This window comes from Varanus komodoensis, unplaced genomic scaffold, assembly GCF_004798865.1.
Source record: "Varanus komodoensis strain SLA01 unplaced genomic scaffold, ASM479886v1 scaffold3, whole genome shotgun sequence".
NCBI lineage: Eukaryota > Metazoa > Chordata > Lepidosauria > Squamata > Varanidae > Varanus > Varanus komodoensis.
Genome location: NW_025335761.1, coordinates 56744169 through 56805116, shown reverse-complemented (window position 1 = coordinate 56805116; position 60948 = coordinate 56744169). Strand labels below are relative to the sequence as shown.

At 43.7% G+C, this 60948-nt stretch overlaps 2 protein-coding genes across 4 annotated transcripts in view; one reads left to right on the top strand and one right to left on the bottom strand.

Moving 5' to 3' along the window:
- Positions 1 to 276: 276 nt before the first annotated feature.
- CLBA1 (clathrin binding box of aftiphilin containing 1) lies at positions 277 to 23558 on the bottom strand. Of its 2 annotated transcripts, none has more exons than XM_044436584.1 (6): positions 23514 to 23558; positions 15909 to 16622; positions 13326 to 13474; positions 10529 to 10658; positions 4941 to 5042; positions 277 to 2064 (listed from the first exon to the last, which is right to left on the bottom strand). In XM_044436584.1, the coding sequence occupies exons 2-6, from the start codon at positions 16416 to 16418 to the stop codon at positions 1897 to 1899; spliced, it is 1059 nt and encodes a 352-aa protein (XP_044292519.1). In that variant the 5' UTR covers positions 16419 to 16622; positions 23514 to 23558; the 3' UTR covers positions 277 to 1896. The 2 variants fall into 2 exon arrangements, with proteins under 2 accessions (XP_044292519.1, XP_044292518.1); XM_044436583.1 differs by lacking the exon at positions 23514 to 23558 and adding an exon at positions 22367 to 22443.
- A 24173-nt stretch (positions 23559 to 47731) lies between these two features.
- ADSS1 (adenylosuccinate synthase 1) overlaps positions 47732 to 60948 on the top strand; it is a 30949-nt gene continuing 17732 nt past the window's right edge. Inside the window, exons 1-5 of one of the 2 annotated variants that reach the window (XM_044436000.1) lie at positions 47732 to 48041; positions 56643 to 56745; positions 58386 to 58448; positions 59738 to 59788; positions 60939 to 60948. The exon at positions 60939 to 60948 is cut by the window's right edge and continues 57 nt beyond it. In XM_044436000.1, coding sequence (XP_044291935.1) covers positions 47811 to 48041; positions 56643 to 56745; positions 58386 to 58448; positions 59738 to 59788; positions 60939 to 60948 — 458 coding nt within the window. In that variant the 5' untranslated portion in view covers positions 47732 to 47810. Of the gene's footprint in view, positions 48042 to 48172; positions 48196 to 56642; positions 56746 to 58385; positions 58449 to 59737; positions 59789 to 60938 lie in introns of those variants that run through there. The other variant, XM_044436003.1, reaches the window with a different exon arrangement.

Here is a 60948-nt window from a genome sequence, read left to right as displayed (position 1 = left end):
AGGACCAACTCTTGGAATGGGACCACTGTTCAGTGGCAGAGTACACGTTTTGCAGAGAAAAGGCCCAGTTAAAAGGATGATGGAGCCCAGGAAATAAAGGCCCCAGAAAGTAGCTGTCAAGAAAAGATAAATAAAATTTGACAAGATAAAATAAATCCAAGCTGGTAGAAGGCAGTTCCGTATTCAGAAATTCCACTGAAATCAGCAGGATGTCTGAAATTGTCACCTGTACAGCAGCTACCAGAGTTCCAGTAGAAAACAACTGGAAGCAAAACATTGGTATTAATATTTTATTAAAGGCGGTGTTACAAAAAAAAATCAGTGCAGACTTGTTCTTCATTATGTGTCCTGTAAAGGGTCTGGATTTTTCAAACTTCCAGTCAGCAAGGCTCCTCCCACACATGTGCGGACAGGTTCCCACATGCATGGGAGAGCTTGTAATCTTTTCCACCACATGTTTTGGCCCATCCATTACAAAGCAGTTACTACACAAGGCTACTGGAAGTTGAACTGAACAGTTGCTATTAAAATTAGTACATAAAAGTGTCTTCCATATGGACTAGAGGACCAAACAGGTTTTACTTCCAAACTGACAACTCAGCTCACAGAGATCTTAACTCCAGTTCAATGTAAACTAAGCTGCGTTCACACTGGCATTTGTTTACTGCAGTGCTGGGACAGGCCCTTGGCTCAGCCATCACTTGTCCTGGCTCCAGGACCAGTCCCAGTATGTGGCCTGAAAGGCCTTAAAGGATTTCACACATCTTCAAAATGTAAAGTGGTTAATAGAAATATAAAACACAAGCAGGAGAATCCATTTGCCTTGTCTGTGTGACAGAGAGTTGCAAGTACCTTAATGGAACAGAAGGGATGGAGAAAGTTTGGAAAGCAAGCAATTCTCAACCCCAGGGTCTTAGCAGGTGGCAGACTCCAAGCTCAGTGCCACTGCCCAAACTTGCAGTAAATGAAAGGTGCTCCACTTGACCTATTACAAGACATGTGGTCAGATGTAGATGGGATATGAAGTGAAATCATGTACAGAAGGAAGGGAGATGCTAGAGCAGAACAAGACTATAATGTTATGAACACCCCAAATATAAAATGTGCTTACATGACATGTAAGCAAGACTTCTCATGTTGAGGGCATCCTTTGCTCTTACTAAATGAACACTGGGGGGAAGTCCCAGGCAATTCATGCCAGCAAGTTTTCCCAAGTGATGCGACAATCACTCTTGCAGAGTTGCCAGGAGAAAGTTAACCGTGTAAATATATGCACACCCACAAAGTTCAACAGAAGAACCTAGCCTCCTGCCAATCACCTTAGAATTTCCCTCTAACCCCATAAGATGCTGGGTGAGTTGCACAAAAGTCAGATGCAAACCAGGAAAGAGAGAAAAAATGGTAAGCAAAAAAGCCCCTTCGTAACTTGGTTAAATTCATAACCTGAGGTGGAAGCTGGGATGAACGGGACCGCAGGAAGGAGTAAAAGGTACAAATATCATCGCCTGCACCGAAGCAACCAGCAGAGGAAAAAAGAGGTGACAAGGCACGCAAACACAACACACGGCTTTTAATTAAGGGCGCAGGTAGAAAAGTTTGAAAAATGCCATTTAGCCCCACAAAGATGTTTTATAGCAGGAACGAATCAGCAGGACACAGCACATCCTCTGCCTTTAAAAGCATAATTCTAGCTAGCCTACCATGAGCTAAAACTTTATGAATTATGAGCAATTTGGGGGGAGGGGTGTCATGACCAAACCATCTTCCCAGCTGTAGAAGGAAGCGAAACAGATGAAGTTTTGTTTCCTTCCCCCAAAAGCATTTCTCATCTCAAAAATTAGTAATACTATATTCTCTCTTTTTTTAGAAAGCGGTAAAACAAAAGAAATATTTGTATTAGCAAATATTGCTGCTAAACATTTTCATCCTTAGGTTTTGGGTAGTAAAAATCCTCTTCTTTTGTGGAACTGTGATATATTGCATATTTCCACCAGATGGGGTCTTCTTCAAAAATAGGTTATAAGTGAAGAGCTGGCTTTGTCTCGGATCAGGAGATACAGAAAGCTGTGACAAAAGAGGCGAAAAAAATGGTGAGACACCCAGTTACTCACTGCATGCTCATTAATGCTTATTCATTACAAAACTTACCACAGCTCTATATTTCACAGGGCTCTGGAGCAAATCCTGGCTTGATGATACAAACTTTACCATGCCCCCCACCACCTCCCAATCCCGTTTTTGTTGTGACAAACTAGAGGACCAGTTTACATTCTTAAGTCCCTTTGTTTAAAGACACTTAAATTTCTGGGGATGACATGTATAATAACTCTACCTGAGGCACAAATACCCTTTAGACAGTGTTCTCTGGCCCCGCGATCGAGCTTGCTTCTTCTGTGCTGGCCTCTCTCATTTACTTACAAGCCCATCCACGGCACCATCAGCCGGCCTGTCCAAGGCCCCCAGTGACGCCGGCCAGTCTCTTGGGAGCTCTCTTAGTAGCACCTTTAGTGCAAGGCCAAGCGGGCGCCTTGCCATCATGGAGTTCTCCAGGACGCCATTGCACCAGGTTATGCTAGTCCGATGAGCAAGCGCTATGTCAACTGAGCAAATGTGGTTGGATGATGCCTTAACTTTCATCTCTGAGTCAGCAGCCACACTTCAGAATGTTGCCAGCTCTACTTTAAGACCACTGCTAGTAGCACCTAAGATTCTACCATATCCAAAACCACCATACACATACTGGGAACTTAAGTCTGCACAACCCTCAAGCTTCGGAGATTACCCTGCCCCACCCCCAGCAACATGGTAATGGGTCCACAAGGCCAGAACTTGGCAAGAGCCCTCCTGTGCTTGGCTCACATCAAGCCCCAGCAAGGCTGGCTGGAACATTTGCCTGCCTGCTTGAGGACTAGGATGCTCGGAAGGTTGGTTGGGGGTCACCAATATGCTTGGGTTGTTCTTTTAGCAATGATTTTGGCTGTTGCTGTTTTTAGTTTGCACTACTTCATTGGAAAGCCACTGTGGTTATCAAATAATTATATCCATTATTGTAACAGCAGCATGCGAGGCCATTCCTGCCACATAGAGGAAGTCCTAGGCATAGCGAATACGTTGGATATCTATTTACCCATGTGGGTGCCAGTCTTGTGTAGTAACTGCTTCAAAAAGGCAGCCATGCACCAGGCTTGGACTGAAAAGAAGGCAGAAGATCTGCCAAAGCTACATTAGAGCTACAAAAGAAACCCCTCTGCTGAGAGCTTGCCATTACGTCTTCACACTGCATTTGTCACTGTAAGGCCAGTTTGGCTTTCTGCATTTCATGAAATGTGTTTTCAATCTCCTGCGACAGGCAGCCCCTCAGGTCATCATCTTCTGTCTATTTCTGTCACGTACAACCCAAATCTCTGAATCATTTACTTAGCACTTGAAAGACCAGTTTGGCACAATCACTTAATCTGTACTTTTTATGGCTTCCTGCTCTTTTATTACGTATGTCAGTACTGGTGAGTATCTCTCCTTCTTCCCACTGGTAATCTGGCTTTACAGGCAACTGGACCTTCCTTGTTGTCAAGGGGCTGTTGATGAACACAATAAGCTACTGTACCATGAGGATGAGGAAAGGTATCTAAGATTGTCTAGCTCAGTTCACTAGCTTAGGGATGAGCAGCAGGCAGAACTCTAGATGTGGACTTCAACTCCCACAAGTCCTTGCCAGCATGACCGACAGTCAGGAATGCTGGAAGCTGAAGTCCAGAACATATCGATATGTTTGGTAACCCACTAGTCACTGGTCTGTGGTATGTGCACCTGACTGAACTTTCATCTGCCTGATGTTTCAGGCTCTCTCATTAGTCTGGAGTTCACTCTGGTCGCTGTCTTTGCACAACTACATTGTCCATTCTGTTATCTAGGTCCTTTAGACAATGATCCAAAGTCCAGATCATCTTGCCCTTAAACAATGCAACACTGCACCTAAACTGAAACAAGCTGCATCAGCGACAAAATGCTGCAGAATGGAATGTTACTCTTCAAGGTTCCCGCCAGCCATGCCTTCTTTCTGGACACTCCATTCCATTCCATCACCTCGTCCACAGGTCTCCCATTTTTTCTCTCCCAACAGTCAACCGGCATTCTGTAGCCAACAAGCACACTGTTCTTGGGCCTGCCCTGCAAGGGTTTTTCCTAGATTTGTTTGCACTACTGCAAACTCTGAATTTCCCCCAAGTCACCTGATTCTTCCTTCACTGGCATGGATGAGACCATTTGGCAAGATAAGAATCCACACTCAGAAAAATGAGTTTACCGTTAGGATATAGGATTGCTCACAAACTGCCTAAGTGTAGGCTTTGTTTTCAGAAACTGACCAAGTCACATTAGAAAGTCAGACTACCTGGAGATGGAATCCTGGACTCAGATCTCAACTACATATACTACTAACCATGAGCCACAACTAACACCTGGACAGCTAAGACAGCAGGGAGCCGGGGAGCTTCATAATTGGAAGACCTGCCATACTGGCTGCAGCTGTACTTATTCGACACCTAATGCTGCCTCTTTCCCTCGCAATGATGCAGCTTGAGCACACCGATAAGCATCTCTACACTCTCCAGTAGTAGCACCCTGGAGAGCTTGGAAAAGTTCTTATCTCAGCCTAACAGACTGAGATCATGGGGGACGAATGGGTTCACTATCTAGGCTCTTTACAAAAAGGGAGGGATATACCGAGAATAATTAAATCAGGAGGCTTGGGTCTTCAGCTCAGGAAATCTCATGGCCCACAGCACAGGGACAGGAAAGGCCCATAGGTCAGTGGCTACGCACAACTTGTGCCGACTGCAAATGGAGCTTACATTTACGAAGGCCGATATTTATTTGCACCACACAACAAACAATTATGTGAACAATAAAAGACAAACAGCAGATGTCACTCTAATTCTTACCTTCGTTTGAATTAGTCCTTTACATGTACCAAAGCTGAATTTGTCAACACCGGAGTCTATGTTTTCTCCGCTGTCCAAAATATCCTTGCCGTCTAGAAGGGCCTAGTGAACAGAAACCATATAAAGCACTTCCACAAAAGTCCGGTTCCATGCACTTTTTATTTAGAAATGCACACTTTTTGTGCACTGCATGCTTTAGCTGCATTCTGAAATTCAGTGAGTGGACAGCGGAAGTCCCAGATCATGAGACTGGAGCAGCAGTTGCTACTGTGTGCCTTAAATTCTCCTTTCCGCTTGCCCGTGTTGCAACATCACCACATTCGGCATAACCTGAATAGCCTCTGCTAGGAGCAACCAGTGCTATGAAGCAGGAAGTGGGGGCACACAGGGGGCGACAGCGGGGAAACATGGGGGAAGCTCTGGCAGATTTGGTGAAGGACACTTTTAGTGTCAGGTCCATTCTGGCCCTGAGCTCCTGAAGGCCAGCGCTCTCTTCTTCCAACTTTCTTGTAGGCCTTTCCAAATGCTCAGCTTGTTACACACAGTAAATACACAACTGCTACTTGTATGTTACTCATGGAACACACCACTGCTTGCATCCACCCCCTCCATTTCCTGCTTGGGGAACAGGGTGGCCCTGCAGCTGCTGCTTAATCTGGGCCCCTGGAAACCCTGCACTAAGGTTTTGGTTTTGTTTGTTTAAATAGCACCTGGAATTCAACTGTTGGGTAAAAACCAGCTTCAAATACTTGCTTGTTCTTCATGCTAGCAATAAAGCTGCCTACCACTTTTTGATTGTTCCAAGTCTTTGGGGCCAACTCCAAACAGACCCATGTGCAAGCAGAGTGTGCTCGGGTACACGCAAGAACAAAACAGGAGCCTGGCTGGACCAAACATGCATCTAGTCCAGAGGGTCACAAGCCCCCCACTGCCACCCACAGCTGCATCTCCCCCACTGCCTCGCATACGACTTTGGAAGATCTGCTGACTTTCGAGAGCAGCTCTTCAAACAAGAGGGGAGAGAAGTTCCCCCAAACCCTTTGAGCACACCATCACACACAGGGGGTGTCTGCAATAAACCACAGAGTAAACCCTAGAATAGGGAATACTTTGGATATCTACTTATGCATACAGGTGCCAGTCTTGCGTAGAATCTGCCTCTAAAAGGCAGCTGTGCACCAGGCTCGGACTGAAAACGGCACACGATCTGTCATACGAGAAAGCTACAAGGGAGAGTCTCATTGCACCTTTATACCACTTTGTTAGAGTTATATCCTGCCTTTTTCTTACAAAGAACTCAACCATGCAGCAAATGGCTTACATAAGGCAAATCATTCTCCTGCTGCTGCTGCTGTCAATCTTATCTCCACAACAGCCCTGTGAGGTAGGTTGGGCTGAGAGTATGACTGGCCCAAAGTCACCCAGTTGGCTCCATGTCCAAGCAGGGACTAGAACCCAGGTTGCCTGAGTCCCAAAACTACACTTTTAACCATTATACCACACAGGTTCTCCCCGTCTCCAACACTGGTCACTGTCATGGCAGTTTGGCCTTCTACATCTCAATCTCCTATGACTAGAAGCCCTTGCATTGTGCAAGAAGCTGTCCAGGGTAAGCATGGCAGACAAATGGTTCGCCCCTGATTTCCCAGCGGATACCACAGGAAAGGCAAGCCATTCTTCACCTCAGCTCTGTGATCATGAGCCATGTTTTCTTTCTTCTGCAAATTGTTTTTTTTCCAGAAAACCATGAAAGCTCACTGTCAAGCTTGCGTTTCGGATCCCCATTTTGAAAGCTACAAGCAGCCCTTTCAAAGTGCCCCAGCAGAACCTCAGAAGTATTTCCCATGATTGCCAAGCCCATTTTTGTGCAAAAAAGGCATTTTATTTTAATACAGGTACACTGTGAAGCTTTGCAGCTGCATAACTGTGGAGTCTGAAAGCTCAAGCTGGGCCATGGCCCAGGGTGAACTTGCTGCCAAGCTGCAGCAGGTAACAATCCCAAACACAGCCCAGAGGTGACTTCAAGGGGCCTCTTGCCCCCTTGGCATCTCTTGACAGCTGACAAAGGCAGTGTTTTCTTTGAACAGAACATTGTTGGGGGGATTTACACCCCTTTCAAGTAAAAATCCTCATTTTTCTTCCCCTTCTTACCCCAGTTAGTCCCTATCCTGGTGCACATTTCATCCTGAGCCTCTAGGTGCTTGGGAAAGCACAAAGGTGAACACCCCTGGTTTTTCTTGAGGGAAAAAGGCTTTCTAAGTGGGACATTCCCCTTTGAATGCCCCAGCCCCAAAGCCCCCACCACCCAGACAGGTTCCCTTTTTCAGGGGCCCTGGAGTTGACAGCTAGCTGTCAAAATTCCCTTTTCTTAGAACAAGAGAAGTGCACACTTGCCCTTTCCTGAGCACCTGGAGGCTCAAGACAAACTGCGAAATATGCACCAGGATGTGGACTGACTTCTGACAAGCACGCTACCTGCTTCTGCTTTGGCAGATAACCCAGGAATGACAAGCAAGTCTGGCTCTCTTTGCTATTTATGGCTAAGAGACCCAGCATTTTAACCCAACAACAAACCATGGGTGATGGCTGGGTTAAAACTCTGGGTTGTTTAACTGAAAAGAATCCAGTATGCCAGGTTCATACATCAAGACGTGGTCATGGGGAACATGTGGGTTGCTTAACAAAGCCAGATGCAAAGTGAAAGAAATGGGTGGGGGGCAGGCAGCATACGCACTCGGGCTCAGCCACGACTAACCCACAACCAGGAAAGTTTTGGGTGCTGGCCTCATTCGGCAATGGGCCTGAGTGGCTCAACAGGAGGGCCCACCTGGGAACCCCAACACTTCCTGAGTTCAATCCTGACCCCAACATGCATGCATAGAATCGCGGCTCATACTACAGATTTGGGGTTTAAAAAGGAAAGGTTTCATATTGTGCCACCCCCACTGCACACACACTATGAGAGCTTTAATCCAGCCAAAGTTCTCTGGGTGACTTACATAAAGCGAACTTAGAGCTCTTGTTAGGCAGCGTGAACTGGAAACGGCAAAAGCAATCTTTTTCCATTGCTCCTAACATGCTGGGATAAAGCAGCAAACTGAGCAGAGCCTTCGGATGTCAACTGGGGGAGGGGCAGGCAAGTGAAAGGGCAGGACTGTGGAATGGACAAGTATGGGAAATGGACTGGGAACCCACAGAAGCAACTGCAGGAGAACCGGGCCACTGAATGGGCAGCGTGCAAAAGCAGCAACTGGGAAAGAAGGCAGTGAGCCAGCAAAGGTGAAACGCTGAGGGGTTGTTAGTTACCTGTAGTTCAGAGACCCCAAAAATGCAGGCCTTGTGTCAGCTTAACTGAGAGCAGGCCCAAATATGTATTGCTGGCGTCTCAGAAAAGGAAAAATACAATAAATTAAAAGCTACCCCAAGTCTCCTATACAGGGTTTAAAGCACAGTTCAATTGATAGGAATTTCTCTTCTTGTTTTGTATTTTTAATGTTTTTTCTCTCTCTCTCTGGCTCATTCTCTAGTTTGGATACAAAGAATGATCAGAAGGATAGAAAGCACCATCCTTCATAATGCAGTGGCATCATTAACTGATTATGCACTTTCTTTAAAAAAAAGAATCAAACTTAGATCAGTTGTGGGCTAGTACAAGGTGATCATTTTCAAATGTGGAGGCATGTGATACTGCACATACGCAACCAACTGCACATGGTACAAAACAGTGGCAAAGCCTTTCGGAATGGGACCAAATTCATACCATTTACAGGCCAATGCATCCTGTTCATGTTCACGTATACAGAGGCACAGATGTGCGGAGACGACTGACTGAAATAATGTTTCTATTTGAGCATGGTAAAACTCTCGTCACCTCCATGCTTCTGCATAACATTTTCCTCATTTGTAGATCAACACACGGTGGTCATACTCAAATATTAAGGCATGCATATGCAGTCAGCCGAAATAAAGCTAATATTTGAGCATGCTATAACATGAAGTGGCACATAAACAACTTGATATGGCAAAAGTTCATCAAACTGGTGAACATACCAGGATATGCACTTCTCAGATGCTCAACACGCTACACATGTGTACTTATAAAATGACAAGTTTGTGCCGACTACACCGAATATTGTACAAGCTTGTAGAAATTTCATATAGAGTCGGAATGTATTTTTAAAAGGGGTTTTTTAATGACATCTGTCTATGCTGAACAAGATTGTTTCATATTACCAAACTTAATGGCTGAATATTTTCCTTTATAGGCGAACAGTGCAGTGGATGGTGGGCTACCCTTTTTGGACATGCAATGCTTTCTAAATATTTTGCACATTTGATTAGCGATTTTAAGAACCGCGGTCATGTCACCTTGCTTGAGACAAGTCACTCTGTGTTATATCATGCTCCACTGGCTGCGCATGTACACACATGCCTCAATATCTTACACTGGTTATGTAACATCACAACTGGTGCAAAATTTGTCCTTTTAGTTAAAAGAATTGTACGGTAACTTGGAAAAATCAAACTATGCAGCTGTGATAGTATCATAGTACATGACAATGTGTTTTAGATGAATTGATTTAGCACTCATTTAAAAATCAGCAGAACATCCGCTACCAATCCAAACTATAAACATTGACACACTCAAGTTTTCAACCACTCTGGCCCAAAATAGCTAGATGGGTAAACATTCAAGGGATACCCTAAAAAAAAAATCCAGTAAGAGGTGTAATTTAAAAGTAGCCTCCTGTAGAAGCACACTCTATTGCCCAATTTAAACTGCCTTAAACAAGGCCATTGTTGCTTGTTAACTACTCCGCTTGGGGTTATGCAAATCAGCATGCCAAATAATATGGATAATTTCCTTCCCTATCATCTGACCCTAGCAAGGTTAAATTATTGGGGTGGTAAATAAACCTCCAAGAATTTAATACCTTTTGTGGGGTTGTGGAATGGTGTGTTAACCACCCCAACAAGCCACCCTTGCTGGGTTTGGATGTCACAAGAAGTCTTCGAGGTGACTTGGACTGTCAACATGATACCTACAGGTGCCACAAACCACTGTGGCTAATGGGCCATAATAAGCCACAGCTGGCTGCTGTGATTGTGCAAACCAAGTCTCTGTCAAGCTTTTATCCTATTATGGCTGATGTGAAGATAGGAACATTTTGTAACAGACAATAGCTATTCAGAGGATTTTGGCAGAACAGTCCAACAGCAAGCATCAATTAATAACACAGCTCCAAAAATATACTTGCCAAGTAAGCAGTGGTGTCAGTCCCTCCCCAAATTCTCCATGAACTGAGGAGAGCGTCATCTCTTGCACTGTGGTGACTTTGCAGAAAACAGAGGCAGGGAGAGATCTGTGCCGTTGTGGGAGAAGTAGGGCAGGCGCCCTTGTTCCCTTCTCCTACCCCTGCTCATGATTACATGTAGAAGAAGGCTAGGAAGTCAGTTAAATTTCTGGACTTCTAGTAAATAGAAGAGTCAACTTTTATCCAGCCATGTGGACACAACTGGCTACAAAGTGCACTGCAAAGGTTAAAAACTAATACTGTGGTGTTCTAGAAAATATTCCTGAAGAGTACCTTTTGATGAACATCTATCCCCAGCACAGCTAAAAGGTTTTCCTGATAATGAGATTCATCCCAAGAGCTTCTTAATGCAGAAGGGTTACTGGAGTGAGTAAGAGTTTTCCATAAGGTTGCTGAGTCTGTGCTTTAAAAGGGAATGTAACACAAATTAATTCATGAACATCGAGCAAGTATCTCACACTAAACCACTTTCCATTCCTATATGTAAGACAGCTGCAAAAGACAGTCCCAAAGTAGCCAAGCAAAGCAAGTGCACCAACTGTGAAAGAAAATAATTAGGCATTAATATGATGATGCAAATTTGCAGAACAGGTCTCAGTGTATTTGTCCAAATTTTTATTGTAGCAAATCCTCCCTGTCAGAGAAATTTCTTTAAAAAACAACTCAAAATGGGAATCTAAACCTTTGTGTTACTGTGATAGGACTGGATTAAACAGGTACATTAGTAAATATTTTTAAAACTTCCTATTATCATAGCAAGGTTCAGGCACAGATGCTTCTTCCCATTGTTCTTTTACCTATGCAAGGACAGCATGTGTGTCCACATAAAGACATATGCAATCTTTAATCAGCTCCAATTAACACCCTATTTGGATGCATTGCCACTGTCTGGATAGTTACATTTCTCTGGGCTGCTAGTCATCAGAGAACTGCAGCATGGAGGGGTGACTTGCATGCATGAATGAGAGATTAGAGAGCTCACCTCTGAGCACAGTGCTTTCAGTGGAGTTAGTTCACACATTCAGCCAAGCACCATTAATTGTCACACCCCATGAAGAGACGGGAACTCAAATCATTCACAGGCTGAGGCCCAAAGCCTCACCATATGTCTCTTGCATCATCTGCAGGCCAAAAAGGAAACCTCTGAACTGCTCCTGCTGTACAGAACAGGGGATGAAGCTTCTGGGTCAAGCCCACCACTGAGCTGGAATGTGAAGTTCAGTTTATTTGTTTAAAAGAATGTATATCCTGCCTTTTTGTGAGATGCGATATTCAGGGCAGTGTACAAACACAGATAAGACTGTGAGAATACAAAACTGAAATCCCAATCCCCCAAAATACCTACCCTGTCCAAGAAGTCCTAGAAACAATGCTCAGGCCACATCACAGCTGGCAGTTCCCACTGCGGAACGTTACTGATCCAGCTGCCCACACAAACCCCTGACCAGGAAGCTTAACCCCAGCCATAGCAACCCAACCAATGGCTGCAGCACAGAAACCGTCATGGAATTCTACTTGGTAGAGAAACCACATGCAAGTGCTATTATCACAACAGGCTGAAGCCATCTTTCTCCCAAATTAGCCATGGCAAAAATATTATCAGGTCTGGATGATGGGTATTGGCTCCCATGTGTGAGCGCAGCCTAAGGTTATCCATGCTAGAGAAAGTCAAAAGCAGAAGAAGAGGAAGAAGAAGAGGAAGACCAAATAGAAGGTGGATTGACTCCACAAAGGGAATCACAGCCTTGAACGTAGGGCTGTTGTGGATAGGAAATACTGGAGGACTTTCATTTATAGGGTCACCCTAAGTCACAGATGACTTGATGGCACATCTTCTACAACCATTATTCAGTTTTAATCCAGCTGGTCTTTTACCCAGTCTTTAGAAAAGACTGATTTCCATACCGAATGGGACACATATATGTGTTTAGATGGAATTAGGTAAGAGCTGGATTGAATTCGTGTGCATTTTTGAAATGTTAAATGATGTGGATTTCCCAATTATACACATACAGCAGGTGAGGCAGATCAGCTCGCAAGAAGATTAATGCGAGGCCTCCCAGCAACGCTGCCCTTATGAGAGACTCGGGAGTAAACCTTGACTCATGGGAGGAGAGCTTAGCTCCTGGAAGCAGCAGTAACTGCTGGGAAATCAGCTCAGCCAGTGGGGAAGAGCTATCACTGAAACAAAAGTAAGACCACGTGCAAGAGACAAATCGGAAGGCAACAGAGATCCTGCTTTCTCTATGGGCCCCCGCCATTCCATGCTACCACAGCTCTAAAACGACGGGTATAAGAAGTAAGAGGAACCCTGCTGGGCAGACCAAGGTCCGTCTTGCCCAGCATTCTGTTCACACCGTGGCCAACCAGCTGCCCACGGGAACCCAACTCCCCCATGAATTTGTCCCATCTTCTTTTAAAGCCATTCAAATTGGTGGCCATATCTCTATCTTGTGAAAATGAATCCCACAGTTCTACCTGTGCACCGTGTGAAGAAGCATTTCCTTTGATCTGTTCTGAATCCTCTACCAATCAGTTTCGTGGGATGAACCTGGCTTCTAGTCTTGAGGGAGATCAAGGCTGCCTAGCCACCTTCTCCACACCATTCCTCATTTAGTACACCTCGATCAAATCTCCCCTCTCACCCTTTTTCTAAGCAATACAATCCCAAATGCCATAACCTGCACTCATAGGGGAGGGTTCCTGCCTCTATCATTTTAGCTGCACTTTTCTACCCATTTTCCAATACTACAATATCTTATTTTAGGTGCAGTGACCAAAAAAAGAATTGGCAAAAGTGCACAAAAGGGCTACTGACATTCTCAAGGGGTTGGAGCAACTCCCTTATGAAGGAAGGTTACAACATCTGAGACTGTTTCGCTCAGAGAAAAAGTGACAAGGGGAGACATAAATTAGTCATGGTGTAACGCAAGCAGATTGGGAGTTATTTTTCTCAGTCTCTCATTTTCTGCTACATCTTTACATGTTGCAAAAACTTCAGCAGCCTCTTGTCCCTCCCACAACCCAAATCCATGCACCCTGTGTATCCAAACGATAATTAAACAATTACCAAGGTTGTTTATTTGTACATTCAGGAATGTTTGCATCTTCCACTTTTGTATCAAGAACCTGCTCCAAGCTGCTTATTTGCTCCAAGAACTGAGGTACAGGAACTTCGGGAAAGCTCATTTTAATGATATCTTCAGAGCTGCAGACAGCCTAGAAAAAGCAAAGGAATGCTAGTTCATTTAGGCAACAGCCACAGTGTTTTACACAGGAACAAAACATACAGCTTGAGAGTAGACACAGGGAAGTATTTCTTCTTACAGGGAGCTTTGGTCTTGTTTGAACAACGCAACCCTGTCCCCTTCAGTCCAGAGATTTAGCAATCTTGTGTACTCCAAGATTCATCCAGAGAAAATAGATTCCATGGGATTCTAATGCATTAAGCCCACCCATCCAAGACTATCTCAGAGTTGCCTCTCTTCATCTTTATGTGAATCTGCTTGTCTTCATATATTTCCAGCCAGATTGATAATGCGATAAAGAAATCGGTTACATTCTCACTTAATGGATCCTTCTGTTCTCAATATCTTCCTCAATTCCCTGCAGTATCTTGGAAGTCCCTATCTGCTATACCAACATCTAATTATTTTTCTTGCTCAGTTACCTGAAGAGCCTTCTACCTTTTCACCCAATGCAGCTTGTAACTAAGGTAGATTCAGGACTACCTACCTACTTTTGCGTTGGTGTTTAGAGTTACTAAAACATAAAAACATAAAAACGGATTTGGACATCATTTTCTTTTTTACCTCACAAATGAGGTCGCATGGCCTCATGTGCCCACAGTCCTATCTAATCCTATTGGTTGTGACAAGTGCAATCCACATGATTTCACTGATGTCATGACACAACATCCAATGGGATGCCAAAATATGTAAACAGAATCACATCAGCCGTCACAATCAAGAGGATTAAAAGTGCAGTGTGCACAAGCAAGGTAGTGAGTGAGGGGGGACAAAGAAGGACCTTGAAGCAGCAGCTGCTGAAGCTGGGGAAGAGGGGGAACTCCCCGCTGCTCAGGTGAGTATGGCGATGTAGCCTGTCCCACCTTGCCATGCTATTTTCAAAGCAAATACAGGAATCAGACATGATTTGACACAAGCCTACTTACAACCAAAGCAAACATGGGGCAGCTGGAGAAACCCACTCTTTACTCACCTGTATCGAGAAGGCCCATTCGAATTAAAGCAATGCTTTTCTACTCAAGGACTGCTCACATGCATAAGGGTTAGGCAAAAACTCAGCGTTGTCCAGTATCAAGTGATGACTCCTCCCACACAGCCTGCAACACCTTCTAAAAGCTGTTCCCACCATAGTTCATAAGTGCATCCCTTTTTTTAAGAACAGAGGCTGTCTGTGGCTGTACCTCTGCAACCCAAGATACCAGGAAGATCCAGCTACCATGCGGGCCCATCACAGGAGGGCCATTTGGCCTGGACCTCACGTTTGGAGAGGGCCTCAATTTTCAAGGTGCTGAGCAGCTCAGGAACTATTGCAGTTACACTACGGGGCAGGACCACTGAGTAGCCTTGCAATGCTTAACATAAACTGTGGCATTACAAAAAAGCTAAACTTACCTGCCATTTGCACAAGTTGGGGAACATAAGGGGAAAAAACTAGGCAACCGCTTGTTACATTAAAAAGTGCATTACACGTTATTGCACTATCATTTTTGTTTTAAGTGTAAGCATTCAAAATATAACAAGTTTCTGGAACACTGTTTTGGCCTTTCTTCATTTTTAATACAATGGTCTGAGCCTCTGTAGTTCTCTGAGAGGCCTGCCCATCATTAGAGGAACAGTATGCCTGTAATGTTCCTCAATCACTCCCACTGCAAACAGAAGCCACTAAATAAGAAACGGACACGAGACCCAGCAATGCCTTGTTTAAACTGACTTATGAACTCAGACTTCTGACTTATTTCTCAACAACAAGCCAGAAAAACAATCCAACATATCCTGGATTATTTCTGTGGCTTGTCAAGAGACATACAAACCAAAGGTCTGGATTTGCATGTCATATTAAACAAGCCATGGTCCAAAGGCCTGTGGCTTGTTTAGCCACACCTGCTTGCAGTGGGCACAGTCAGGCAGCAGGCAGAAACTTGCTGCAGGTACATAACAGGTCTGGGTTTCGGAGGAGTCCTGGTTTCACATGACATGTAAGCCAAGCTACTAAGTCCTAAATAATACAAGAGTCAACTTTACCAGCTGAATTTAATTTAAAGCCAAGAAATACAAAATGGTCTACATAAAAACTGTACGAACAGAGATGTTTTGATTAGGAAAAGACAGCTCAAAAGTGAGGAGAAGCAGGTGAAGAATATATGGGCTTTGCTATTTTCCTCATTACATGAACAAAAATTTTCCACCTCTATCCTGCTCAGTTGCACCAAATTAAGCCATGGTGTAAACTAAAAAGAAGAACTGGTATTGTCACTATTGCAAAACGAAGCAAGCTACTTTCTCACTTCCGCATTGCAAATTACTTAATGATGACACCATGAAAGCAACATGTATGACTGCATTCTTAAATGGGAGAAAAAAGAAGCAGGATGGGGATAGATTATTCTTAGCATATCAAAACATACCTTCGCTGGAACATTAGCAAAAGTTTCTCTTCTACCGTGCTCAGATGCTTTGGAAAACAACAGTCTGACTGAGGTAGTGGAGTGAGCCGCAGCTACCTCTGCATCATTCATATCAGTTTGTTTTTCATGAGACTTCTCTAAAGAATCTGGAGTGTTGCTTAAGTTCTCCATCTTGACCTCACTGAAACCTTCGAAATCACCCCAGCTGTTGTTGGACTCTGCTATGCTGGTATCTGAAGGACTCTCCAAAGATGCTTCACAAATTCTTTCACTGCCACTTTTGCTGGGAAGGCTTTTCTGAACCATGTTAACTTCCAAGCTTTCATCAAGATCTCTCTTTTCACTTAAGTGATGTACATCAGCTCCATCCATGTTTTCTCTGAGAGAAATGGCACACATCTCTGCTGACAGGGCTTTCAAAACGGACTGGCCTGAAATCTCCACAGCATTGTGCCCCTCCACCAAATTCCGCCCCTGCATTTTTCTCTTATGGCAACAATGAGGACTCATTCAAGAACATCGACCAACAAAAAAGCCACAGAACACATGGCTGATGGTAAACAGCAAAAACATCAATGTTTCAAAAACATAACTGGGTGCTTCATTGTGCCTTGAATGCTGATCGGTAAGACAACACGTTCCTCAGTGTCTCCCCAAGTCATCCATGCAATGCTTGTTTTTCCGTCTTAACTTGCTTCCAATTCAGGTTTTGGTCTGCAAGGGAAGGGTTATAAATAAAGACCACTCTGATACTACTGTGTGTAAAGCTTTACAAGAGATAAGCTATGAGGCAAGAAAAATGTTCTTGCTTGGACAAATGCATTCCAATGTGGTGCAGTGAAAATGAACAAGGTAAAGAAACGGAAACCTAAAGAAACACTCTTTCATATTTTTATCTGCTGAGGCCGGCATCTCTGCAACAAGTTTCACAAATAGCAACCTCACGTATGACACAGCTAACCAGCTTTGAAACAAAGGTCATTTCAAAAACAGTTTGATATAGAATTGGGGGAAGGGAGCAGCTGCTCGCTAAGCAGACAGTTCCTTTGGATCCAGGCGTAAGGATATGAAAATCCTTGCAATCCCTGTGCCCGATTGTTGCTGCTCTGCTTAGTTACTATCCTGGTTCGTGGAAAAACCACAGTTTGCCATTATATTTTAACAGGTAAGTCATGATTTGTGTTTGCCAAGCAAACCAGGACTTGCTCCTGGCTTGCAGGACAAATGTGACCCCTAACTTATTGGCCTGTATATGGCAGCAAACTATGCTTTGCTGTAAACCAGGGGCTAACTAATTAACTGGAATGCACAAGCAGAGAAGGAGCAAATTCTGTGGGAGCCAAGCCACTGAACTGCCTATGAAGATATTTGCACAAGAAATCTGAAGTTGTTTAATCAACTCTCCATGTCATTAAGGATCCCTGAACATAATGAGCATCTCAGAGTATAACGCCCAGAATTCTTTGGGAGAATATGATAGTTAAATGTTATCTAAAATTGATATAAACTTTCTATATAAATGTGCTTTAAGTCTCCCAAATTTTTCACCTTTCAGGTTAAAGATTCCATACGCTACTATGGAATATTTAAATAGCTGAAGTTGCCAGGAAGAAGTGCATTTCTTAAGATTTAGTATGATTTTAGATTTAATGGCAATAATCAGGGGGGAGGGGCTGAGGGATGGGCATGTCTGCTAGTATTACAATATTTCTTCATCACTACATAGGATTTTTGAAAAGCAGATCTGAAACAAACTCTGGATTTTATCAATGTATTTGAATAGATCCAAACATATCCAATACATCCAAACATATTTGCATTACAGCAAGTGCAGCATTTGTCAGTGACAAATATCACATCTGACAATAAGCTACAGAATATGTTGCCGAAAGGCCGGCTTGTTTCAATTTAAATTTTCTGTGTAGCTTTATTGGAGACTAAAACCCTTGGCCTCCTGCCTAACACTCTCTGAACTCACTTCACAAGGGCGCAGGGAGAATCTACTTGTGATGGCAACTCTACCCACACACAAATCAAGTGCATATGCCATGCACAGAGGATAGCATATAAAAGTTTTAAATAAATAAATGAAGATTTCAGTCCACATTTTAGGAATGACAACCTGTGCTCAGTAGTATGTATCCACTTGAAAAGGGCCCCAGAGATGGGACATACACAAGCTAAACTCTACCATTAGATGTCTAATAAAGTGAACCCAAGAAAGACAGAAATGTTTTGAGTGATGCCCCCAAATAACAAACATATCTGCCCTGAAGTAACTCCCTCTGCATTCAAAACAGTTTATTATGCAGTAGAAACACCTGAAGCCTGAGTCTGCAATCCTAGAAACACTCCGCTGGCAGTAAGTCTCAATGGGATTTACTTCAGAGTAGAACATATGCTGTTTTCATATCACAACTTTCTAAAATGGTTTAGAAATAAGATTCAGCAATCAGACAATGCTTTAAAATAAGTGTTGCTCCTTAAATATCCTGTATATGTTTAATTAATATTAAATGCCACAAAGATCAACAGGCCTTACTCTCAGGCAAGCAAACAAATGCAGCCATAGCCACAGTTCAGGAGACAATTTTCTTTGTGAAAAGAGTACTCTCATACTCACCAAACAAATCCCATTTGGGAGACTCTTTGGAGCAGTTTTATACTGCTAAAAAGCTGGCCCCCTCCAAACAAAGGCCCTGTTAACAAGGTTTACAAATAGGTTCCTGATGCTTCGGATTCTTCAGGAACCAGTCAGCTGTCCCTTAAGCAACCTTGGTTTTAAGGCACTACTCAGGGCTAGTAAAATATTCCCAGTCTGCACAGGCAATGTGGCACAGGAGGACACTGGACTGGGCTCAGTGGGTGACTTGGGCCAGCCAATGACTCTCAGTCTAACCTACCTCACAGGGTTGTTTTATGAATAAAACAGAGAGGAGAAGGATTATGTGCAAACCACCTTGGGATCCTTGCAGGAAAAAAAGTGGGATGGAAGTATAAAAATATCAAACACAACGGAGACTAGCAGCATGCCCCTGGCACATGTGGTTTTCGGTGTTTTCACTGATAGGGTTGCAATTCCTGTTTGCATTTTTACATGACAAAGGACCACAAATAATTTAAGCACAGAGCTACCCAAGCCCTGCCATTTGACTAACTGTAAAAGGTAGGGAAAAACAAGTTCCCTTATCATCACACACACACACACACACAATGGAAAATCTTGGGTATATAAAGGGTGATGCATACTTTTAAGTGGTAGAAAAATGTCTGAGAAACTCTACTTGTCTTCCCCAGCTTTCTGTGGTTGCCAATTGCCAACAAGATTCTACTGTGAACCAGTATTGTAAAAGTATCTGTACACACTGATCAAAAGATGGGACCATGTCCCCATATTACGTAGGATTCATTACATGAACAAAAACAAGCCAATTATATTTGAGGAGGTAGCTCTTCAGCATCTCATTGTTTTGGGGATTGCCAGGCCATCTCTGCTGCCTCTGATATTTACAATTTACAAGAGAGGAAGTGGCCACCAAGTTTTCATATGGGGATGGGAGAACTTGGTTTCAGCATACACAGGAAGAGAACCAGCTGTTGCCGGAAGATGATGTCATCTCCTTTCAACAAATCCTAAAAAATTGGAGTAGACTCTGTGGGCTGATTTGATACAATGAGTCCACATAAATGCTTAGTTTATGGTTTACTGCTGATGGCACAAGTTCTCCCAGTTGTGGAGATAATATGAGGTGAAAGAAATGAAATGCCTGCCTACTCAATCCGCTTGCATTGCTAAGACAATTCAGGCTTTTGATGATCCTTAAAATTCTTCAGACAAATTATGGAGAAGGGCTCTGTAACAGAGCACATAGTTTGCATGCAAATAACGTTAGCCTCATTCTCGGGCATCGCTGCTTAAAAGGATTTCATGTAAAGCACAGCCAGATCTTAAGAGACTTCTTTCCCTACCTCCTAATCTGCCAAAGGAAGGGGTATCTGACCAATTTCTTCACCAATTTTTTTTGGTAGCAGCCACCATTTCTCTCTACTCCCTGTCCCCTAACATACACAATCAATCCAAGATAGGAGGATACGAAATGGCAGCCAGTTTGCTGACTTTGCCAAGAAAAATAGCTTTGGGGGAAAAAAGAAAAAATGTGCTGTAAGTAGTGTAGAACCCCAAGCCACTGTTGGAATTTATTCCTCTTTCTCAAGAATATGCAACAAAATTGTCTTTCCTACCCTCCAGCTTTACTACTAAAGCAGGGGAGAGGAAGTTTCAGGGGGCCATTTCCAAATCTCTAGTTTTAAATAACAAACCTGGACACAGTCACTCTGCAACAACTTTGAACAGCTTTTGCCAATACCTAGGAATTTGAACGTTTCTTTCCAGCCCAGGTGTTAAGGTTCCTGTTTACCTTGTTTAAGGGCAGAAAGCACCACATTCTATATGGATGCAAAACTTATTTTAATATGCACTCCGGAGGTACTAACAATAGTGAATTAAAGTAGGGCACGCTGAGTGAATGTGCACAGATCTGTACAAAAATAATAACTAGTCTGAGCATGGCAACTTTCACTACCAGTCACAAGGTCTGTACACATTATTGGCGTCATCCGTTAGATATCAATTTAAGGATTAGGAAGGTGGTATTATGCAAGATCCCATGCTCTCAATGTCTAAAGAGATGCTTTCCTTTAAGGAAATTTGAAAGAAAATCATATCTTCCACTCCTGGCCTACCTCATTTGGCTTCACATACTCTCAGTTTTACACAAAGAAACAAGCCAAGAGAAAACCTGCGTGGATTATCTGTAAGCTGGTAACTCCCAATATTGTAGAGATGAGCTAAAGAAGCCTCAATAAAACTAATGCTTGAATTATTAAATGAGAAGGAACATAGATGGGAGGTATTTTAAGCATTTTTGAGGAAAACAAACAGCATTAAACATTTGTGTATGTGGGTTGGGGGGTGAATTATGGTCAGTAATGAAGTTTTCATTGTTGAGAGCAATGGAGCCCAAACATATAGAAGTTTCAAGAATGAGCAGAAAACAGGAAGCCCCTCCATTCAGATTTCCCCACAAGGATGTGCTCCGAAATGATAACCTTTTTTTTGCTATCAGCATTTGCTAAAGATTTCCACAAGCAAGTGCAAGCATAATCCTGCACATATTTGATATAGTTCATACAAGTGACGTTCAATTGACCAAGCCTTAACTCTTAAGCACAGTACGACAGATAGACATTTAAATGCTCTCTCCAACTGTATAAATGTTTGCTTGGCACAGGAATGCACTGAAGAAAAACAAGCTTACTTCTAGGTGAAACATGTTACAAGATCAAGCCAGCACTGGCCTTGCACAAAAACAAGCCCAAGATCACACCTAAAAGCAGAACACCCCTCAGTCTCCAGACCCCATGCAGACAGAATCCTGTTTCCCAGCATCATTGTGAGGATCACCAAAAGCACAGATGCAAACATGACCCCAAAATGCTAATATTGAGTAGAAGTATTTAGCAAACTGGGATTCCGATTCCTACTCACCCACAAACTTTGCTTCAAAAAAGAATTGACTAAATTCATGGAGAATAACAGTACTAGCAACACTAGCTACTACTACTACTAAGTACTAGTCTTGATAGCTATATTCCTCCTTTATGAGGAAATCTACAACTTCTGGGATTGTTTTGCATAGAAAAAGAAAAGGGAAGCATGACAGAAGTGTACAATATACACTTGGTGTGAAAAATGCAGGGTGGCGTGGAGGGCATTTCTCTCCCCCAATACTAGATGCCAGTCGGTCATTTCTTGAAGCTGATGGATGGGAGCTTCAGGAAAAATAAAAGGAAGGATCTCTTCACACATCATGCAGTCGACCTATAGAATTCAATTCCATGAGATGGAGTTATGAGCACCGATTAGGATGGCTCTAAATGGAGGGAAAGGCTGCTGATGGCTCTATCCTACCTCTAGTATCAAAGACAGTATGCCTATGTGCACCAGCTGCTGGGGAACATGGGCAGAAGGGTACTGTTGCACTGGTGCCCTGCTTATGCATTCCCATGGGCAGCTGTTTGGCCATCGTGTGACCACATGCAGGACCAGACAGCCCCCTGGCCTATTCCACAGATCAAGCCTCCCTCAAAGGGCTGTTGTAAGGATAAAAAGGGGAGGGGGAATAAAGCACATCATTCCGAGCTATTTGGAGGAAAGGAAAGATAAACGTGTAGTCAGGCGCTAAAAATAAAACTGTGCCCATGACAATAAAGGCATTAAATGTTGCCTTGTCAGCTGCTCCCTAGTCATGAATGCAACCCCCATCGCACCCTTCGCCTTCTGTGAGGAAAGGCGCTCGAGCTCCCCGGCCTAGGAGGCAGGTGGGCCTCCCAAAGCCGAGTGTGAGGGGAAGCCTCCAACCGCAACAGGAGGCGAGAGACGGACAAAAGCGCCTTACCTGCTCCGCCTCGCGCACCTTTCTTCCCGGCAGCCGCCACCGCCTCTGACCAAGGCTCGAAAGGACAAAGGGGCGGGGCGAGCGGCAGGTGCCGGCCTGTGTCCCAGGCGAAAACCCGATTGGCTGAATTCGCCAGAGGGGGCGGAGCTCAAAGCAGCACCAGGCGCTCTTGGAGTGTTGGGAGAGGGAACCTATCGGGGGGTGTGGATTAGGCTGCGTGCCAATGCGGGGATGGGGCGGAGCTACAGGAAAGAACCGAGCTCGCCTTGTTCCTGCAGTTTCTCTTCCGCGGTCCCTGTTGGCGGTCCGCACTCGGTCGTCTTGACCGTAGAGATAAAAACACTTAGAGTGATATTCAGGCTAAAGTTTCTTCTTTCGGAAACTTTGATGAAATATTAGAATAATAAACCCAGAAAGAAGATCAGATTGTAGCTTCTGTTTCCCCAACACGCCTTCTTGGAAGAGACAGTTTTTCACCAAGTTTCTCCAGAAAGGGACCATTATACCAGTACTGATGCGGGACAGGGAGACTGGAGCATACAAAGCCTTGCAAAGTAGAACTTAAGTTGCAGTGTACAAGTTGCTGGTTGAAGTTGAAGATGAAGCAAACAAACAAAACTTCTCTATATAGTTCTCTCTCGAGTTGCTACAAGGAACAACTCAGCTAAAATGCCCCACCCAGGCTAGGCATATCTTAATTGTATGCGGAAGCTTTCCATTCTCTCGACTTGCACGCAGACGCGTTGCTTTTTTATTATTTATTTAAAACATTTCTATGCCGCCCCCATCGCAACAAAGCCTCGGGGCGGCTCACAGCATAATTAAAACATATAAGTAAGAATTAATACTATTAAAGATTAAAAAGCCCGGTAGCATCTCGGCTTAAAAAATTTAAAATCCTATAAATACCATAATAAATTAACAATTAAAATAAGTTTTAATTAAAAAGGTCTTGGCCTGGCGCCGAAAAACAAATAGCGCCAGGCGGACCTCTCTGGGGAGCGCATTCCATAGGTGGGGCGACACCGCAGAGAAAGTATTTAAAAAAGATCATATCCCCCCTCCCCACCCCCCACAAGGTAAGCCTTCAATGAGAATGCATATGAGTCCCCATCTTCCTGATAGCTTTTGCTTCTAGGTAGCGAACCTACAGCCCGAGTAGGTTAGCAGGTATGCTACAAATCCGAATTTTCCAATAGGCTTGCATAGCCAGCTGTCTCTTCGGAGAGGAGGAAGTCTAAAGAACCCCGATGGTGCAACTGCAGGCAACAGGCTTCATTTTCCTATCTCTATGTGTCGCAGCAAAGTAGAACCGCGGGGCGTGGCCTAAGAAAGAAAGAAATCCAGTGGGCGGGGCTTCCTGGCCATTTGTTCAGCTCCATGGTAACCCTTCCGAACCCTGTGAGTCGCGCTTCATGCGGCTTTCTCGCGTCCTGCATCCCTCTCCTTTGCCTGACCCTGGCATAGTTCAGAGTAAAGCTGCCGGTTTTGGTCAGGCAGATATTCAACGGGTGGAACTTTACCTGACATGCACGAGGAGGAATGCTTTCTTTGAGTTTTTGTCCGCCAAAGCTACAAGAGTGTAGGATGCCACCCCGTGTGGTCACCCGTAACCAGCACCACCACTCCGAGCTTGGAGGATTATGGGCGTCATGGAGGGTGGGAGGAGTGCCGAGGCGAGGACGGCCTGCAAAGCAATTAGGCGATTTCCAGAGGCTTATCCTCACAGGGCCACCCAGCTCCAAAAAGATCTGTACCAGTTGCGAGGCTGGTGAATTTGGATTCCCAGCTTTAACCTTGGAGCACTTCTCCAAGGTCAGAGCTGGAACTCCGAATTACCCTCTGACCATCTAGATAATGCCTGCTGGCCATAGGCCAACACCCATAGCCAGGTAACTAATAATGGTGGCTGTGTATGCGGTGTTTGGTTACTTATGGGTTGCCAGTTTAAAAACAATGAGCAACAACACTGGCCCTGTATCCGTATCTTTTTTTTTCCGATTTATGTCCTGCCTTTTTCCTACAAAGGGCTCAAGGCAGCTTACATCTCCTCCTCCATCTTATCCCCACAACAACAACCCTGTGAGGTAGGTTGGGCTGAGAGTCTGTGACCGGCCCAAAGTCACCCAGTTGGCTCCATGGCTGAGCGGGGACTAGAACCCAGGTCATCTGAGTCCCAGTCCCACGCTCTTAACCACTACACCACACTGGCTCTTTCAACCACAGTTCACCGCACAGGAATTAAAGCGCTTCCCACCCAAGAAAATATTTGCCAGTTTAATTTTTTTGTTTCTTTCAAACTCCTGCCAAAAGCAAATGAGCGTCCACTGACTTTAGTTGTCTTTTAAATGTTGCAGACCTGTTGGCACAGAGGAGACACTGAGGGACAACCTGGATACTTTGGGGGAAGTGGTGCCTTGTTGCCCCCCCACCATCTGGGATGCCCCCCACTCTGTGCCCCTGCTCCAAAGATGGTCTTTTGTCTGCAGAGTCCAGCCAGTGTGAGTGTTTTTGCAAGGCTGCAGCTGGAACTCCAATCTATCCTATCCTATCATAGACAATGTCAGGAAGCCAACGTGCTTAGACAGAAAAAAAAAGGCTCACAACCCCCAAAGGCTCACAAACAGGTAAAGCCAAGGCTGCCTGGGCATGCTGGAAATTATAAGGTGGTTGTGATCATAAAGAATCCCTCTTCAGCCATGGAAAGTCTTCAGTGAGCAGACTTTGGAAACTTCCAGATGCGTCTTTTGTTGTGCATTTGCCTATTTTCACTGATTTTTTTTCACAGGGTTCTGTTTTTAATTGTTCCTGTTCTTAAAATGAACTGCTCACCCCATTTTTAAAATGCCTGTTGTCATTGCCCATCATGTCACAAATTAGAAGGACAGTTTCCCCAAGAGACTCTAGGGACAGGGCAAAACACAGCTTGGGAAGGACAGTGTATCCAATTCTACCACCCTGCCTACCAGGCAATGCAGGATTCCTGCTTTTTTGCCCCTGGTCACCCAAAGTTCAATTAAAGGATGCTTTGCTGAAAACACCTGAAATATCTTTAGTGTTATAGGTACCAGAATTGCAGGATTAGCTTTGAGATACCAGGGACTAAATTTACTGGACGGGTGTGGACAACCCAATAAGACACACGGTAAAGAGAGTTGTGCAACATGTTCTATAAGACACTCCATCCAAAATGTGCCTGAACAGTGTAGTCTCAGCAAGTGTACATGCCAAAAACGAACATGGAAGCATTTGTAACATTTACTTTCCAAGCAATGGAAGAGAACCTTTACAGCAGAATCCTCCAAAGCCTTTTTGGGGATGCTCATTCCCATACTTTCCATAGTATGGATAACCCAGAGGCACAAGAATCCCCTGTGATTAAAAAAAACAAAACAAAAAAAAGGATCATCTGAAAAAGGTGCTAGGGACCACTTCCTTTCTGGCAGGGTCCCTAGGAGCCTGGGATGGTCACACGTCCCAAAGGTCCCCTTGAACCTACAGGTTTCCCTGAAATTATAGCACCTCAAGGAGCTGCAAAACTTAGGTGAATTCCCATTGACAGGCTCGATGAATTTAATTGAATGTATATAAATTTAAATAAATAGGTTCTCATGAACTGTCAAGCTCAGAGCTCTCTTTTTAAAGTAAGATCTGGAGAGTCCACATACCATGCACACTGTTGTGACAAAAGAGAAGTTGCTAAGCCCTTCCAAATCCCACTTCAAGAGTCCGACCCATGTCAAACTCGGCACTCTAGTTAAGAGAAAATCCCCAGTTTTGAAAGGATTCCCCATCATGCATTGAACAGGCCCAGCTAGAAGCCATGGCTTTTCAAGATGGCTTATCACTCCAAAATAAGCCACCGACAAACCTAGCCATGGTTAGCACAACATGTCAGCCCACTGTGGCTTATAAGCCATGGTAGTTGTTGTGTTGTGTGACCTCACTGTGCAACACCATCATACAAATCGCCTCTTATTATGCAGATGTCCTCACAGTGGGTGATGCTGAAAGACCACCCTGTGCGGCAGCAAGGCAGGGTCCCCTGCCAGAGCCGGCCTAGCAATGAACTTGTTGCTGGGGGCAGGCAGGGGACTCAGATCTGCAGCTTCACCCTGTTCCCCACACCGGGTGATCCAGTGCAGGAATGTAGACAGCTGCTACTGGAACATGTCCCAAAACAGATGCAGAACATCTCTTAGCTTGAGGACCAGACTGGATTTTGCAGAGAAGTTCTCAGGGCCATATTCCTGGGTAAGAGGGACTGACCAAGAGGCAAGGTCCTTCTGGTAAACTGACCCCCATCGGGCCAGCTTTCACCCCATTCTGAGAGTCTGCCCATTCTATCCTATTATCCATCCTATCACAGTCCTAAAAGAAGCAACCATTTTGAACATTGGCATTTAGCACAGCACAAGGCAGCTGTCCAGGGAAAGCAGGACTTGGATTTGGGCTGTCACCCTAGGCCCATTCACAAAGCAGCTCAGTCCTCTTGGATACTGCATGGCTCACTTTCTGCAAGAAACATTTATTGTGTATTTGTGGTCATGGGATCCTCCAGGTACCTCACATGATCTCCTCCTCCTCCTCTCCTCCTCCTCCTCCTCCTCCTCCTCCAGGGCTCTTCTATGTTTTATAGCCATTTCTGCAGTTTTTAAAGCAAAGAAGAACAGTATTTCCCCAGATAGTATTTATTTTCCCATTATGCACTACCAAAAATTACAGGCTTTTTACACTTCCTCTCTTTATCAGAGCGACATGTAATGGAACACGTAAGAACATATAGAAAGGCAAAGAAGAAAAATCCCTAGGGGAAAGACAGACAGACAGACAGACTTGTGTAGATGGGTGTTTTTCCATCTGCAAGGAAAACAGAGCAACCTCGGTAAAGCACCAGGTTAAACGCATCGGGTGGAGAAGGGCCAAGCAGGCATGGGAGAGCTGGCGCATGTGCCTTTTGAAGCGGAGTTGCTGCTGCAGGTCTGGAAAAGACTCTCCAGCCACGCAGCAGCCAACAGAAAAGGCGGAGCCAGAGGAGAGCAACAGAAGAGTCATGCTTCAGGCAACAGGCCAACGCACTGTGATGGTATGTTCAAAAGCACCAGCGGTCACAGAAGTTTCTGCTCAGGGTCATTCCAGGAGAGAGAGCCTCTTTCTCCTTAGCTGCCACTACCCTGGGCAGGCAGAAAGGAAAGCCAGGCAGAGAAAGCGGAGTAGGAAGAAATGGTGTGACTGCCACATCCCCAGCTTGGGGATAACAGGTTTGGGGTATATAATAAGGAAAAGGGTAGATCTGATGAGCACACCCAGTGAAACCATGGAATGGGCTAAGTCTCCAGTTTATCAAGAGCAGATGTACTGCTTGTGCCAGTCAGATAAAAAGTAACGGGGCAGGAAAGTAAGTTATTTCTTAAAATGCATCTATTTCATTCATTCAAATTATATCCTGCCTTTCCACTAAAAATACTACTCATGGAAGCTAACCTTAAAAAACACAATTAAAAGCAAGTAAAAAATAAAGTTTACAAGTTCCTCATGTTAGATTTCTTTTGTCCTCTCCCCCCACCCCGGGGTGTGTGTGTGTGTGTGTGTGTGTGTGTGTGTGTGTTTTAATAAATGGTATGGTGGTTTTTTGAATCCAAAGAAAATGAAGTGGTGGATGATTGGTAGGGTAGCCAGCTGAACTTACCTGCCCTGTGGTTGTTCCTTTCATGACTATTTGTTATGTAAAAATTGGTAAGTAAAGCTTTCACTGGTCTACAAATTTTGGGAAATTATCGACTGCCAAGATAAAATTTGCTAATTCTTTTGCTAAAATTTGCTAATTCATCTCATTTTGATTAGATGAATTAGAAAACAGGTGATAAAGGTCCAGGTTGGCTAAAGTTTTCAAGATATTTCACAATAAAGATTTATATCCAGGTGCGTATATTTGCCTACAAGGGAGGGAGGGGTCTGATGATCATGATGCCTCGTAACTTCTCGACAAAGTACGGTAGAACAATGAAAATGGTACCACATGGAAGTGTATAAATTTATCTTCACTTTGAGACTAAAGATTATTACCTAACTGTAATTTATTTTTCTTTTCTTTCAAGGTACATTTTTCTTGGTCAGATCTACGCATCTTACAGGTACAGTGGTACCTTGGCTCACAAACTTAATCCGTTCCAGGACTCTGGTCATGACCCAAAATGGTTGTGAGCCAAGTCAAATTTCCCCATAAAGGTCAATGTAAACAAGGTTAATCCATTCTGCAACTTTTTTTTTAAATCAGAAAAATGTGAAGCCAAGTTGCAAAGAACAACAAAGATCGCAGCCATCTCCCCGCCAACCTCCAGCATGAGTGCAGCCATCCCCCTGCCCACCCAGCACGACTGCGATCAAGCCCGGCATCCCGGCACGCACCCATCATCCTGACGCACTGGGGCGGGGGGAGAGGGGCGCAATCGCGGATGCGCCGGGTGGGGAGAGATGGGCGCAATTGCGGATGCGCCGGGTGGGGAGAGATGGGCGCAAACGCGGGTGTGCTCAGGGGGGAGATGGGCGCGATCGTGCTTGGGGGGGAGATGGGTGCGATCGCGGTTGCGCTCTGCAGGAAAGAGGGGTGCGAGCATGGGTGTGCTCGTGCAGGGAAGACAGGCCGATCTCGGCCATCTCCCCTCCCCCAGCACAATTGCGGCCATCTCCCCACTCGGGGGTGGGGGGGAGATGGCCACGATCATGGTTGCCACCCAATGCAGAGTTCGCGACCTAAGTTAAAATTTCTATGACATTTTTGTTTGTGACCCGATTTGGTCGTGAACTGAAGCATTCGTGAGCCAAGGTACCACTGTACATCTGGTGGCTTGTGAAAGTCTCATTGCCTAACATTTCCAAGGAACAGTTGCGTGATATTTTCCCTCAGAAGCCAAGATGCCTCGAAACTGTGTAAACAACGCAGATAACTCTACAGTTGTGGCGAGGTTATATTTCCACCTCTAAAGTGCGGTATGGCAGAAGTGGTGAAAAAGGCAGACCACCTATATTTTGGGTGCAAAATAGGGGATCAGGACAAGAGCTGGGCCCCTCGTTATTGTTGCATTACATGTGCTACTTATCTGTGTGATTGGCTAAACAAGGAGAAAAAGCCCATGCCTTTCGCAGGCCCAGTGGAGTGGAGGGAACCCACCAATCAAAGTTGGAGCTTCTTGGGAACAGCAAGGCAGATGACTATGAAAAACACATGGAAAAATTGCTTAGGTTCTTCTATAAAGAACTTGGTGCAAACATGTCACTGAAAATTCGCTTTTTACACTTGTATTTAGTATGTTTCCCCTTGAACTGTGGGGCAGTGAGTGATGAGCATGGGGAGAGATTCCACCAGGATATCGCAGGCATGGAGAAAAGATACCAAGGGAAATGGAGTCCATCCATGCTTGCTGATTACTGCTGGGATCTCTCCAGGGAAGATCATACTGCAGTTCACAAGAGAAAAGCCAAAAAGCGCAGTTTAAATACCGAATAAAGATGAAACCTTGTCATTTAATCTGATGTTAGAGCTTGTCAGTTTTTCATGCAAAAACATGAAAATGTTACATGAAAAACCAATAAATGAATGGAAAGTTATGTTATTGGTATCAATAAAATATATAATGATTCGTGTGGCACCATTCTCATTGCTATATCACATTTAGCAGAAAAGTTATGGAGAATAATCACACATCCCCCTTGTAATTTTGAATTATTTTGATGCAATTTTGACCTGAAACTGTATCTTGGAAACTGGAGCCAATTAACACTAAGTCCTGAGTGTTAATTTCCCTTTATTAGTGGCCCAATTCTGCTAAAATTTAGCTACTTTCATTTCTGAGGCTTTCTCCTTGTAGACTAGTGTTTTCACAGCATGCATGGTTGGTAGATTTTTTTTTACAAAATATTGTCTAAGATTGATCTTTCATACATAATAAAATTAATAATTTATTAACATATTATACTTTATTCAATCTCTTCCATTTTTTCATAGCAATTCCAAACATATTCAAAACATTTAATGAATGAATGAATGAAAGAGAGAGAGAGAGAGAGAAGAGAGGAAAGGGGGCAGAACACCCTTCAGTCACCCGAGTGCAGGGTTGTGCTAACTCTTAGTAGCATAAAAGCTTTCAAACAGTGTCAGTTCAGTACTTCTAAGTGTCAGGAAGCAAAGGGTTAGACGGATAAGCTAGTGAGAGCTGTGTGCACCTATGCATGGGGAAGAAATCATATGCAGTTAGGGCTGCATTCCCAGTATTCAGGCTGCAATCCTATACCTACATACCTAAAAATAAGCCCTATTGGATTCAGTCGGATATTTCTGGGTAGACATGTAAAAGATTGCACTGGCCATGTCTCCCCAAGAAGCCACAGAATGAAGAGACTTCTCTCATAATGCAATGGGAGGGAAAGGAGCCACGGATCTTTACCAGGAGCAACCCTGGCAAAGGAATACTTTACTCCTACAGGTGCCACCTTGAGTGCTCCTGTGCTTTTAATAGCAGAGCCCCTGCCACATTTCCTGGCAAGAGTTGTGGGGAAAACTTCACTTCCTTATTTCCTAGCTTTATTGCCATTGCAAGTCTCCTCAAAGGCTCCAGCAGTAAGATGGGGTTTTTCTTGCTGTGCATCAGCCTGCTGGTACATATGCAGGAGCAGAGCCAGAAAAAAGTGACAATCCCATATGTTCCTGAAAGTTATTTCTGATGCTTTGCCATGGAACGCAGACAACATGGTTAGCAGTAGTTCCTTGTAGCCCCGTTCTCTTCTTGTTGCTTTGATTTTCGTAATCTCCCCTTCTAGTTTGGCCCATCCCATTCAAGAAAAATAGTCAAGCACATACTTTGGGTGAGACCCTGGACCATTTCTCCTCCAGAGTATGAACGAAGCCATTTATGTATCACTGCACTGCCGGCAGACTGGTTTCCGGGTTCCCCAGGTAACCACAATGCAAGCAAGAACAGTCACACAGCAGGAACGTATGTGATGAAGAAGCTGAACGAAAGACTCTGAGGAGTGTGTGCCATCTAGTGAATGAAAAATATATAAGCTGTTTGCATCTCATCAGAGAATCATGGAATAGTAGAGTTGGAAGGGGCCATGAAGGCCATTGGGTCCCAACCCCCTGCTGCTGCAGGACTCCAGTTTACACCATTCCACACAGATGGCTGTCCAATTTCTATCTGAATGTCTCCATTGTGGGAGAGCCCACCACCTCCCCAGGCAGCTGGTTCCACTGTTGTGTTGCTCTGACAGTGAGGAAGCTTTTCCTGATGTCCAGCCTGAATCTGGGTTGTTGCAACTTGAATTGATTATTCAGTGTCCTACACTCTGGCATCAGCAAGAAGAGATCTTGACCTTCCTCTTTGTGACAGCCTTTGAGGTGCTTATAGAGGGATATCATGGTCCCCCTCAGTCTTCTCTTCTCAAGGCCGAACATGCCCAGTTCTCTCGGTCTCTCCTCATAGGGCAGAGTTTTCAAAACCTGAATCATTTTTGTTGCCCTCCTCTGGACCCTTTCTAATTTTTCTGTATCTTCCTTCAATCTTAGTGCCCAGAATCTGCAGCCAAATGACTCTTTTCTCTGATTTCTGCTATTACTGCACTGCCTGGTTCCTTGAAATTCTGAATCCTCTGCTTCAGGTATTAGGATAGCAGCTGAGTTCAGACAATGCAATAAAACATGCTCAGGGACTGTTTATGGATTCTGTGTGCTGTCATTGAAACATGGCTATCCTGGTGTTTGAATTCATCCAAGATAACAAACCATGGTGAGCAACCCACAGTTCACAGCCCAGCAACAAACTATACAACTCCTTTGTGGGTTGTTCATGGTTAACAAGCCATGGTTTATTAGCACAGCTGAATTTAGACAACATGATAATCCGCAGTTCAACCACAACAAGCAACACTCAACCCATACTCTCATTTCCTCTACGTGGGGAATAATGCCCCTTTGGCTTGTTTGCCATATATCTTGCTGGTGACAGACGCTCGTTTTTTTCTGAGGAATAAACACTCAGGCTCACGGGAAAGATCTACACCTCTGAAATTGTGTGGCTTTATTGAATCAGTACCCCAGTTCCTGCATGCTCCTGGGTAGAGACAAACACAACTACAAAATCACAGCCCATGTACAGACACTCTGCTAACCTGCTAGCCACATACACCAATACAGAGTGTTAAGTTTCCAGATAATGTTAGTACAACAGCATCTTGATGTCTTTAGGCATGACATGATGTTCTAAACCAATCAGAAATACTGGTAACTAAAGTATGGAAAATATTACTGATTGCTTTATTGACATGTCAATTCAGTAGATTCCTTGCAGTTTGGATCAGCCTCTGTGCCTGTTTAAACATGCAAATGTGTCTGATTGAGGAACCCATCAGGAAAACTGGTTTGAGGACTACACTGTTCAGGTGCTTGCCTCTGTAGAACTAGTTAATTAAATGGGTCCATTCAGAAACAAATGAATGTCTTTGTCTCAGCTCCCTTCAGTGATGGGAACACCAGTATTTCCCCACTGATGGTATCAGCCTACAGCAGCTTCTCAGTCCAGCTAAGAATTTCATCTTCTTAAAGTAACAGCAATGCTGGCTTGGAATTCTGCTGTTTTCTGAGAAATGGGCACAGGTTTGATTTTATAACACAAAGGCACATATAAGCAATTTTCTACCAGGATTTATCTCAATTTTCCCAACACTGGTCATTATGGGCCTTGCCTAGTGCTCTTCCTTAAAAAAGGTGTTTTTTTAATGTATGTTAAAGATTATGCCTGATGTGTGTGAGCAAAGGAATGTAAGAATGCTGAGAGTGAGTGAGTTGCCCAGAGCATTGAGTAAGTGAGGACTAGAGCTGAGAAATCCTGGTCTAACACTCCAACCATAGACCACACTGACTGCCTCAGAGAGAATGACTACCATCCGTATTCATGGGTTGCACCCGCAGGCACTGCTGGCACGGGGGACAAACTGATTCCTGGTTCATTCCTTTTGTGATCCCAGTCATTAAGAACCTGGCTTGTTCCTTTCTGCATAGCTGCCCCCTGGATTTGGTTTCTTTGCCATTCCAGAGTTAAGTCCGGGCAAACTTGAGTGGCCAGTCGGGGTTTGGTCATTTATTTATTTTACTAAAACCCTGAGGTCCATGAGCAAGAGCTAGACCCAAAATACTCCCTCCATGAGTGTGGGAGGAGGAATCCAATGCAAAATGGTGGCTCAGGAGTGGAGCCAGTGAGCCCTGTACTGGGATGACTGGGATGCACAAGGCTACATTTACATTTAAGCATCTACAGAACACGGATGTAGCCCAGCAAAGCTGCATGAAGACCTGGTCAGGAAGAACAAATTAAACAGTATAGACATTATATGGTCTGACCACTTTTCCCCAGCATCCATTCCGCACCACTGAAGTTGCTGGGCGATCTTCAAAGACAACTCCAGGTACAACACATTAACACAGTTCAGCTTGGACATCACTTCTGCATGGATGACCGAGGCAAAGTCTGTCCTTGGTATGAAGCAGTTTTCCATGTCCTTCCTGTGTCCAGGTCACTGCCATTCCTCCCCAACATTCCCAGACTGCCTTTCCATTTCTGGGGGCCTTGGGCTTTCATACGTGTTGCTCATACATTTTCACATCTGTTACTTCACATCCTTCCTTTCTCCGAGTAGCAGGAAGACAGCCATGCTGGAGATGTTTGCAATGAACACAGGGCTCCAGACCAGCCCTGGGCAGACAGCGCTGGTCTGCAAGCAGTGGCAGTTGCCCCCAAAGGAAACAGTTTGCTCTTGGATGCCCTGCAACCAGCTGCAAATATCCAAGTTCTCTCTTTTCTGATGGCTACATTCTAACTGCCAGACTCATTAGTTGTCTCATTATTACTCTAGTAGATAATAGACAAAGGCCACCAATGCTAATTCAAGAAATATCTTTAGCTATTGATCAAAAATGCCATGAGATTATTTTCTCTTCATTGGACACAATATGGTACCATTCCTATTACACTAGATGTATTGATTGATTGATTGATTGATTTCCATTTCTATGCTGCCTCATAACCTAATGGTTCTCTGGGTGGCTTACAAATGCTAAAACAGCACAAAACATACATAGAAAACAGTAAAACAACTGATAATCTGATAAAAGACATAAAACAATAAAATAACAGATAACATCACAAAATAAAAATACCCACACACACCAGTAAGCACAACCAATAAATTCACCAAAATTAAATTAAAATAAATAATCCATAGCAAGATTAAAACCTATGAACTTATGTGACCTTAATGACTAGAAATGTTTTGGAAGGAACTTTTCAAAAAGCTGAAGTCTGTGCCCACTACCAAAGGTCATGGAATACATACCACTCCTTCTCATTTTTACTGCATTAAATCTGATTTTTTTGAGGAATTAACCAAGTAACAGTTCCTGGATCGACTGTACTAACTTCTATGTTAATACATCAGCCTCAGAACCTACAATGGGTGAATGTTTGAGAGAGCCAGTGCGGTGCAGTGGTTAAGAGCATGGGACTGGGACTGGGGAGATCTGGGTTCTAGTCCCCGCTCAGCCATGGAGCCAACTGGGTGGCTTTGGGCCAGTCACAGACTCTCAGCCCAACCTACCTCACAGGGTTGTTGTCATGGGGATAAGATAGAGGAGGAGAATGATGTAAGCTGCCTTGAGCCCTTTGTAGGAAAAAGGCAGGCTATAAATTGCAATGTAAATAAATGTTCTTCCATTCTCTTATGGTTCAAACCCTGGAATAAAAAAGCATAACTTACACTCCAGAGCAATTCCCAAATATACGTTCCAAGGGTGATTGTACCCTGATGAAAAGATCTCAGCAATGTGCACAAACTACAGAGACTTGTATTTCTGTGTTGCCTAAATTATCCTTAACAAGCACAAAAGTGTGAATAGGCATGCGGGACCAGTTACTGATTCTACACGGGAATGTTAGCTTAATTGGAGCGCTGTTCTTGCTGCGTAGGCTCAGCAACTCCGCTTTACTGTAGCAGATCAAATCCATTTAACATGGGCTGTGACTCTGGGTTCATCTACCGTCATGAGTGGAAATGCTCCGTTTTCATTAGTCTTCTGCCCACAAAAACCTTTGCAAGTAAAACACCAGCCTTTGTCCAGGGTTATTCTTCTTTGTGTCCTTCCTCTTTCTTATTGCTACACCGTGTTGCATGTGGGGCTACCTTGGAAGTCAATTCAGGAACCTCAGTTGGGCCAAAAGAGAACTACTAGATTACTGATTGAGAGTGGCCAATACGATCATGGGATGCCAGAGCTTTGTCAATGGCAATGACTTCCAGTCCATTTCCTAGACAAACTCGAAGTGTTAGTGTCAATTAACAGTCCTAAACAGCTTAGGAACAGAATAGTTAAAGAAATATATCCTCCCATATGTTCCTGCTATAGATGTTCAGGCCTTGAATATTTTTCTGGTCAACTAGGCCAGGTGGGAAAGTGAACCATGTGTGTGTTAAGAAGGCGATTGCTGCATATTCTTGAGAAGATTCAGGATGTAAGAATCAGTACCTCAAAGACTGTCACAAAGAAGAAGGTCAAGACCTCTTCTTGCTGATACCAGAGTTTAGGTCACAGAATAATCAAGTCAACTTGCAACAACTGAGGTTCAGGCTAGGTATCAAGAAAAGCTTCCTCACTGTCACAGCAATACAGCAGTGGAACCAGCTGCCTGGAGAGGTGGTGGGCTCTCCCTCACTGGAGACATTCAATGTGAAACTGGACAGCCATCTGAGTGGGATGGTGTCACATGGTGTCTTGCAACAGCAGGGGGTTGGACTTGATGGCCTTCATGGCCCCTTGCAACTCTACTATTCTATGATTCTTTGTCTGTCTATGATAATTCCTGATGCAGTCTGTGTCTGCTATGTGCAAGCTTTATTAAACCTTCTTACTTGGATGAACCGAAGTACCTAATGAAGTTTCTTTTCTTTCAACAATTTGGTGCCACGACTTGGACTAGATTAGATCTTGTAGGGCCTCTGGAAGGATGTGATTCCCCCACACTAACCTACTTGGCACCAACTCAAAGTGTGAGACCTTTTGAAAGCTCTAAAGATTCTTAGTGTGGGATTATATGCCTTTAAAGAGATTCTGTCTGACAAAAAAAAAGTGATCAAACTCATTTTAATTGTTTGATCCAAGTGAGCAGAAGATCTGTTAAGTACTTCTGTTCTGTAAGAGATCTCAGAGGGAGGGTTTGGTGGAGGAGTTTGCAAGGAGCTGCTGGCCACGTCTAGGACTTAAACGAAGTTAAGATGCCCTGAAGCTGTCACCAGGGTCAACCTGTAGACCGACAATGTCTCATTTGCAAGTGGGCTTCGTGGAACCCTGTGACCCACTAGTGTGCAATTGTGCACGTGTAACTCTGACAGACTTATTTATTTATGGACTTATTGTCTGCTACATCAGCCCAAAGACCCTCTGTCAGAGTGGCCCTCTTGTCCCAAACTTTGTGTTGCAAAAAGCAGACAAACAAAGCAAAGTCAGGCGCTCATTCACTATGACTTTGTCCTGTGTTTGGATCCTAAGTAATCTGATGTCTGGATCTTTCAATAAACCATTTCTGCACAAATGTGTCAAATATAAACCATCGACCAGGTCTGGGTTACTGTAAGATTGCTTTAAAGAGGGAGCTCCAAAGCTGACAGTCGGTCTCAGGTGCGCTTCTTGAATGCAGGGGCAAAAGGCTCATGCTGAGAATCAAAGGGAGGCATGACCATTTTCCCTGACTGACCTGCAGGCCATACTGTACTGGAAGTCCTGCACAGGGAATTCCTGGGTGAGAGGCCTGCGGGACAGAGCCTGGAAGGGGGAAGGAAGAGGGTGTGCTGATGGGCCCCTCCTCCAAAGGCAATGACTGGATTCTTTATGTACGCTCATTATGGTCACAGCAGTGGCAAATTCCAAGGAGAATGGAATTGGGATACAAAGGACAACCCAACCCCCCCCCCCGCCATTTTCCATTAGATGGAGCATTTCATTTGGCCCATATGGTGCCACTGAATGGTACATCTGTGCCTAAGGGGAGTAAGATTTTGCGTAAGGGTTGGTAGGCATCTATTTTAACTGGTACCAAGGAGCACCCAAGGGTGCACATGAATCCCAGGCAGAGTCTTTCCCAAACTGTGTCTGTCACCATGGGCGCTGTCTTGATCAGCAGGCTTTTCCCTTAGGTTCTTCTTCTGCCCACTTTATACATAGGCACCTCTTTGTGAACTAAATTGTACCACCTGCTGTACCTCAGATGGAGCATATGTGAAGTTCCTTCTGAAAATGAATTTTCTTCTTTGACTCTAGTTCTGTGGTCATAGCAGGCAAATAAAATCTGCGCTACCAGTTAAGATTTGGTTAAACTCAGGCAAACGTTTACCCACAGCGGCCCAGCATCCTGTAAAATCAGAAGCAGGAGAAGGAACTCATCTTGTTATTCTCTGTTAAAACAAAGGATCATTTGTTTCTATCAGAATCCTTATAACTCACCTATTCTCAGTGAAAGCATTGGCTATTTTCCTGCCTCAGGTCACATCTATGTGTTTATCCTTTCACAGAATCCTACACTTGGAAGGGGCCAGAGGGCCATCAGGTCCAACCCCTGCTCGGTGCAGGACTCCCAGGTAAAGCATCCCTCTTGGATGGCTGTCTAGCTGCACCTGGGATGCTTCCAGTGTGGGACAGCCCACAGCCTCCCTAGTCATTGGATCCACTGTCGTACTGTTCTGACAGTCAGGAAGTTCTTCTTGATGTCCAGCCAGAACCTGGCTTCCTGTAACTTGAGCCCATAATTCTCAGTGTCCTGCACTCTGGGACAACTGCGAAGAGATTCTGTCCTTCCTCTTTGTGGCAACTTTTCAGGTAATTGTAGCGTGCTATCACATCTCCCCTCAGTCTTCTCTCCCTGCGGCTAAACATGCCCAGTTCTTTCCATCCCTCCTCATGGGCTTTGCTGCCGGTCCCTGGATCATACCTGTTGCCCTCCCCTGAACTCTTTCCAGTTTGTCTGCACCTTTCTTCAACTGTGGTGCCCAGAACAGGACATAGGACTGCAGGTGAGGTCAACCAGTGCTGAGTGAAGGAGAGCTAGTACTTCCTGGGAAAGAGAAGTGCTACTTCTATTGATGCAGCCTAAAATAAAATACGATTTCCATCATATCAGTCTCCTCAGCAATACCCTTTGAAGTTGCCGTCCTCCAAGATCAGGCCCCAGAACATGAAAAGGCACCTGGAGGCTGGATGGATGCCTTTTGCATCCAGATAACCTTCGGTGCTCCCTGATGGCCACTTGGGGGCACCAAAGTGCTCCTTTCTTACCTCGCTTGCCAGTATCATGGCACGGCTCAGGCGGGCAAAGGGAGAATGATTGAAGCTGCACAACATGATTAACGTGCTCCAAATTTCTCTCAAATAGCACAACAATATTGCAAAACCTGTCCTATTTGTCAAGCTCACGATGTGAGAAAAGTAGACAAAAAAGGCAGCACATCCCCCTCTATGGGGACCTTTGCAAATGTTCTGGCTGACTTCATCTGAATGAAACGGTGCTGTTCTAGTGTGGAAGAGCCCACCACCTTCCTAGGTCAGGGGTCCTCAAACTTTTTCTAAAGGGGGGCAGTTGACAGGTGCCGGCAGTGGGCACGGGCCGCCAAGGTGGTGCTGGCGGGAGGCCGCGAGCTGGCGAGGGGGCGGGGGGCGCGCGCCTGTGCGCGCACACAAGGCAAAGCGGGGACAGGGGGGCGCGCAGGGCAAGGCGCCAGCTTGCAAGGAGATCGAGCCCAAAACAACCTCCTCGCGAGCAAGCCGCTGGCAGGCGTGCACGTGGCGCCAGATTGCTCGAAAGGAGATCATTTTCTCCAATCAAGTCCAAAAGGATCTCCCCGCGAGCAACCTGCGGCCGGGCATGCACAGCGAGGCGCTGGCTTGCTCACAAGGAGATCGTTTTCTCCGAGCTAGTCCAAAACGAACTCATGAGCAAGCTGCAGTCCCGCATGCACCTGCATGCGCACCCAGTGAGTGCAAAACCTGTGGGGCGGGCTGGTTCAACGGGCATGGCGGGCCGGATCTGGCTCATGGGCCTCAGTCTGAGGACCCATGCGCTAGGCCTTTGGTTCCACTGTTGCATTGCTCTAACAGGACACTCTTCCAGATGTTCAGCTGGAATCTGGCTGTCTGCAACTTGAGCCCCTTTGCAACGATCAAGCAGAGATCTTATCCTTCCTCTTGTCTTTGAAGTACTTGTAGCATGCAGTCATATCTCCCTTAAGTCTTCCCTTCCTGAGGCTGAACATGCCCAGTTCTGTCCACCTCTCCTCAGAGGGGAGTTTCCAGTCCTCAGATCGTCCTTGCTGCCCTCCTCTGAACCCCTTCCAGCTTATCTGCACCTTTCATCAACTGTGGTGCCCAGAAATGGACACAGTAGCCCAGATGTGGCCTAACCAGTGCTGAGTAAAGGGAAACAAGAATTTCACATGATTTGGAAATGATATTAATGCAGCCTCAAATAGCATGTCTTTTTTGCAGCTACATCACATTGTTGACTCATATTCAACTCCCGATCTACAACAATCCCAAGATTCTTCTTAGTTTGGATGGACTGAAGCCCACCCTTGCCAACACGATCAAAAAAGAAGCCAAGAACCCATCAGGTCCACCCACCTGCACAATGCAGGACTCCAGGTTAAACCCTCTTAGCTCTCTGTCCAGCCGCATCTTGAATGTTTCTAGTATGCACAGGTACCCAGGTGTTCCTAACCTTATTCTGAAACTGAGTCTCAGTCAGAACACATGTGCTGGTGCCAACTTGTTGTGGTGTATGGTGAGCTTGCCCACTATCTCCTGTGTGTAGGACGGACTACAATTTGCACACATTTCATTTAACTACTAATGAAATTTGCACAATTAGGACCCAAAACCATGCAGGTGTGACTTGTGATTTGTGTAGAATCAAGTCAACTTGCACAAACTATCATTTTAAAAAAAATCAGTGCATTCTAAACATGTCATTTTAGAGCCACGTGGTTTTCAGGCATTTATTTGTACAACTTTCAATAAAATGTTTGCAGGTAGAGATGGAAGTCTTCAACCTGTGCCCCCACCCCACCGCCAAATTTAGCATCTTTTGATAATTGGATTGGAAAACAGTTGAAAAGAAAGACACTTTGGAGGATGACAATGTGTAGAGTTGTGTTGTGTACAGTACACACACACTTATTTATTTATTTTTATTTATTAGAACATTTCTATGCCGCCCCTTGCCGAAGCCTCGGGGCGGCTTACAACACAATGAAATACAATACAATACAAAAATAACAATATAAAATTAAAATTAACAATATAAAATAAATAAAAAATATAAAAGATATAAAAGAAGTTATAAAAGAAAACTTCCATGCATTTCATGTGTGCCTGAGTTCGGCTCTGAGTTCACTCTGTTCTGTTTCTACATTACTTTGCAATGTTTAAAAAGTCACAGGAAGAATTGTACGTGTTTTCATTTGCATTTCTCAAAATGAAGTCCTTCAACAAGCACTTTCCTCTCACCTGCACATTTTTAAATTTGTGAACTGCATAGCAACATTTGCAGAAGTGCTAACATCTCCTTATTTGTGCATTCTGATGTGTGCATTAGTTCAGGGAATCTGAATTTGGTAAGTTTGCATTAAAATACAAACCCAACTAATTTTTCACCTATCCCTTAAAAAAGAAAGAAGGGATAGTCACTGCTAAAGATAATGGTTGTTAGTTTACAGGTGTGTCGAAATGAATACATTTGTCTTTCCCTCCTCTTCCCCAGTCTAGTGTAAGCACTCACCCCTTCTAAAAATTTGAGAAAGTTTCAAAAAGTGAATTGCAATGTAGCACAAGTGCGGTTATTTTGGTCATCTGACAGAAAAATGTCACACACTCTTCTGTGTAAGCCTTTATATATACATAATGGGAAGCTATGTATCCTGGCCTTTGCCTGGTGCGAGGAACTAATATAAATACATGATTATAATAAAGCGCACACAGTTTATTTAAATGTGGGTTCTGATGCTTAGGAATGGATTATATGGCTGTCTAATTTAACTGCTTCCATAACAGATGAAGAAGGAGATTTACAATGGCTGGAGAAACTTAGTACCTAAAGCTGTAGGAAGTAATTATATCTCCATAGTTAGCAGTCATGAATTCCATAGAATAGTAAGGAATTGTGTGAAGAAATATTTTCCTCTTTCTTTGCCCTGAACCCACTGCCAGTCAGCTTTATTTAACTGTATCCCATCCTGATCTTATACAATTTACAGTAAATGTTTTTGAACCTAGTTATTATTGCTGAAGTAATAAGGTATCACTTTCAAGAATGTGTTTATAGTTTTTGGAGGGTTTCAAACAGAGCAGAGTTCACCACATCGAATTTTAACAACCTTTTATTTTCTCTTAATTTGTGTGTTGGATTGCAAGAAAATCAGGAGAGAACAGGCAGCAAAGGCAGAAATGAAGAAGAAATTGCTTGAAAAAGAAAGAGCTGCCATGTAAAACGAATTGCTACACCTCTTGGTCTATTAGTTTGGAGTTTTTATGAACTCAGCTCCTCATTAAATTTCAGTAATTATTAACATTGGCTTTGTGCTACAAGGTTTCATGTAGAAACCTTGTTAATTTTAACAGTGAATATAGTTACACACCAGGTGTTCCACCTTCTTAAGAGTGATTACTTGACAATCCATCCTTCAATTTTTTCTTTAGCGACTTTGTCATATTGACTGTATTAAAATACACTTTCCTATGAGTCCCAAGTATATGCTTTTGAAAATCGTGCCAGAGACCCTTTTAAAAAACACATCAGGGTTATTTAAGTATACGACAATGGCAGCAAGAACCACAATAGTTTCAAAATGGAAATCACCAGAGCCCCCAACAATTGCAGAATGGAGAAATAGATTAGCAGAATATGCTGTGATGTCACGTTAACTATGTAAACAGAAGACTGTTAGAATTTAATGATAAATGGAAATTTTATTATGCTCAGTATGACTAATGGAAGTTGAGGGGAGTCTGGAAAACAAAAAGGAAAGCAATAGAACTTGGACTGATTAGAAGGTCTGTTGTTGCACAGATTAATGATTTCTTTTCTGTAAACTCTCATAGAGCATGGAAAGACAGGAAGAGAGTTAGTTCTTGGGTATTGAATGTATAGGCTGTATTTGTTTAAAGTTCCCTTGGCAACTTAGCTTACCTTTAGTTTGTTCTGTTTATATTTGTTCTTTTTTCTGTTCTACATTTTCTTTTATGTACCTGTATATGTTAAGAAAATAAAAAATAATAAAAAATATTGACTGCAAGTATTAGCTTCTTTGGGCAGTAGGGTCAAACTTCTGGCGGAAAAGAGTTCTCCAGAGTCCCATTGGTGCATGGAAGCCGAGCATGCAGCTTTTTAGTTCACTCCCATTACGCCTCAACTTACACAGGAGCTCTGGAAGAGAATCTCCACATGGCAAGAAGGCTGTGGCTGCTGGGAGCAGTTCTGACCATTGCTTTCGGCCTCCTCTCAGGATTGCAATGCTCCAGGGACCTCGTGTCCTTGTTGTTCTCTTGCGGTAACAGGGCTTTTCTACACGAGGCGTTTTAACCCAGCACCTTAGCAAGGCTGCTTCTTCCGATTCCTTTGCAAGAGAAGCAGCAGGTCCTTTAGGAGACGTTTTCTCTAGGGGTTTGCATCTTCTGCCTCCTGTATGTTTCTGTGTGCTCTATTACACAGCCACAAAGTGGTGCTGTGGTACAGAGCAGCATTGTCAATAAACACAAGAGACTCTTGGTAATGACACGTTGTGGCATTTGGGATAATAGCGTATTCCCCCAGCTTCAAACACCACCACAGAAATGGGTGGAAAACACAAGAGAGGCCCTGGAGGAGGGGAAACCCAACTAAGGGACACGGCGCTTTCCATGAGCGAGGGACCGGGACGACTTCTTTTATATTTTTTATTTATTTTATATTGTTAATTTTAATTTTATATAGTTATTTTTGTATTTTATTGTATTTTATTGTGTTGTAAGCTGCCCCGAGGCTTCGGCAAGGGGCGGCATAGAAATGTTTTAATAAATAAATAAATAAATAAAAGGAGGGCCTTCTCTGTGGTGGCGCCCTGACTATGGAATGCGCTCCCCAGAGAGGTCCACCTGGCACCGTCATTATATGTTTTTCAGCGCCAGGTCAAGACCTTTTTATTTAATCAATATTTTAATATGTTTTAATTTTTAATTAAATATGAATTTTATTGTTGCATTTTATTAATTTGCAACCAGTGTGGATGGTCAATTTATCTATGTTGTAAGCCATCCAGAGACACAAGTAATTGGACGGCATACAAATTTTATAAATAAATAAATAAATAAAATACATGGCTTGTGTAGAGAAGCCTATTAAGCTGAAAGGTGTATGTGACTGAGCGGGCTGGAAGTGTTGAGAAGAGGCTGTCCTTGGACTGATGTAGCTTCTGTTAAAATGCATACGGCTGCCATCACCTGGCGGCTTCTTGCCACCTGGTTGCTTCTCTAGGGCTTCCTTGTGAATTCGATTCATAGGTAACATACTTGCTTTATTATACAGGTTCAAAGTTTGTAGGTTCTAGGGGTTTAATGGGACTTTCTTCCAAGGAAACACACCTAGACTCCGGCTCTTCAGCGTTCTCATTCTGTTTTCTTTCCAAGATGAAGTTGTACTGATATAATATCACAAGATACAACTATGAGATGTTTATACTTGATTATTTTTTTCCTCCCAAAGTTTGAAAAGGAGTTGCAAGACAGGATATGCCTCATTGAATAAAGGCTTTCAGCAATGAAAAGCTGGTTAATTCTACATAATACTATAAAAAACCTTTCCTACAAAATCGGTAGGTGTAAGCGTGAACCTGTTCCTTAAACATAAATATTTATATGGTAAACAAGCAGTTAGTGCATCAAGGTTGACATTTTCCAAGGTTTTTTTTTAACCTTGTTCTTCATTTTTTATTTATAGATGGAAATAATGTCCCATTTCCAATCAGTTATTTTCCCAGCTAATTTAAGTGGGAAGAGCTAATCTTTTACAGAAGGATTATGAAGGTGGGTACTTGATTATGCGTCTGTGCCTTACCAGTTAATTTTTTCAATTATCTGCATCTTTTTTCATTTTAACAAGAACAAAATCTTTAATGTATGATTGCCCAAGTAATGAGTAAAAGAAATGGCATTATGAGCAAGTATACAACAGCAACCTAGTTTGTTCTGGACATTTGGCTGTAAATTTTACTGATATAATATCACATATTATCCAAGAGGATAATATGTGATATTATATCAGTACAATTATATCAGTCGTATTAATTATCCAAGAGGGAGAAAGATACTCAAACTGATGAAAAGCTGGGTATCAATACAGAATCTTCACTCATCATTGTGACTTGAATTGCACAGGATTTAAACTGGTGCAAGACTTGCAAAATTTAGTAGGGCCAAATGTCCAGTCCTTCTTTTGGTAAAATTTCAATTGGTCTACAAAGATTATTTGACCCTTTAAATTATACACTGAAAACAGAAGGACGTCAATGTGATTCTAAAAAGGCGAATATCTTGGCAACCAACTTAATGTTAGAGTTAGTAGTTCAGTCCAAGAGAAGTCTGTTTTCTCATTACTGTTTTCCCAGATAAGGTCATAAGGATATTTCTTTCCAAGGCCATGATGACCTAAGGTGGAATGCTAGATGCACGGCCTGTGGGGAATTGCGGCTGTGCCATATTGGTAAACTGGACCACTTAAAAGAGCTAAAATTAGTTGAAAACCAGGTATATGTTATCACAAGAAAATGCGTTATTCTTCCTGTTTTCTTCTTGTAGGTTTCCCATCTCCTACCCTATACAGGTTTCAATAAGACCTTTTACTTAGCTTTTAAATTTAGTAATGGCTTAAAAGTGCAGTCCTAAAATCATTTGTTTCAGAATATACTTTTCCACTTCTTTGCACAATCTTTGTTTTCAAAAGCAAGTGCTAATTGAGTGCTGAATGTTACAAATGGGATTCAAAATGTTTAAACTACGTTGCATGAACTAATGCCGTGTGTTTATTAAATTGTTCTTTGTTAGTCTCTTTGTAATGGTAAACACATGTTTCAACTTTTGCCCTAAATCAAAAGAATTAATTATTTTACCACCATGCAATAGTCACCATCAACAGTATTTCAACCATGATTTCTGAGGTAATATTGTTGGTCTTGCAAATAAGAAAAGCAGGACAAGATGTTCTAAGAATGCATGTTTAGACAAAAAAAGTGCCTCCAACTCCGTGCTTGCCACCACACTAAATATGGATTGGATTCACCTTTATTGAGTTCTCCTTAAGGAACTGGGAGAAGAAGAAAAAAAACAGAACCAACCCATTGTGGTTGCCTGGGAAAACACAATGTATGAGAACCAGCCAACTCTAACAGACAGAGTTCAGGTTTGTATGATCCCTGTGGTTCACCATGGCTTCAGGTCAAAGTAGGTTGTGACACACGCAGGCCAGCATTTTGAATATGCAAGCAGCAACAACCTGTTTAGCTCTTGCATAACCCAAGATGTCTAGGTTAGCTTGATGACATGCCAAGACCTGGTACCCACCTGCTGCAGCTTGCATGTTCAATTGACACTACAATTGTCAATTTCATCTCACTTTTGTAGAAGGACTTCCTGCAGGGGTGAAAAAAAGCAGAGTTGTCAATGTCATGGCTTTAAAATAGAAAGCAGTGTGTGCACATCAATGCTACATTCAAAACAGGAACCTGGGAACTGATTGGCTTTCTCCCCTGGAGCCACCATATCGCAAGTGAGGCCTTCTGACCAGGCCACCTGGCCTTGCTTCCACCATTCACACCTGAAAGGCCCAGTGACAAAAAGGCCTATAAACAATGACAGGGAAACAAGTTCAAAGCCAAGAATGGTACCTATGAAAAGCAGCAACCTTGGGGAGTATCCTGTGGATTCTGGTTGCTTTCTCTGCATGTTAATGTGCTGTGCTACATGAAAGGGGTTTATTTATTCATTTAAAACTTTTCTATACCATCCCATACTTAGACGTCTCGGGATGGTTTACTACAGGGTTGGAGTAGGTCACAACATCTCTGCTGTCTTTGCGCTATTTCAGATGAATCTCACGAATGACGCCTAAAATGACTTCAGCCCATGTGACTGAGAACCCAAAGCAAATTTGCACAAAGAGGTTCCCTTTTCCTCAGGCCAAGGTCCAGCCTTAGCCACACCTCAGTGAATGTCTTGGCACATGCCTCAGGGAACAGTTGTCTTCCCCTTCCCACTATACGCCTGCTACTTGAATAACATTTTGTAACATTCAAAGTCCTTGCCATGTGTGATCTTTCTGTATCTCTCACAGCATCCCTGACTAAGGCAATTGGTGCTTACTCCATATTGGGGCTGAGAGACAATATGTGCCTAGGGCAGTCTCTGCCACCTGCTACCTTCCAGGTGCATTGGATGGCAATTCCCATTGTTCATGGCCAAAATGGTGTTGGCTGTACCCACTGAGAGATGAGTTGCTTTGGGAAACACCTGGAGGGAGCCATGTTGCCAAGTAAGCCCAACTAGTAAGACCTCGGCAGTTATAGACAGCCTATAAATACGTGTATAAATAAATAAAGTCTGGTCTAAGGGCAGCAGTCCTTCACCCTGGAAGTAAGCGCCACTGGAAAAGGTGGGGCTAGCATTCAGGAAGTCTTGCTGACACAATGGGGTGAGTCTGGAGGTCCTGTTGGAACCCCGCATTGTTGCAAAGTGGGTGATCCTGTCTGTCAGACCGCAGCCATGCTAACCAACCATGGTTTGCTGACCACGCGCATCCCACAAAGAGAATGTTCTGGTTTCCGAGTGCATTGCATGCTACAAGGAAAACCTGAAACATCTGGACTTCCTTACACTCGTTTCCTGGCTGTGTGAGAGAAGCGAGCGAGCAAGATGCTCCTGGACCCTGAATCAAGGAGGTTTCCACTTTACCTTAGGTAGGTAGAGTGAACGTGTGTGCTTTCGAAAGAGTTTTCTTTTAATATTTATGAGCCTATGGCAGAACCGCCACAGCGCCTGTTCTCTCTCTGCAAGGGAGCAGGTCCGCCCTGGAACCGCCCCACGGAGCCACCGCCGCGCAACAAGCCCCGCCCCGCTGCTGGCCACGCCCCCCACGCCGCTCAAACCGCGCGAGGCCTCTACGCCCCTCTTCCAGCCCCCGCCTGACGTCACGGCGCTGGCCGCACCGATTGGTCCGGGGCTCCCTTAAAAGGCGAAGCGCGGGCTAGTGAATACACAGACGGTCGTGCGGGGGTGGGTTGGAGCTGGCAAGCGGCGGCTCGGTCGATCAGGCACGCGCCTTCATCCGCGATGTCGGGCACCCGATCGGCGACAGCGGCGGCCGCGGCTGCAGCCGCGGCGGCGTCCAACGACCGCGCCCCTCACCCGGCGGCTGCAGCGGGCGGCGGCCTGAAGCGGCTGCGGAGCGAGCCGGGCGGCAACCGGGTGACGGTGGTACTGGGCGCGCAATGGGGGGACGAAGGCAAAGGCAAGGTGGTGGATCTCCTAGCCACCGAGGCCGACGTCGTCTGCAGGTGCCAGGTGGGTGGCGGCCGTGGCCGTGCCAGCAGCAGCAGCTCCTCTCCCGGGCTGTTCTCGGGTTGCCATCTTACCCACCGGCACCTGCTGCTGTGCCTTGAAGAGCGTCGTCTCGACCTGCAGCTGAGCTTTGCGCAGCTGGGAGAAGCGAATGTCTGTACGTTGCTGTGGTTGAAGGGGCATGAAGTGCGCAGCTATGGGGGACTGACAAAAAGATAGCAGCTGTATTAGCAAGTCCTTTCCTCTAACTCAGGGGTGGGGGAGGCCTGCTGTTAGGCTGCTCTCCTGCAACCTCTTATTGACCTTTTGTTGTCTGTGGTGATGGGATTTGGAGTCCAACATCACCTGCAGATCTAAAGATCCCCGCTCTTGTTCTTTTTCATGTTTTTTTTCCCTCCGACAGACTAATTTGGTCCTTCAGTTCCTTTGAAGCATTTTCTGACTTCTCTTTCCCACCCCCATCAAGTCTCACTGAGGGCTAGGAGGTTCCCAGGCCTGGGCCTTGTGATCTATCAGTTTTCCACCTCAGTTATCTTCTTGAGTGACCTCTTTTCCTTTTGTTACTTATTTGGTTTCCTTTTTCAGCATTCCTACCCGCCCCCGCTGCTTGCTGTCATCTTTTAGTGGTTTAACCTTTCTATTGGTCACATTTCTATCCTGTCCTTCCAAGGAGGACTTAATGTCATATGGTTCCCACCTGGTTTTATCCTCAGAACAGCCTTGTGGGGTAGGCTAGGTCAAGAGCCTGTGACTAGCCCATGGCCTCGTAGGGATGGTTTGAACTCTTTTCTCTAATCACTCACCATTGTGGTATTTCACATCTTTTCCTGTCTGTCTTTCCACCCCACCTTGTCATCTTCGGTTTCTTCTCCCCCTGCCCCTTATTTTGCCACTTTCCCCATCCTTGCCTTGAGTGATGGCTGCAGCAGAGTAGAGAGCGGGGCCCTTTAAGAGTGGTTGCAGACTGAATGCCTCCTGGGTAGAAAAAAACCAGGTCTGGACCTATATATAGAAATAGCTGACCCTTGGCGATAAATGACATAAGATCCCTGAGGTCCAGACAAGCATGGTGTGTGTCTGGACAGTGGTGCATCTGCAGGGGGCAGGCGCTTGCAGAGCAGGTGTCGGGTGATGGCCGCCTGCAAGAGAAGGTTGCTGAAGGTGACCAGGGAAGCACAGCGGAGTTTCTCGTGGCCTGGCTTTGCCTTGCCAGAAAGGCTCGTGCTTTCTTAGAGGTGGGCATGTTGGCTGGCTTAGCTGGCTGCTTCCTCCACACACACAGCAGCGTGGGAGGTTCCAACCGAGCCAATGTCATATTAATGGCTGTGTCAGGCCCCCAGCCCTGGGGAGACCTTGCCTCGCCCACTCCCTACCCACAGGGTTGTTGTGAGGGTAAAATCCTCTGTTTTGAGCCACCTCAGGGAAGGGGGAGGTAAAAATGCACAGACTGGGATAAAAACAATGCAGGAGAGAAGGGAATGGAGTTCTCCTTCCTCTGTGCATTCCGTTGCTGAAGATCCTTTGTGCTGGACCGAAAGCTCCATAGCAACAGAATACAGGGAGGCGATGATGCTGTTGAAAAGAGGCGCATGCAGCCCCCTTCGCCCATGATCTAGGTCCTTGCCCCTATGACCTGGCTTAATATATGAGTACAGCAGACCAGTCAATGGAGATGCCTGTCCCTATTTCTCGTTTAGTTTGTTTCCCGTTCTGGTTATGGCAATTCTAGGTACTTGATATAGTAAAGTTACTTTTCTATTTAAAAAAGATCCAAAGTAATTCTTCTGTGCTTCTCCTAAGAAGGACGGCATCGGCCATCTAGTTCAGTCCTTTACATTGAAGCATAGCCTACAGCATATTTATAGCATATGTGTGTAAGCCTTCCTACATGCTGATTGACTGTAAACCAAACAAGATATGCGAGATGTGTGTTTGCCTTGTAAGTATCTGTAGAAAATAAAGGACAGTATGTAAGGAGGGGATGTTATTCCATTCACCTTCTGCTGCAAGTGAAATTGCCACAAAATCTCCTATTTGATGCTGGAGAAAAGCTGCCAGTTCTTGGGGGGTTGGGCAGGAATGTTGGATCATGATGAAGGATTCCTCCTCTCCCCATTCTGGCCCTGCTCTCTCTCCACTGCCCCCCTCTGGCTGGTTTTTAAAAAGTCGAATAGACTAGATCTGTCATTTTGTAAAACGTAAAAGCTTTAATGTGGTGTGCTGGTTTGAATGTTGGACTCGGGACCTGGGCGATCTGGCTTCTTGTCCACATTTGTCCATGAAGCTCAGTGGCTGTAGCTCAGTGAAGCTTAATGGGGAGCCAATGTGGTGTAGTGTTTAGGCTGCAGAACTGGGACTTAGGAGATCTGGGTACTAGTCCCTACTCAGCCATGAATAATTTGGGCCAGTCAGACTCTCGGTCCTACCAACCTCACAGGGTGGGTGTTGTGAGGATAAAATGGAGCTATGGAAGCTACCTTTGGTTCCTGACAAGAGGAAAAAAGGCAAAATATAAATCAATGTAATAATAAAAGTAACATTGCAATTCAGAAGCAGTTTTGCATCAGACCAACAAATATTCAAAACTTTCTATGAGAGCAACTGTCTCCTTTTCAGAGAGGCCACCCAATGGATTAGCTTTTTTAAAAAGTTTCTCTCCTGAGATATTTCTATGTCATCAGTGATTTGATTTCCATCTGGGAATTCTTTTTAACCCACTAATCCTGGAATGTTTTAATGATCTGGGGGTGTTTACTGTCAGTAAACTAATACTTGGACGAGTATGTATGTGTTAAAATGCTTCTGAATTTGTTTAAAACTTTTCCATTGCAAAGACCTGTGTAGGGTACTTCCTGAGCGTCAGTTATAATGCTTTCTTTTTATTTGACAAATAATGTTAAGGCTGTAATCCTGGCATTCAGATTTACCTGGTTGCAAGTACCATGGAAGTCAGTATCAGTTTACAGGATGTTAAGATCTATTCCAGAACGAGCTGAAACATGTTCCAGGGCAATTTCCTAAAACTGAGGGGACAGGTAGAAGGGAAGAACCAAATGAGCTGCTTCAAGATGCTTGGGATGTTGTTTGAAGCTACAATAAGAAGCTCCAATAGATTCCATAGCACAGATAAAGATTCAAACTACTCCTAAGAGGAAGGCAGGTGGTAAAGTTAAGAAAGCTATAAATGGTGAGACTTCCTTTTAGGAAGTGGAAATCTTCTCCAAAGAAGAATAAGAAAGAATGCAGTCTCTGAATCTAATGAATACAGGTTGACAACAACTCAAGTGAACCATGGTTTTGGCAGTATTTTCTTTAACTCATTTTAAGTTTTAAAAAGATAAAAGGTACACATTGAATAAAATACAAATAAAAACATTAAAAGTCCTTGTGTTTTCTAGCCAGCACTGAGAAACCAGCTGCATCTTTTGAGGTGGTCTTGCTTGGGGATGTTGAGCAAATACACCAGAACCATGCTTGGGAGGGGTGTGTGTGTGTGTGTGTTTTATAACTGGAGAACAAATTCCACAGAGCTATGCATGCTTACACAGAAAAAGGTCTTTCTGTCTAAACTTGCATAGGATATGTGAGATACTTCAAGGGAAGTGGTACGGTTAACTGGCATTCATTAAAAGGCCCTGAGCGACATCCATCCAAGGGTTAAAAGTATGATGGGAGCTGCCTTCCAGAACAACTCAAAAATCACCAAGTTGTCACTAAGATGAAGCTACAGGGTTGGATCAGACACTGGCAGTCTGCTGGTAGAACAGAAACCATTGGATTTCTCCTTTTCTCACCACTTTCCACAGTCTGCTCTGATGGACTGGGGGACAGAGCGGATATGGGCTGTGGTGCATGGTGGTGGACAGCAAGGGGAAGGCGGCCTGTGGCTCAAGCAGAAGATTGTTCAAGCAGTATAGATAACATGAGACGTTTGGAAGGTAGTCAACATAATGCCATTTTACAAAATGTCAGGATTGAGGGTGGAAACAGATTTCTGGCTTTTGAGCACCATGTGGTTTTTCTGTGCAAATGAAAACTGACCAGCATTGATTATGAGGTTGTTATATGTGCATTCTAAATGTTTCAAATAACCCTGGAAAACATTTAAGAAGAACACTGGAAAGTATGTGGTCCTTCAACACAAGTTAAATAAAACGTAGAATTCCTAGGTATTTGTAAGTGTGCCATCTATTTTGCCTGTCACTGGTGTTCTTCAGGCACGAAGACATTTCAGTGCTTCAGGGATGGAAAGCCATGATGGAATCAACCATGGTAGGGAAAGTCCAGTAATAAGTTGAGGCCACAATCCTGTGTACCTGAGAATGTCCCACCAAGCATAATGGAAATTCATTTTGATTTGATTAAAGCATGATTTTTCTGTAATAACTGACCCTTTATTGAGAGCCCTTTGAAGATGGTCCAAATCTGGTACCTTTGAGCTGGTTGTGTAGTTTATACAAGGTGAGGCAGAGTAACATTAGCATCTATATTTAAAAAATTTACATTTCTTCAAGAAGGTTTCAGTCTTTTAACTATGTGGAAAGCAGTGTATGGAAAACAAAATGAGTAGGCGGCATGATGTAGGTGTACATTTATGGAATTAAGCATTTATATTTTTATTTGTCATACTTTGAAACCAACAGCCAGTGTTTTCCTGGTGTGTGCAGCACACTAAACACATACAAATATTAAAACAACACCACAGAATAAAACCAACCTCAAAAAATAACATAACTACATGAAGCTAAATGCAAAGCAGCAGAAGAATAGAGTATTAAAACATTTTTAAATGCCTGGAAGAATAAAAAGGTACAGGAAAGATCAGAGTGTAGGTGCCCCACAAGGTTTGCCAGGGTGAGCATTCCATAGGTAGGATGCCGTCACTAAAAAGGCCCTCTCTTGTAGCCACACCTGTTGGTGGGGGCCCCTTGAGAAGGCCTTAGACTGTGATTGTAATATCTTTGTAGGTAAATATTGGAAGAGATGTTTCTTGTTTCAGTCTATTTTCTTTATATAATTATGGGCCCTTTACTAAAGCAGGAACGTTGAAAAGGCTTGCAGAGTGTGAATACATTTTAAAGGTAACTTTATGTATTTATTATTCTTCCACCCCTGCACTTTTTCTTCACAACAGTGGTGACTAAGCCCATGGCTACCAGGTGAGTCTCAAAGCTGAGTGAAGATTTCGATCTGGGTGTTCACCGTCTGAGGATGCCACCCTGAACCATTGCAGTATGGTTGCTATAAATTAGCATAGCAAAGATTATGACTGAAGTAAGGGTATAAAATAAAACTAGCCAGGTTTTTTAATGGCTAGAGGACTGTAAAACTTGCCACGGAAACCATTCCGAAGAGTGTTCCTTTTGTGTAAGCTTTTCAAAGCTGTTAAAAAGTTTGCAAGCATCTGTGTAGCATTTACTTGTATCAGGGGCTGCATTATTATTACATTCATGTTCTTGCAAGGAATCCCAAGTGGCCTACGGGATTCTCCTACTGGCCACTTTATCCTCAGAACCACCACCACTACCCAGTGAGAGAGGTTAGTCTGAGTCTGTGACTGGCCCAAATTCGCCCTGAGAGCTTCATGCTTCAGAACCTGGATCTCCTGCGCCCAGGCCAACAGCAACAAGTCCACCACACTAGCTGTCAGCATGTTTAAGTGCTTCAGTTTCTGGGAAATGTGGCTGGGAGGAGGCGGATGTGCTCTTGTCTTGCTCCTGGGTTTCCGTTGGGCAGCTGGTTGGTCACTGTGCACTCAGAATGCCGGCCTAGATGGTCTGATCCACCTTTGATCTTCCTCTGTTCTTGTGCCCCTGAAGAATGGCCCTCACTTTTGGGAGGCCCTGCATCTGTGGAGGATTTAAATCTACATGGTGACATTGCTATTTTAAACTTGGGCTTCTCCTTTGGGTACTGATAAAATCTTTCCAGGATCACCAGCATTATATGAGAAGGTCAAGTTTAAAGTTACCAAAGCTCTGTAAGAAAAACAAGGCAGGCTTTGGATGCCCTTCATGGGAAACCAACTTTATTATCCTGAGGAAACAATCGGAGAAACGCACACTGAAAATGAAGTTCACATGAGCAGTGCTTTATCCTGCTTGTTTGCTTTTCTGATAACTTGCAGGCAAGGGACTGGCTAAGATCATTTCCTCGTGTAAGAACTTCCTTGCTGTAAGGTGGCGAAAGAACACGGGGGCATTTTTCCAGGGCCTTTTAATCCAAGCTGCTACGCTGCTCATGGCAATGTGTGTGAGAGAAAGTGGATAAGAGCTATTGAAATCGAGTATGTGTTCTGCGTGGTGTAACCTTTTCATCTGATTTGCAGATATAACAACCACAAAGGACATGATTTATGTAATCTCTAACAGTGAACCGAGTCTTGGACTAGATTTTCTTCTGTTTATTTTTTTTTTAAACTAGTATCCAGTTACAACTAGCATCAAAACCAGGCTGTCCTTCACTTCTGTAATAATTTAGATTTGGCATTTTTGTTTGTGCTGATTCCTAGCTCAAGAAAGGACTAAACTTCCTTGGGGTATGAAGCAGGTGCTGTACAGTTCAGTAAAGAAGTCTTGTTTTAGGAATATTTTCATCCTTTTTTCTCCTCTTAAAAGGACAGACTTATTCAGACATCCCCTTGATTGGCTGTACGCACATACAAGTGCTGTTCATTTAAAACATAAAAGAGACCTTGAATGTGTAAAGTGTGTCTAAAGAGGAATTATTGTAAGAAAAGAGTAAAAGAAAAACTGCAATTCTTGTTTCATTGTGGTTATTGTTACTGAGCCAGAGAGATTCAGCAACAACAGTAGGAAGCATTTGTTCTTTATATTCTACCTATTCATTTGAAGAAAAAAAGTTAGTTTCAGTAAATGCAATTCTGTTGATGTCAAAAGGCAAAACTTCCATGAATTCTGATTGCTAGATACTAGTTTTAGGGCAGTCAATGAGGAGGGATTTCCAGGGATTGAATTTACCGGTTAATAATTGCTTAAGATTTATTGATTCCAAGTAAAGGTCAAATCAGTCTAGCAATAAAATAGCAGTGTTCCGGAAAGACTGCACCCAACGGTTGCTAAGGGACAGATGCAGAAAAAATGGAACTGAGGAAGGGACTGGCAGTCTAGAAGAGGCCCCCAAATCTCCTTAAGGCTGTTTCCTCATAGAATAATGTTTCTGTACTTCTGTGTAAGAGCTGCCTATTAAAAAGAGGGAATTGCCACACTCCCACTTCATATCCTCACCTTGTAAACCAGGTGCCTGTCAAGGTGGTGTCCTCTTGGTGGTGTCTTCTTGATTAGAGAATGATCTCCCCAGACAGATCCACTGAGTGCTTGCTTTGTCACGGACTGTTCTGTTCCCACTATTTTACTCTTGATTTTAGCCCTGCTGATTGTTTTAATCTGGCGTTTATGATCTTGGTGCTTTTTTCTGTTTATTTTTGTCCTGATTTAGTATACTTGTATTGTGTATGGGTTTTGGAGGAAAGTTTTCCTTCTATATAACTGACCAAATTCCAATCATCAAGGGCTATAGAAATTTCTGTAATAATGGAAATTACTACTTATTTTTAACTCCATCTTATAACAAGGATAACTGTGATTGTAGAATTTGATTTTTGAATGGATGAGAGATCATACCCTTCTAATATGGATTCAAATAAAACTAATAAAGAAATAATAGGGAAATCTATAGGAAATCACAGTAATTTAAGTATTTTCTAAACGACTTTAGGAGAAGGTTTGTAAGCACAAGTTGTTTGCAACAGTAACAACCAGGGTCACTGTTGTAGTGGTTCTCCTGCATTAGCAATGGGTTGGTCAAAAAAGACCTTCAAGGTAACCTTCCAAATTTTGATTCTTGGTTCTCTTTGTTTTATGTAAGCTCCTTTGGGATATATTGGAATGACTAAAATAGAATTTATAAGGATACTTAAGCAGACAGTGAAAGCAACACAATAAGCCGGCACGTTTAGAGTGGTCAGGATCTTGGACTGGAGTTTGGGAGACCTGGATTTGAGCCCCCACTTGGCCTTGAAGTCCACTGGGGTGACTTTGGACCAGTCACTAACTAAACTTAAACTACTTCACAGGGTTTTTGTGAGGAGAAAATGGAGAGATTATGTAAGCTGCCTCCTTTGGTTCTTTGCAGGAAAAAAGGTGGGATATAAACAAAATAATGAAGTATCAATTGAAATATGCCGCTGAGGTATGCTGAATTCAGTGGAATGAATCCAGACAAAGGCCAAAATCCTACATCCACTTACTTAGGAGTAAATTTTATTGAACTCATTGGCGGTTGTTTCTGAGTAGTCTTGAATAGGATTGCTTTGTAAGGTAGTCATACGTTACTTCCATTGAACTTAATTGGGCTCCAGCTAGTCATGACTAACTTGTCCCATTGAATTCAACAACTTAGTCTGGATGCATGCATAGACATTGATCTAGATACGTTTAAAATGTTTCTAGATTGTATGTATGTACACAATGATGACATTGTTAAAAGTTGGGCACAGCATTTCAGACCAGAAGAGATAAAGAAAGCTGAGAAGTTTTAACAGTAGTTAAAATGTTTTAACTCTTTTTTTTTTTTTTTTGACAGGGTGGAAACAATGCAGGTCACACAGTGGTTGTTGATGGGAAAGAATATGATTTTCACCTCTTTCCTAGTGGTATAATTAATCCCAAGGCAATTTCTCTTATTGGTAAGTATAAATGTTCAGTTTAGAGACTTAAGCCCTACCCAAGTTGGAAAATTCAGTTGTAAATGGATTCTTCACCAGTAGAGTAGTGATGTTTATAACTGCTTTTGAAACTTGAATCAGATTATGTTTAACTATTAAGACAAGATTAAAATGCTCAGCTTCTTTTCTTTGTAGGTGTAAATGTGTCGTCTTAACTGGGTATTTCTTAACTGTTATTTTCTGTACAAGGTTCAAACAGGAGTGACTGCCTGGTTTTGCTTTGTTTTTACGTTCGTAGGAAGAAAAAAAAAGGAGCAGCTGTTCTCATTCCACTTCGGGTCTAATCCTCCTGCATCTTCAGGATGATTACTGTTGCTCCTGATATTTAATTAGCAGCTTTATAAAAAGGAAAATGAATTCATGAACCAAAGCAGCTGTTCAGATTTGAACCTATAGAAGCCTGTACAGACTTGTTATCATGATGTTTGGACCAGCGTGCCAGGCAGCAGGATGGGCATTTTCCACTCGCTCGCTGTGTTGGCACAGGCTGTTCCACATTGGCATTGGAGCGAGATGCATCCTGGGGTGGGGTTCCATGTAGAAGAAACGTATTTCCTGCATGCAGATCTGTTCTGATTGATGAGTGCTGTGAGGTCTGCGGTCTGTCTAGCGGATTGGGTGTACATCTTTGATGTTAAGAGGTCAGAGTGAGACTTGGTGCAAGCAGTCAGGATGTATAATTATACATTTCAAGAGTGAGGGAGGAACAGTGCAAACTATACGGTAGTGTGATACCTGAAGTAAAAAAAGCTATTTATTAGTATCCTGAAGCTGGGCGAACGACCTGTCTATTCAAAATGAGAATGATCAAGTTTGCTTTAATTGGGCTTCTGAGATTCTTACTAAATATGTCTGTGGTAAGAACAGTGCCTTCTCTTCTCATCAGCTCTGTGTGCTTCTACACAGACAGCCCCTAACACTACTAATTAGAAAGCACAGCCATTCTCTTTTTTTCCTCCTTAACAAAATTCTGTGATAAATGAAAAGATGGTCAAATTTGTGGGGAAACACAGTTACAAGAAACATATTTATTCATTTATTTGAAACACTTATACGCCACTCCATTCGCAAGAGCCTTGGGCTTTTGACACTGCTATCTTGTTCCCTTGTAAAATATCACCACCTTGCCCCAGGACTACCTCATCCAGAAGCACCCTTGGCTGCTAAGAGGAGGGTAAGGATTGGTGTAGTAGCTGCCGGTATCACAAAGACACTCATGCTCCCCTAAACCAACAGAGGTCTGTGGTACATTCCTTGCACGGCTCCTAGGAGTAGCTTTGCCTTCTGCACTTTCTCCATTTCCTGATCATCTGTCTTTTGCCTGCTCTGGCAGTGTGGCTTCCAAGAAAGCAAACATGAGAAGTCCCACTTGGCGTTCATACAGATAATATGGAAAAAGACATAGCTCAGTGGCCCAGTCCCTACCATCCCAAGTTAAGGTTTTGAACAGAAGCGCTGGAAAAACTGTTTTGATCCTGTCCGTTGCTGCTCGGTCTGACGTTGGCTACTGGACAACTGCTGCTACCCTGATGTTTCATGTGAGGCTTTGAAGGATGTTTGGTTTTCTGCTTTTAAAACAACTTTTTGTATACCACTTTTAGGTAATGGAGTAGTTATACACTTACCAGGCTTATTTGAAGAAGCTGAAAAAAATGAGAAAAAAGGTTTGTATGCAATATTTGGATGTGGGGTTTTCTTTATAAAGAGAGGGGTTTCAGCCTAATGGCAGTTTACACTTCAGTTGGTCTGTAGAACAGAAAATTGGTGCATCAGGAAAGCCGGAAGAAGAGACTAACCGCATTCTCTATAAATGGCCTTTAAGAGAGCATTGCTCCTCTCTGGCTCTGACAGACACAGGGCAGTGATGTAGTTGCTTCTTGGAACAGGCAGCCAGAGCATTCATTTGGATTTCTGGATTGGATTGAAGACTACAAAACTCTGCCCTTTCCTGTGCATGTGGGTCCATAATGTTGCCTTGCACAAGCCTTTTTCTGCTGTTCTATAGGTACGCAGAACTAGAAATATGAAATTAAGCAGTGGTTTGTCATTGAAATTCAATGGCATATCAGTTCAGCAGCTTCTAAGGCCTGCTTCTGAAGAAAAGATAGCTCTTTCATGAGCTGCACTGCCAAATTTTGGTGGAATTTGGTGGTGGGCAGCATTGGCAGTGCCACCCCCAGTGGGTCTGATGTGGTAGAAGAAACTGGTTTCGAGGTCTTTAGGAGACTGTCCATCCCTGTACTGGATGTATTAAAATACAGAGTGCTAAATGTATCTCTGTATTACATGAGGGATCTGAGTCAGGCAGAATGCAGTGAAGACTACACGAAAAGTTACTACACTGCTCTGTGCTGGTTTAGGCCAACAACCTTTTCTGAGATTTCTAAACTGTGTAGGTTTTGTCAAAATTTCACACTGTAAAGAGCCCCTGAATCTTTGTGCCACGCGTCTCCTTCTGCAGCTATATTCAGAAATGGTTCCTATTAATGTTGCATGAAGTCAACTGCTAATTATGGTTGTGTAGAAATGCCGCCACAAACTGACTGAATGCTGCATATAATAATTGCTTCAAAGAAATGCAGTGCAGTACTTCTTGCATCTGGGTTTTACAGCACTATTATGAAAGGAAGAGAAATGGGAGCCAGTGTTTCCACAATTTTGTCAGTTGGACACATGCTGCCCATGTGTAATGCAGTTACCAGAATCCTTGGTAATCCTTGTGTAACAAACCTTGGATGTGCCTTCCTGTATGAACTTTGCCTTCTTGACTAAGCCCACTGGGTCTGCCGTGTATTTTGCTCTGCTCGTGACTCAGGGCCAATATGTCAAGTGAGCAGAAACATTTCACATGTGTGCATTTTTTTCTTGATCACTTTAAAATGGCAAGGCTGAATAATCCTTCAGTCTATTGATGGGAGAAACCTCCTAACTGACACTGCATTTCTTCTGACAGGTTTAAGAGATTGGGAGAAAAGACTTATTATATCAGACAGAGCGCACATTGGTAAGTGGCATCAGACAAATTCTATAGACTCTTTTCACCTTCTAGAAACCTGGTTGACCCAGTCAAACTCATTTGCCGTGAGCCGGGTCTTTGCTTTAGTAGCAAGGAAGGTGAATAAATCTTATTTCGGTACACTGAATGCAATAAAGAAGAGTCTAAAACAACCAATTAAATCCACACTGATTTAGTCATGCTTTTGCCCCATTGGATTGGATCCAGACAGAGTGGACCCATTGGAATTCATGGGATTTGATTCACTGGTTCTATTCTTTCTTTATCACTGTCTGGATCCAAGCCACTGAAATCAATAGGACTTGGTGTAATCATTGCTGTGCTCATGCACTGATTTTAATGGAACCGAAGCATGAATAAAATAATCTGGCTCCAATTTTTTTTTTTACTTACATGCTTAACCTGTAGCTGATAGACCGTCTCTGGCCAGCCATAGGAAAAGGCAGATTCCTCTACCGCAATCTTGGAAAACCCTTCCAAAGTTGCAGTGGGAACTCCATCTCCAGGGGACCACCCTCTGTCTTACCTGGTGTGGTTCTTATTTTGTGTCATCTGAGAGCCAGGTTGGTATAGTGGTTAAGAGCATGGAACTGGGACTCAGGAGATCTGGGTTTTAGTCCCCACTCAGCCCTGGGTGACTTTGGGCCAGTCACAGACACAGGTATGCCATTGTGAGGGTAAGATAGAGACGAGGAGGAAGAGAATGATGTAAGATGCCTTGAGTTCCTTGAAAGGAAAAAGGGTGGGATGTAGCTATAATAAACAAATACATAAACTGGGGCTTCAAAGATAGAAGACCAACTTCGGGGGAGGTGTTGTGGGGAGGTCACATTCCAAGGGGAGGGAAAATGCCCTGCCATCATATGTAGAATCCAGGTGCCTCAGCCTTTCTTTGGAGGAAGGGAAAATATTTAGGCAGCTAAACTCAGCATTCTCAATGTTTTTGAAAGCAAGGCCTTGCCTCTATGCTTCTCCCGCTCTCAATTGGATGCCTCTAACCTCCTGAGTTTAGAAGGTTACAGGAAGAGACGTAAGGAAAGTGTCTTTAGGTCCTTTGATACTAGCATCATAAGTGTGTGTAATACCTGGGAACCAACCATTTTTGTCCTTTGATTCTTCTTCTTCCTCTGCTATGCAGTGTTTGATTT

Excerpts from the sequence above, each read along its gene's own strand:
- CLBA1 (XM_044436584.1), bottom strand. The coding sequence starts at position 16,418 with ATGAGTCCTCATTGTTGCCATAAGAGAAAAATGCAGGGGCGGAATTTG. Across the intron at positions 13,475-15,908 it reads TTGCTAATGTTCCAGCGAAG|GCTGTCTGCAGCTCTGAAGA; the intron begins GTATGTTTTGAT and ends TGCTTTTTCTAG. Across the intron at positions 5,043-10,528 it reads GGATAGATGTTCATCAAAAG|GCCCTTCTAGACGGCAAGGA; the intron begins GTACTCTTCAGG and ends TCTGTTCACTAG.